Raw genomic sequence first — 72,089 nt, 5'->3', positions numbered from 1 at the left:
GGCGCTGTCCTTCTGTGGCTGTGTCCCCAGAGGTGGCATGGTGCACACCACCCAAGGAATGGCCAGAGGTTATTTGTTCAGTGAATGCATTTGTTCAGGGAATGCAGTGTCTATGACTCCGTCAGCCGCGGCATGAGCTGTGCTTACACTCTGAGGCTTCGGCTCTGCCCCAGGCTCCCCACCACCACCGCCACTGCTGTCCGTGGCCTGATGAGTGTTACTCTGAAGGCCTGGGCCGGGTTCCTCACCTGGGGTCCTGCGTTCTGCTCCGCGGTCTCCAAGCGTGCATCTCAAATACTTTCTGCAAAAAACCCCATTGCTTTGTTGTCAGGTTAGCCTCCTCATGTGGAACCAACGGGTTGACTGGCCTTGTGACTTCACAGGCCACCAGCTCCCAGGTGAGGGTCCCAGCAAGACTCGGTCCGTCAAGCGAAGCCCTGCCAGCCAGCGACCTCAGGGCTGTGAGAGCACATCAGACAGAGGCTTCCCAGGAGCAAGACCAGAAGCCGCTCCGACTGGGAATACCTGTGCAGGAAGCATGCAGGTAGCCCATGCACGCACCTGTGCACAGACCTGGGGAGGGGCGGGCGAGGGAGGGGGACAGGCATGTAGGTGGGCAGGATGCCTCACCGGGGACAGGGAGCAGGCCGTCTCCTCTCACGTGCCATCCTGCAGAGACAAACGTTGCCGATCATGTCTAGGTTCTCGAGACAGGACAGGGTTGTTCTTTAATCTGAATCTCTTTAATGTGACCCCTAGTACAAAGTGTTTGAATTTTTCATGAGGAAAAACATAAAAAATTTAAATTTCAACTATTTGGAGTGACCTTCTGATAAACAAACACCTGGACCTGCTGGCTCCCCTCGGGGGGTGCGCGGGCCTCACCCCAACGTCCTGGGGTCAGCCGGCCAGAAGTAAGCTCTGCTCCAATTAGGGCTGAGAAGGCTTTTGGGGGTGGACTCGGGAAGCAGCGGAGTTTGTTTTGAGAGGCAGGTGTCAGGGCTTGTTGGCGTCCTGAATGCTCACTTTGGGTTGTATTAGCTTGAATTTTTTATGTTTGCCCTCATGAAAAATTAAACCAGAACGTTCTTACCCTTTAGCAATGCTCTTTATCATCAGGATTGATAAAGCAAGTGAGTTCCAAGGAGCCAAGAAGCAGTTATAATGTGCTCACGATGTGTGAGATGCTGAAGGCAAGAGGAAGCTGGCTCCCTTGTGCACCGCTCCCCTGTCCACTCCCGCCAAAGAATGGAGGCCTGATGTCAGGCCAGGACCGGCAGCATGTAGCAGACTGTCCGGGGCTGGACAAGAGCCATGGGAGTGATTCGATCTGTAGCCCTCGGCATTCTTTGAACAACACAGTGAGGAAGGTCAGGGTCCCTTCCCAGCGTGGGGCTTCCTTTGACGCGCCCTCATCATGTCTGCGAGACGGTGCCAAGTCCGCGCCGACCGTCTTCTACTCCAGCAACAATAATGGGGTGGCTCTTCCCCTTCCAAGGGGGCAGAAGGCCCCAGAGCAGCAGACAGAGGGATGGCCCCCTAAAGATGTCCACATCCTAATCCTCACAACTTGGGAGTATGTCACTCCAGGCAGACAAGGGAATTTGCTAGTGTGATTCAGTTAGAAATTTTGAGACGGGGGAGGGGGTCGTCCCGGGTTACCCAGGCGGGTCCTGGAAAGGGAGGTGTGAGCATCAGAGGCAGGGTGATGCGGCGGGAAAGAGACTCGGCGAGCCATGGCTGGGTTCAGAGGCAAGGGGAACATGATCCAAGAATGTGGGCGGCCTGCAGGAGCTGGCAGAGACAGAAGGCCGGATTTTTCCCAGAATCTCCATGTGCTAGTCCGGGGTCCTCTGGGAAACAACCAAAGGGAGACCCGGAGATATCTAGATCTCTGTCTATAGCCATATCATCTATATCTGTATCTCTGTCTACCTCTAAATCCATGTAACTATATGTTACGTATGTAATGCATAGAATAAATAGGGACTACACATATAGGATTTATTATAGGAAGGGCTCATGTGATTATGGAGGCTGAGAAGTGCAGGATGGAGACCCAGCAGAGCCAGTGGTGAACAACCCGAGTGCAGAGGCCCCAAGAATTAAGAGGCTGATGGCCCAAGTCCCCAGGAGAGTCCGAAAGCCTGAGAACCAGCAGCTCTGAAGCCCGAGGGCAGGAGGCTGTCCCAGCTACAGAAGAGCGAGCAGACCCGCCTTCCTCCACCCCTCCCTTCTCTTCAGGCCCTCAGGGGCTTGTTCTGTGGCCTCTGCAGGGGTGCGGGTCTCTTCTCTGCTGATCCACATCCTTGTCTCTTCTGGAGACCCCTTCCCAGACCCAGCTAAAGTCTCGCCAGCTACCCCGGCCTCCCTCGGTCCAAGCAGGTTGACACAAGCTTGAGGACCCCACTCCAGAAGGAAGACCACCCTGCCATCACTTTGGCTTTCAGTATCCTGAGACCCAGTGCAGAATTTGACCTGTTAGATGACGAATTTGTGTGGTTTAAAGCCACCGGGTTTGGGGCATTTTGTTACAGCAGCTGTAAGGCACAGATACTCGGGACGGGGAAGCATTCCTCGTGCGTGTAATTTGCTGCTGCTCAGCATGCAGGGCAGGGCTCAGGCCCGATTCTCCCTGCTGGGGGTGCGTGGTGCTGGGCACATGGGCTCCTTTCACCGAAAATGCAGATGAGCCCAGGCCCTGAAGGTCGACAAAGGGATAGCATGTTGGAGGACATTCATTTGGCAAAATAAGTATGGTTACCACTTTCTCAATAAATATTAGCTGAACGCAGGTATGAATTCCAGGAAACTCTGAGACGTACCGACTCTGCAACACATAACAACCCTGAAGGATGAAAGTCCCCCTACGCGTGTAGGATAACTGAAGCTCAAGGAATCAGTTTATGGAGTTTGCAGAGTTTTCTGCTCGGGTTTATGGAGCAGCTAAGACGGGCGCTGGGCCGTCCACACCAAGGGACGGTCCTTCCACTGTGAAAACAAAGTCCTTCAGATGCTTGCTCACTAACAACCCACAGTGGCTACGTTGTTACTGCATCAGAGTCGTCAGGTGTGTGCAATCGTCTCCCTAATCCGTAAAATGGGCATAAGAGTGGTGCATCCCTCCCAGGATCAGTGAGGCGCTGCTGCTGAGACGGCGTATGGAAGACACTTAGGCTTGTCTCAGGTGCGGAGGCGCCCACTACATCTCGCTGTCCCTCTGCGTCGGTTCCCTGGGCCGGAGATCACGACACATTTGTTTATTTCCCACTGACCCAGACAGGTCCCCAGCAGGATTCCATATGCGATAATAATAATAATAACAATAATAATGATTAAAACCCTACCATTATAATGAATTCCAATGTCTATCATTCCGTTAGAATTAATACAAAAGAGGGACGCCTGGGGGGCTCACCAGTTGAGCAGCTCTGGCTCAGGGTGTGATTGTGAGGTCCTGGGATCGAGTCCCACATCCTGCAGGGAACCTGCTTGTCCTTTTGCCTGTGTCTCTGCCTCTTTCTCTGTGTCTCATGAATAAATAAATAAGATTTTTTTTTAAAAAAAGAATGCTTTAGAATTAATACAAAAAAGACTAGAATGGGGCAGAATGGAGGTAGCAGGGAGAACGAAGGTTGAGGAGGTCTGGAAACCTTCCCTGGGAATGTGAGCTCTTTCCTAGAAAAGCCACCTCCAGAGGGATATCTGGGACCCCAGGGATATGTGGGTTTCTCCCTGAGGCATCCGATGATCCTGTGAAGATGAGTGTTGGATCACGAAGAACAGATGGCATCGTGCGGGATCTGATGGTGTCGATCGCACAATACAGAGGCAGGCTGTTCCTAACACCGCACAGGTGGGCACGAGGTCTGTGCTTCACCCAGAGGGATGGGGTCCCCAGGGCTTTGAGAGGACGTGATGGTTAGACACCTCACCAACACGGTGCTCTTCGTGTTTCATGTGGGGGAAAGAAGAAGCTGAAAAGAAAGGAAAACACAAGTAAAGGAAGGTCGGCAGAAGCTCGTTAATTCCGAGGCTGGCAACCTGAAATTTGGGAGCATTAAGATGTGGGTCAGAAGGAAGCTTCCTTTTCCCTTGTTAAAAATTGATCAGCAGATGAAATGTGAACAGGGATGGCTGTAGAAGGTGCGCGCTGGCATCTGCAGGAGAACAAATTGCTTTCGAGGTTACTGTGGTCACAAACACGCGGATCACAAGAGAACAAATAGGAATCGTATTCTGAGTTCCTCTCCTTAGCTGCTAGTTTCTTGATGTATCTCCACAAAAAGTATAAACTAACATACATGCATGAGCATTTTCGGACCTGCAGCTCCCACTGATTAACACGGATCTTCTAATGGGGTTGGTTTATGTGGCGTATACGCTCTTCTTCAGAGGACTCTGGAGGTTTGTGTAGATGCATGTGGGAGCGGGAGTCTGGGGAGTGTGGGGGCAATGTGAGTGTGGTGGACGCAGAGGTGAGTGTCTGCTTCTCCAGAGGTGCCAGGGCGGGGCACGGGGAGAAGGGGGAAAACACGTGAGGATTGTTGGCGCACCTCGGGGTCTTAGCACACTCCTGAACCTGAGTGTGGCCTGGTCATGTGTCCCAACCCTGGTCATGGATGGAGTCTGGTGTGCAGTGGGATGATTATAGAGGGTGTCCTGAGGATCCATCCTGTGCTGGGGGCGGGGGTGAGGAGGAGGAGGGGGAGGACATAGGGAGGAGGGAGGAGAGTAGGGGGAGGAGGGGAAGGAGAAGGAGGGGGGAGCTGGGACTTGTGCTGTGATGGGGTCATGATCAGCAGCCCCATTACACTGCCCCTTCGTGGGGCTAGATGGCCAGGCCTCTCCACTCTGCCTCTATCCGTCATCAGACGGCACTATGGGGAGGCGTCTGGTCCCAAGCAAGGAAGGCCCCCCACCCCACCTCCAAGGCAGTTCCCAAGGGACTTCCAGCCAAAGATCCCTGTCCAGCAGCCCAACTTCTGTGGTGAGGGTGGTCTGGAGAGCTCAGCCCCTGCCCACCCAGACTGGCTTAGCCCCCACTTCACATTCGATACTGTTTCTGCCTCTCTGGGGTCCCATGGGGTTGAATGGGAGACTAGACAAAGCACTTGGTGCAGCGGCTGCTGTGGACCCAATGTTTGCGTCTCCCCAGAATTCCTATGTCGGAACAGAACCTCCATGTGATGGGATCTGGAGGTGGAGCCTTTGGGAGGTCATGTGGGTGGAGCCCCCACAAATGTCTTGTTTAAAAGCCTCCAAATAGGGACACCTGGGTGGCTAAGCGGTTGAGCGCCTGCCTTCGGCTCAGGGTGTAATCCTGGGGTTCCAGGATCAAGTCCCACATCAGGCTCCCCGCAGGGAGCCTGCTTCTCCCTCTGCCTGTGTCTCTCCCTCTCTCTGTGTGTCTCTCATGAATGAATAAATACAATCTTTAAAAACTAAAATAAAAAAAAATAAAGGCCTCCAAATTTATGTATCTCGAGGTAGCAGCTCGAGCTGAAGAGGATCCTGGCACGTGACGTTAGAGAATGTGAATGCGATGGTTTGTCTTCCGTCCCGTTAACAGTTGCAAGAACTATGCTACCGTTGTTGTCACCGTGATTCAGATCGCTTGACGGTCGCCCAGGGAAAGGCCATCTGAGGAGTCGCCGCAGCTCAGCAGCTCTGCTGCGAGGACCACGTGCCAGGCAGGGGTCAAGGTGCACACGGGCTGAGCACACAGCAATGCTCGGGGTGACCCCCAGACGCCAAGAGTTAGGGTCACAAGTCTGTTTTGAAATTTCCGCAGTGGTTCTGTCTTGCAGGCATGCAGAGCGTTTTGAATCGCCTCCTGATTCGCACCGATTGTTCTGGTCCTGCTGGAATGGTGAGCGCATGTCTGATGCTCAGGCAGATGCCATGACCTTCCCTGACGCTGTCTCTAATAGACTGAAAACCAAGGCCTGTCCTTCCTCCGGCGGTCAACCGAGAGCAACCCCAGCACCGGGGGACCAGCGCCACGCAGCAGCCTGTGATTATCTAGAAATCCGGGTGTTTCCAACTGCAACAGAGGTGGAAAAGCGTTTCGGTGGGTGCTTTTTATCCTCATAGCACCAGCATTAGAAGCACATGCATAATTGAAAAACTATATATTTTCAATTATTGTGAGTTTCCCAAACAAGAGAGGTTTTTGTGTGTGAATGTTAAATGCAACCAGGTGGTCATTAAAATCTTGCCTGTGTTGACATTTCCTTCAGCTCTGAAATGGAGTTAAATTTTCTTAGTAAATGAGACCTCTTGGGGAATAGTTGTTTTTTTTTTTTTAATAGAAAGATTTAAGCAGTTTTCTGGCAAAGAGAAAAGAAAAGAAATAAAGAATAGGGTCGGGGAGGGGGATAGGTTTCAATTTTACTACTTGTTTTGGAATCAAAGTCATAGCCAATATCCCACTGAGATGAAAATTGTTCCAGGCTGGAAGAGCAGGGCTGAGAATGTGTGTTTCTGCGAAATGTATTGACATTATGGTCTTACTAACTCATGCTAACACCCAGCCAACAGCATTGGGCAGCATTATCTAAAATATCAGATATCTATTCTGATATGATCTCATTATTACAAAATTAATTCAGATCCTTGTAGGATGTTTTGAAATGCCTTCCAGAAATAACAAAACTGACAGGCTGATAAATCACATTTCAGTGGTACCTTCGTGAAGAGTCAGAAGAAATCAGTTTGATCTCCTTAGATGCGTAGTTCAAGGCCGAGATTGCTTCCAGCTCTCTGATTCCCCGTCTGGAAAAATATCACATAACAATCAGTAAGGCTGAGGCACGTCAGGCCTCACAGGCCCCTGATTAGAATAATTGATTTCTCATTAAACTCCTATCCATACAGGTCTGACTTCTTTTGAGTCCAATTGAAACCCCTGCACCTGACTTTCCAAACCTCTTCTTAGAATGTCCGAAGAACTGAGGTTTCGTTCGTTTTCCACGTACAAAGCGAAGGACCGCCTTAAACACTACGAAGGATCCGATCCTCAGGGCACCTGCTGACACTCCCGATGATGCTGTCGGGCTGTTCCCGGGGCCAGGTGAGGAGAGGCGCATCAGGAGCCCCTCCTGCCGGGGGCTCTGGGTCCTGGGAACCCGGTGGCCAGGCACACCTGCACGCACGCCGCTGCTGTGACAAACATCCATGCGGTGCCCAGGTGCCAGAGTCCCTGTTCCTCCAGGTGTTTTGGCAATCGAAATAAAAAAGCTACCTGGCTTTCTCCGAGTAATTTTCCTGCTCTCAGAGTGCTCCACGTGTTTCTTCACTCGCTTCTCGGTGTCTCTGGTGCATTTTCCTGCATCACAGCTGAGGGGGCTCTGCAGCCAGGCTGTCGGGGGTGGAATTTCAGGTCCGTGTCGTGGAAGTCTCTTTTCCTTTCATTACCTCCCCTGTAACGCACGGTCACCCACAGAATGGACCCAGTAGGTTTTGATCCGAATTAAATGACCTGGTGGCTACAAATGGCTCAGAACTGCGCCTGGCACAAGGCACGTCCTCGGGGTGTGACTGCTATTTACGATGGTTGTAATCAGTGGAGTGTGCGGCTTTCATTTGTGGTTTTGGTTTATTCCTTTGAAGAGTCTGCAACTCTCTACAGGTTGATGGTCCAGTGAACAAGGGGAAGTGGAAGGGGAGGTGGGTGAGGGGGGGGGATGGGGTGCTGGGTGACAGGCACGGGGGGGCACTTGACGGGATGAGCACTGAGTGTGACACTATAGGCTGGCAAATCAAACTCCAATAAAAAAATATACAAAAAAAAAAGAAACGTTTTCATCTCACCTTTTATAAAAATGATGATACGTGATCACATTTTCAGCTCTTTGTCCCAAGAATCACACCTGAGTATGTTCTAATCCACAGGCCTTGATACAAAGTTCCATATCCGTATGGAAGGAGATCATTTCGACAACAAATGCTCATTTTTTTCCCCACAATTACACAGAGGGCCATCAGATCCCAGTTTAATGGTTAAAGAAAGAGGCGCCACGAGGAATGGGAGCTTTGAAATTAAGATCTGGACTTTAGTTGAGAGTTGGGCTTTTGCATTTGCAGCTGTGTGGGTCTCTAATAACATCCTCTAAAGAAGCTTCTTATTTGTTCTACGTGTTCCTCAAATTTCCCAGCACGATGCTGAGCAGAATCAGCACGTCCGTAAATGTGTCTCCTCTTCTGTCCATTGGTCCCAGCGGGGCTAGAAGACCTCCTGCACGTGCCCCGTGTCCCCGGATGTGGCACAGCCTTGGGTTCCAGCCTGCGGGGAAGCAATAGGACAGAGGGTGGGTATGAGGGGCGGTCCCTACATCGGGCTCCCTGCTCAGCGGGAAGGCTGCTCATCCCTCGGGCTCTCCTCTGCCCCTTTCGTCCTCTGTCTGTCCATCAAATAAAGAAATAAAATCTAAAAAAGAAAAGTAAGGTTGATTTTCTAATGAAGTCAACATATCTCCATTTCTACAATATTTACACATTTGACATGTTTCGTTTTTATGGCATTAAGTAACCTCACCAGGAGACGGTGGCACAGTAATGTGACTCAGAGGCCCTGGCCTTCCTGGCATGAACACCCTGACTCTGTCTAATAGGTGGGGGTCTTTCCAGATGATGTCTGGAGATAGTTGCCGTTGACACATTAGAGAAGCTTACTTTTACTGCTGTTGTCCTAAAACAGCATATTCCTCAGCCATTGGTAATGACAAATACCCACCATTTGCTTCGACGTGGATGGAACTGGAGGGTATGATGCTGAGTGAAGTCAGTCAATCGGAGAAGGACAAACATTATATGGTCTCATTCATTTGGGGAATATAAAAAATAGTGAAAGGGAATAAAGGGGAAAGGAGAAAAAATGAGTGGGAAATATCAGAAAGGGAGACAGAACATGAGAGACTCCTAACTCTGGGAAACGAACTAGGGGAGGAAGGCAGGGGGTGGGGGTGACTGGGTGACGGACACTGAGGGGGGCACTTGATGGGATGAGCACTGGGTGCTATGCTATATGTTGGCAATTTGAACTCCAATAAAATATAATTTAAAAAAAATAAAAGGAAAAAAAAACCAGCATCAGGAATGGGTATCTCCTGCCGTCATGTGTCATCAGGCACGTCTCGGCACCCGTCACAATCACAGCTCTGCTCTGCTCTGGGCTCTTGACACGATTTCCATCGGACGGTTGCTATGACTTCATTTCTGGAATGAAGTCCACAGGTCAGCGTGTATTTTAGATATTTTAACACTTAGTGGAACTAATGGATATCTTGCGAATACATTTTGCATCTCCGCCCGTAAGTGAGACCTAAATTTCCCTTTCCTTGCTCTGCCTTTATCTTGTTTTGGCTTCAGGGTTATTCTAATCTTGTGAAATTAACCGAGGATATTTTCATCTGTTTTATACACAGTCTCAAAGGACAAAGAAATCTGCTTTTCGGTTTGTTGACATTTGCTTGAAATTCTAGCCTGGTTCAGCCAAAGGTTTAGGGATCAGGGATGGTATAATGTTCAGGTTTCGTGGCGCCGAGGGATACCCGTGGATTTGGGAATCTATTTGTTTTCTTTGTGAACAGGGTCTAGTTTTGTCCGTCGCAGGGGACGTGGTTGGTCCTGGATCCTCCACCCAAAGGGGGAGGCTTAGCTCCTGCCTCAGCCCCTGCTGCTCTAACAGGATGCCATAGGAGGAGTGGCTTAAACAACAGACCCTTATTTCGGACACCTGAGATGGGGGTGAAGGGTGGATCTGTTCTGGGACGAGGCCTGCTCCCTACCCAGCAGCCTTCCCATGTGTCCTCATGTGGCCGGGAGAAGATGCTCTGGGGTCTCTAGCTTTTCTTATAAGGACACTAATCCCATCACAGAGGCTCCACCCTCATGACCTCATGTACCCCTAATCTCCTCCCAAGCACCCATCTCCTGATCCCATTCCACTGGCTTAGAGCTTCAACATATGAATTTGGGGGATCCGGACATGCGGCCATGAGAGCACCTGCCATGACGCATTATCCGACGTCATGGTGATCGGTGAGACCCAGGTCAGCCCTGGAGAAGCCAATGGTCTGTTGGGAAATTCACTTCCAAGGGGGAGAAAGCATGAATGTGAGAGCAGGAAATGTGCCATCACCCAGTTTGAGGCCATGGGACCGGTTTCAGCCGCCGCCCTGCGCCCGGAAGAGAGAACCGGGCGGAGGAGGCGGGGGCCCCCTTTGCACTGCTGATTCCTGCTGTTCTGGGGCCCGGCGTGAATGTGCTGATGTGTCTGTTTGCTCCGGGGTCCCTCCTGCGGACCCTGACTGCCCTGCCTGTGTGGCTGCCGGCGCGAGGGCCCCAAGGACGGGAAGAGGCCTTCGCTGAATTACACCGAGACTCAGGGTTCAGCTGGGGGATTGGTTGCTATGGACTCGGATTTACTGAATATCGGGCTGCAGGAGGGTCCCCCGGGGTCTGGACTCACAGCCTCTTCCTCACCTGGCAGCCCGGAGACACCGAGGCCTCGGCGAGGCCGAGCCAGCTGGAGGCAGAGCCGATCTTGCGTCCGGCTCAGGGTCTGAGTCTCCCACCTTTTCTCCTAGGAATTCCCAATGGATGAATTAAAACAATTCTCTTTTCTTTTTTGCTTGTTTTCATTTTGTTGTGTTTTGCATCAAAGGACCTTTTAAGTTGAGAAATTAAGCGGATACATTTGGAAAACAACAGGACATTTTCCCCCAACTATCTTCCCGGTGTCCCCGTCTGCTAACCCGGCTGCTTCCTGACCTTGCGGCTGGCCTTCCTAGGGCGCAGGGAGTCGCGGGGATGCGTCCCCCTCGGCTGGGTGCTGTTCCCTCCTGTGCACCTGGGGGGTCCACACATTCTCCCCCATGCTTCCCGTTCCCACCGCCACCGCTGTAGCAGCTATCTCAACAGGAGGGAGGAATAAATGGCTTAAGAATAGCACATTTAGGGCCCCTGGGTGGCTCAGCGGTTGAGCGCCTGCCTTCGGCCCAGGGCGTGATCCTGGAGTCCCGGGATCAAGTCCCGCATCAGGCTCCCTGCATGGAGCCTGCTTCTCCCTCTCCCTGTCTCTCTCTCTCTCTCTCTCTGTGTCTCAGGAATAAATGAATAAAATCTTTAAAAAAAAGAACACATTTAAATTTCTTTAGCTACACAATTAACACATGGAAGCCTTCTCATCATGAAACGGTGCACACAGCAGGAGCGTGCTGAATGGAGAGTTCAAACCCCTTTGAACGTGACGCTCTCCTCCTCGGTGATCTTTAACCTGGAAGAGCCAGTCCAGTCTGTCTTCAAGGAGTGTGGCCACAGAGGCAGGCACACAGACATATACATTTTTCTTTTTTTGTACGTGTGTTAGGAATTAAGACAATGTCTTCCTTTGGTCCGTGAATAATACTTATGCTGTAAGGATCAGGGATTCTCATCCCAGGAGTATGTTGCTTCCATCCCTCCCCTACCCAATACACACACACATATGCACACACACACACACACACACACACACAACGGGGCACCTTGAGTGATGTCTGGGGACATTTTCAGCTGTCACAATGCTGGGGCAATGCTGCTGGCACACCGTGGAGGTTGGGGATGCTGCTAAACATCCCCCAGGGCCCAGGATGGCCCCACCACAGAGCATCACCCAGGCCCCAGAGTCAGGTGCTGAGCCGAGAAGCTTCTGCTGGTGCCCTGGGGGTGGGTGCTAATCAGCCAGGCTCCGATGGATACCCCGGTGGCTTCTCAATGCTGCTGCAAAGCAATGCCATGGTGAGCGTCCAGGGAGCCGCCTTTCCTGGAGACCGGACGGGCAAAGTGCTGAGGCCAGGTCAGCTCCCTGCAGACCTGCTGACCTGCCCCGCTGTCCCAGGCTCCACATTGTATCGTCTGCTCCTTGGAACTTCTTCCTCCTTCTTGTGCATCTAGAACATTCCTATTCCTCTTCAGGCCTTCCTTCCTTCAAGGTCTTGCTCTCTAGGCATCCTGAGACCCAGACACAGCACGGGTTCTTTCTCTGAGTGCCGTCAGGTGAGCCCGTGGCCCCTGAGAGACCCAGGCCCGCACCAGGCAGCCTGCGGCGCTGTGCCCTGCACACGGCACACCGCTGGGCACGGCGGCAGGCACCCAGACAATGTCTGCCGGATGAGTGGACGTGGGTCCGCATCCATCTCCACGAATGCAGTTGTTTAAATACGCCCCTGTTGTCTTCTTTAGACGGCGCCCACATTAAGAACAGGGGCTGAATGAATGCTCGTACCCTGAGAGGCACAGGGCCTGACCCCCAGAGGCGGCGTGAATAAAGGAATGAGCGCGGCTGGCTAACGATGAACGAGTGGATGAAGTGGGCCACCCCACCTGATCTGTGCTCACCCAAGGTTCCTGTCCTCACGGCCAGCCTTGCTCCTCATTTCACACCCAACCCGTGGACCATTCAGACACCTGGTACTTCTTCCCTCTGAGCTGTAACCGCGGTGCCCCGAGTCCACGCGCCCCGCTCTCACCCCACAGTCTTTGCGTTTGCCTGGCTTGCTCCCTCATCCCTCTGGGTGCTCATCGTTTCAGCCTCAGCCCCCACGCCGTGCTCTGCTGGAGCCCCCTGCCCTGCCTGGGTGACACGCCCTCCGTGCCCCTGACGCCCAGGCCCCCTCTCTGCTAGAAAGCCTAACCAACACCGAGAACGTGCCCCTCAGGCGGCTCCTTGTCGGGTTTACCAAACTCCCAAAAGGTAGAGGTTCCCTGGTCGTGTCTGCTTCCTCCTCATTTTTAGCACATCAACTGCCACCCCGTGCGTGCTCATAAATATTTATGGCGTTAGCACAAGTCTTCCTGCCGTGCAATGAATCATGCTCGTCTGGGACATCTGACTCGTCCTACCTCTGCGCTCCCCTGGGGACCCTTACGTCACAAGGCTCCCGGCAGGTATCTGCCATTTGATTGAATGGCTTTGCTCAGGATGTAGTTGACTCAGAGTAGTTGCTCAATGCAGAAATGATAGGGTCTGGGAAAAACAGTTTGATAATAGACTTCCAGTGTTTCCCGAGACTCAATTATATATTATTCTCCTTCGTGATGTTCCGTATCTGCGTACCGCTAGCGCATCTGTAACATACTGTTTAAAATAACTCAATTTTAAATCTAAATCAATTTATTTAGTAATAAAACTTTTATTATTATGGTAAACGGAAAACCAGTTTTATTTGTTATAAACAGAACACCACCTTTCAAACTAAGTGCAATCAAATAAAATTCCTGTTAAATCTCAGCCACGTAACGAAGGCTCTGAGCTTGCGTCGGGTGCTCTTTGTCTTTGTTGTAGGAGAGCCGGTTGGGAATCTGCACTCCGGGTTTGCACGACGCCTCCGTTGCGGGAGGCCAGGTGAGGAGTGCGTGAGGTCTCTCTGAATCGTCGTTTGTCACACCTGCCCGTGAATCTGGAACTACCGCTATTCAACGTTAAACTTTAAAAGAGAGACTAGAGAGGCTTACGAAGATGTTTTCAAGCAGTCCGTCCTCCTCAAGTTGCGCCGGAGCCTCACAAAGAAGTGAGGGGCACCACTTCCTCACAGCACGACCCCTTGGGGTTCCACGTCCTCCCTGCTCACCCTGCAAGAGCATTTCGGCAAACGGCAGCTGTGCATGGACCACGTCTCGGGAGGTGCTGATGCAGGAGGACTCGCAGGTGCCCACGGAGGCCCGTACGTGTGAAACCCTCTGCAATCCCGCCCGACAGCCCCCCGGGCACGGCCCGCTCACACCCAGACTCTGGCAAGCCCTCAGGTCCCTGAAACCCTCCGTGCTGCCGGCGGGGGTGTGAGGTGTGCAACCACTTGGGAAGCCTGGTTGCCAATCTCTTACACTAAACGCAGCTTATGCTTGGCCTCGGGGCTTCCATTTCTAGATATTCACTCAAGAAACATGAAAACGTACAGCCACATAAAGACCGGTGGGCAAATATTTACAGTTTTATCTATGATAGGCAAAAACTATTTTTTTTAAAGGTGTAAGGGTCGGTGTTAGATGAACAAATAGCAGGGCATTCATCTCCTGGGAGTCTCCTGAGTGGTGAAATAAGGACCCGCTGATCCCTCGAGGACACGGGTGGAGACCAGAGTGGAAGAAGCGGGATGCATGAGAGCACACTCTGTATGGTCCCAGTCCTATAAAGTTCCCAAGCACGGATCACTAATCCAAGTGACAAGAGCGGATCAGTGCTCGCCTCAGTTGTGTAGGGGCAGCTGTCCACTGTGCGGGGGCACGAGGAATCTTCCGGAGGGACCGACCTGTCTTCGTCCTTATCCCAGTGGTGATGTCACTGGTGCATACGCTTAGCAAGCTCATTGAACTGTGCTGTGGAGGTCCATGCATTTTATTTCATGCACAGATATTTCAATAAAGTTGTTTTAAGTAATTCGACCAGGCCGTGCTCCAGCCTCGAGCTCCGTGATGGCTTCTCTTCACACTTCACATGCAACCCCTGCCCCGGCCCCAGGCCCCAGGATCAGCCCCTCGGGGCTCTGGGTCTCCACCTCCTACTCTCCCAAAGCACCCACCCCTCGGGCTCTCTCAGTGTAAGGTCTCTTCAGTGGAAGCTCATTCCCTCGACACCCAGCCTAACACAGACACCCAGACTTTACCATCCCTTTGCCTGTTTCATGTTCTCGCTGGAACCCATAACCGTCAGTTCCCACGTCTTTATAAGCTGTGTCTGTGGCTTCTTGTTTGTCTCCTCCCCATCATCTCCATGTCCCCAACACCTGCCCATCTAGAGTGCCCTCCATGTGAGATCACTGAGATAGCTCAGGCCACATAGGGTATAGTGTTGGCCAGAACCAGACTTTTCTGCCTCCAGATGATGGAGAGGCCCCTTGTAGGATCAGAAGGAGAATGATGGACAGGGAGTCAGAGAGGAGAGACTGGGGTTTCCCAAAGGTGGGAAGCCCCAGGACCTGCCCCTGGGCAGAGGATGAAGAAATCACAGAATATTTTAGGGATAAAATGCAGAGGACACTGTACCAGCTTTAGGTGGGATCCAGAAAAATCGGATGACTCCAGAGGATCCGCCATCTACCTGGGTGGCCCCAACATGGCCGTGGACACCGTCGAATCATGCTCTGAGCAGCCCCCAGCATCCGAGACCATTTTGCTGGGCTTCTGAGGGGATCACAGACCCCAGTGGACTCCACCCTGGGGTCTCAACACCCCACGCCACGGCGGCCCCGAGGGGTAAGGTTGCAGAGCCTTGGAGCTCAGTGGACGGCGCCGTGTGAGATGCAGGCCACACACGGGTGGAGGAGAACGAGGCCCCCGACATTAGTCTCCGCCTCCTGCAAAAACAGGAGACTGACACAGAAACTGAGTTAGTTTAAAGGTAAATCGAGGCCTGTTCATCTGAGTTTTGTGGCCTGGAATTCAACTCGAAGCTTGTGTATTTGGTTAAACCTGATGAGAAGAAGAAAGAGACCAAGAACCCAGCTGGGAAAGTTCTCGAATCATGAAAGTAAGGGCCAGTTCGACTCACACGTTAACTCACGGGGTCATTCTTCATTCATCCATCGGACGTTCACCGCAAGACCCTGGGATCCTCTCTGGGTTACACGGATGAACAAAAACCAGGCCGGGCTGGGGTCACAGGGAAGCCCCGGGCACCAGCCCAGCTCAGTCACCCGGCTCCACCGTGCTGTAAAGTACGTGATTGCCAGAAACCAAGGTCTTTCCAAACAGCTCCTAGCATGGGTCAGCTCAGTTTATAACTTGTTTTCTTGGGATAGAAGATATTTCTGAGGGACACCTGGGGGCCTCAGGGGTTGAGCACCTGCCTTCAGCTCAGGTCATGATCCCGGAGTCCTGGGATCGAGTCCTGCATCGGGCTCCCTGCACGGCGCCTGCTTCTCCCTCTGCCTGTGTCTCGGCCTCTCTATATATAACTCTCATCTGTAAATAAATAAAATGTAAAAAAAAAAAAAAAAAAAAAAAAAAGATGTTTCTGAGAGGGCTGGTACATTTTGGAGGGAAAACTTACCAGGAAGGCTGTGCGTGAGAACAGAGGGCGGCTCAGGCCGTCGGGGTGAAGGGCAGATGCAGCAGCGGCAGGGAGAGCACTCCCACCCCACCCAGGCCACCTCTGCTGCCTCGGAGCCCCTCCCACCTTCCGAGCGCCAAGCTCCAGGTCGATGCCGTGAAGGACACCAGGATGCATGAAATAAGACACTGGTTTGCAAATAATTTCCTGAAGGGGCAGCCCCCTGTGGCCGAGTCGTCCCCGGATGGCGCTGGCCTGGCTGCAGGGCGTCAGGCTGGATCCCTACCCAGGCTCCTACAGTGAGTTCACGTCCACCTAAACCGGCTCCGCCACACTCTGTCTGGTGCAGTTGCCTAAACCAGAGATTCGGCTTCTCTTGAAAACCTTTGGAAATCGCCAAAAGCAGCGACCATCTGAGCCACATGAAGGTGGTCTGAGGAGACCAAGGCCTGGCCCATCGGCTCCCATGCCGCCTGGCCCAGCTTCTTCATCTCCTTACTCTTTGGGCTTCCATCAGCCCTTGGGCTTGCCTCTGGCCTAAAACCACCGGGACACTCGGGATCTTTCGCGCCTGGGTCACCAGAAGCTCTGCACACCTGACCACCTGTCCCTCTGCCTTGCTTGTCTTCCCTTCATAGTCTCAGAATGATATAATCAAGTATTAGAACCAAACATGTAAATTTTCCCTTATGTTGCAAGTCCATAAAAGGAAGCAAGAAAATTAAGTAGGTAAGGCAAAAGGAAAAGCTTGATTAGGAATTTCAAACTAGAGAGAAGAGATCTTTCCTCCTGATGGGATATGCCGTGCTCTGGGTGTGGGCTATTAATATGCCATTCGCGCACCAAAAGAATATCATGTTAGCAGAAATTAATCTATCAGCTTTCTACGTGGTGACCAACACTGTCAACTTCATAGCCGCCAAAAACCTGATGATGTGGAACCGGAGCAAACAGCGGTGTAAATAGCTCCGCCGTGACTCTTCAGATGCCTAAGTAGATTAACCTCAGTATTGATTAGCTGGCTTGTAAATTAATGAGTTATCCCCATTAATTATGTGTGTGTCTTCATAAATGTCCTCGTCGGATTTCCTGGTGCTAGAGCAAGCTGAGTGAGGAAGACACTGAGGAAGGTGCAAGAGGTGCACCCTTGGGACACGGGGCGACGTCTATGGGTGACGCAACCACTCTTCTATCTGTCCCCCCACCACAGGGCAGCGGGGACACCAGGGCTGAGCATCTCCCCTGGATTGTCACTCCCGCCTCCAACCCCACGGCCTCTGACGGATGCCCCTACATCTGGTTGACACCTACCTTGCCCCGTCGTCTTGCCTGCGAGGGTCCCCGAGAGAGCCGCCATCCCCGAGACCCTGGAAATGCAGTGGGGTCCTGAGGGCGCCCACCATCGTGGCGGATTTCGCGGCGTCGAAATTCCTTGTGGTTTTCCCACCTCGCCACCACGCGCTGAGCTTTTCGAGAGCAGAGCCTGCGGCGGATTATTCTCCGCCTCGTTGCTGCCCGGACAGGGCCGGGTGCGTGGCGGGGCCTCCCTGAGGGTGGCGGAGTTGATGAGCCGTGTTTCTACCATCCGGAGTCCCTGGCGGGGCCTTGGGACGGGCCGTGAGCGCCCCGCTCCACCCGGGTGACCCTGGCGGGGGACGCTCACGCTCCTGGGAAGCTGCCTCGGCATCTGTGAGCGGCGTAGAGCAAGGGGGTCCCTGGGGCGGCGCAGGCTAAGGAATCCTTACCGTTTGTTTCTCCCTCACGCCCGGTGCCCAGCGCAGGGCCGCCCGCCGGTGCCGAGGGTCTGGGCCCCCGGCTCCTGCTCGGGTCCCCCCCTTCCTTCCCCGCCAGGCCTTTCCAGACCTTCTCCTGACTCGTCCAGTTGACCCAGTCTCTCTCGCCCCTTGTCCTGCATGAACTCGCTTGACCTTTCAGATGAGTGGACTACACCCTTGTCTGATAGAAATAGTTCCCTACGTGCATGTTTGAATATTGTCAGAAAAATCCGGGAAATGAAGAAAGATGCACAATGGGTGACACGCGCCTCATCGCGCAGCGGGAACCCGGGCCGCCGTTCTGTGAATTCCTCCAGGCTGGGTCGCGCACGGAGAACCACAGAGGCCCACGCGCCCACACTCTCACCGCTGGACACCCCCGCCTTCTTGGCCGGACTCACAACGGCTGTGTTTGCCTTTCGCTGCACCGATCTGGCCCAGAAGGCGTGGAGGGGACCCGCATGCATCGCCTGGAAAATATATTCCAGACACGGTCTCCGGCACCCGTGGAGGTGGAAAGCGGAAAGTGGGAGAGGGGAGAAAAGAGGGCTCCCAGGCTGCAGGCTCAGCCCTGCCTCTGGCCACGTCGCCTCCTTTCTTGGAGTCAGCTGGGTTATTTTCCTCCGGAGTGGGAGGCTGTAGACAACACATTGACGGGGGCCCTGCCAGCTATGAAATTCTATAATTCTACGGGGCTCCAATGAGCGAGCAACGGGTGTGGATTTCTGGACGTTCTCTGGGATATGCGAGGGCAAATGCACGCCCACGTGGGCTCTCCTTTGGAAATGTCAGGCTTCAGCCACGCAATCACTGGGAATCCAGTGCGTATAGGACACAGCGTCCCCCCTGTGCCTGGGGGCTGCTACTCTACTGAGGAGGATCATTTATCTTTTATCTTGCTTCTGCGAGCAGACAGGGAGATCCAGGAATGACAACATGGTTTGTTGCATTAAAGCTGGAAAGGCAGGAAGCCTGGGTGGCTCAGCGGTTGAGCATCTGCCTTCAGCTCAGGGCCTGATCCCAGGATCTGGGATCCAGTCCTGCATCAGACTCCCTGCGAGGAGCCTGCTTCTCGCTCTCCCTGTGTCTCTGCCTCTTTCCTCTGTGTCTCTCATAAATAAATAAATCTTAAAAACAAAAACAAAACAAAACTGGGAAGGCATTGCCAAAGCAGGCAAGCGGGTTCCTGATTTTTTTTTTTACTATATATATATATATTTTTTTTTTTAAATTCCACTTTTGATTTGAAATTGGCCTAGTTTTGTTCTTCTGATCAGATAGGGAGAGTCAAAAATTAATAACGGCCCTCTTAGGGGAGGCAAATTCTCCAAAGACAAAAATAAGGGAGCAGATGATGACCCATAGGAGGAGCTCAGTACAGGTTCACAGAACCCAAGAACGGTCCGAACACAGAAATTACTGGTGGTCCTCCACAAATGTGAATCCCGGATTTACTGATTGTTTCACCAAACAACCAAGGGATGATGTAGCCCATTGGGGCCCTGATGACCATTCGAGCACTGCTGACGCTGGCCCCCAGACGACTTGGCGAGGAGACAGTGGTCCAGAGGGGGCAGATGCCGCCTCAGTTTTGCATGTCGCCGGATGTGCTCACAAAACATAATGATGCCCAGCCCTCCCCTACTGGTTCTGCTTGAGTCGAGGGTGGGACCTAGGATGCCGGGAACTGCTGGTTCTCAGTCTTGGCCACATGTTGGCATCACCTGGCAAGTTTTTAAAACCACCGACCTCCAGCTCCGGATCTACCAAGCTGTAGAACCAGAAACCCCATGGATCGGGTCCCGAACGTCACTTCTGATAAGCCTGCAGGTGGTCAGGAAGCATGCTGGGGTCCCCGCTCTACTAATTCTGCATGGACAGGGACAGCTGTTCTCAGCACTGAGCCCTGAGCCCTCCTGGAGGGCAGGGACATACGAGAGAGCCAGCCAATGACACCGGAGAGGAAAGCAGGTGAAGTAATAGGAGGAAGATGGAAATTCTCCCCAGAGGAATGCACAGATTCAGTGTAATCCCAAAAGAAACCTCACAAGTTGGCAGAGCTTGACTGTTGATTCTCAGAGCCACGTAACAGAGTATAGGGCCACAGACAGGCAATCGTGAGCGAGAGGCCAGCAGGGCCGACCCCATGGAAATCACAGCGGCTGAAGGCCCGTCTGTGTGAGAGGAGCCGCACCTCAAACCGACGGAGAAGAGGGGCCGTGATAACTGGTGTGCAGACAATTGGATCGACATATGGAAAAAGATATATTTAGATCCGTACATAACACCATATACGAAAATATATTCCAGATGGATCAAAGGCCTAAATGTGAAAAAACGAATGTTTCAGAAGGAAATATAGAATAATATCTTTATCTCACTGGGATGGTAAAAAAAAAAAAAAGTCTTAAGAGGAAAGATTGATAAATTTGACTACAACAAAATCGAAAATATTTGAGTGATGAAAGCCAATTTCACAAATCGACAGAAAGCACTTGCAACATGGACCAGAGCAAAGTGTGACACCCAGAATATTCAGAGTAAGAGAATTTTTTTTTTTTTTTTTTTTAATGATCGGCGGGGCAAGAAGGCCTGGCCAAATTTTTTTTTTTTTGTATATTTTTTAATTGGAGTTCGATTTTCCAACATAGAGTATAACACCCAGAATCCTCCTGTCAAGTGCCCCTCTCGGTGATCGTCACCCAGTCACCCCATCCCCTCACCCACCTCCCCTTCCACTACCCCTTCTTTGGTTCCCAGAGTTAGGAGTCTGGCCAAATATTTTAATAAAAAATCCAAAGGAGAGGAAACCTGAATGCCCCATAAACACAACAATGCATGGCCTGGGGAGTAAGGACAGGGATGCAAAAGTAAATGTTAGCGCCCCATTTCACACCAGCCTGGCAGGAAGGAATGAAGCCACCACCACAGGCATCCATTCCCTGCAGCTGTGTAGACGGATTGCCATCCATTCTGGTGCTTAAAGAGCAGGGAGGTGAGATCTCAGGGACCGGGTCAGAGGTCGGGTCAGAGGTCGGGCTGGAGTCCCGGGCTGGCTCTCCTGCTGATGGAGAAGGTGTCAGCAGGGCTGGCTCCTCCCGCGGCTCCAGGGCCCTGCCCTTGCCTCCTCCAGCCCACGGAGCTGCAGCCCCGCCATCCTGGGCTCCCGGTCCTCCCTCCAAGTCCAAGCCAGCAGAGCGGCATCACAGTCTAGCTCTCAGATCACCTGCTTCTGTCTTACAAGGACCGGGATTACATTAGACAAGTCTGGATCATCCCGGATAATCTCCCCATAACCAAGATCCTTCACGTAATCACATCTGCAAAGTTCCTTTTGTCATGTCAGGCGTAGGATTCTGGGGTGTGTGTGTGTGGGGGGGGTCCCTGACCAGCCAGCCTCCCTCTTGCATCCTTCCTGTGTGGGACCCCCCCTTGGCATGTGTGCACACCCCCTCAGAGCCATGGCTCACTGCAGCCCCCATGGCCCCACGCAGGCTTGGGCAGCCCCTTTGCAGGTGTGGCCCGAGCATCCTTGCCTTGTGTCCTGCTCTGGGGCTTCCTAACCGTGCGGGGCGCCTGTGGAGACCTGAGCACTCGTCCACATGTGGTCCAAGTGCCAAGGGGTCTTGGGGCAGGAGATGAACAGCTCCCCATTCTGACCCCTGAGCAAGCACTTGTGAGACGCTTTGAGTTAAGCCCCAAAGATGGTCCTGTGGGAGGGAGCCCCGGTCACAGCAGGGTGGCCAGCTGGGCCCATGTCCCTGCCCCCATCCCAGTCCCTCAGCCCTGCTCTCTGGGGCCACGCTCCTGCGGGGGAGGCCTTTGTCTCAGCCTCTGCTTCTGGGGGACCCGAGTCACACGGCTCACTTTTGTTTTATTTGGTTTTCCTGTGGAAGTTCTTGAGCAGATACAAAGGGAGAGAGAGTCCAAAGACCCCTCCCATCACCACCACCCAGAGGCAACACCGTATGTGCCTCGACCGGTGTCACCTACGGCCTGAGTCCCCCCCACCGCCTCCCTCCACCTCCCCTGGGTTTGTCCCACAGGAACTCTGTGCGTCATGATGCTTCACCCTTAAATCCCCATCCATATCCCCCCGAACTAGACTCTTCTTAAATGTAACCTAATGATGTCATCACAACTGAAACTATGAGTAGCTTCCTGATACCATCAAATAGTGAAGGCACGATCGGTTTTCCTGGACCTCCATTAATATATGTTTATGTTTAATTTGTTCCCACCACGATCGCAAAAATGCCCACTCTGCGTTCTGCTCTATGAAGTCTACTTCCGCCTCTGGTCTCTTGGACTCGCCCCGCCCCACCCACGCCGCAGCTCCTGACATGCATTTATGAAAAAAGCGAGTTTTTCATTCTGCACAATTCCCTGCCTTCTGTGCTTTGTAGATTAAGTCCCCATGCTGTCACTGCACACGGTTTCCCCGTCCCTTGTCTTTCCTGCAAACTGGGTGAGCTGGAAGTCATGTCTGGAAGCTTGAGCGCATCCTGACATTTGTGTGAGAGACGTGTGTACGCGTGTGAGTGCTGTGAGCACATGTGTGTGAGGAACGCTTCCTCCCCACCTGCCGTGCACCCCCGACCTCATGTGGGGAACATCGTCCCCGACCTCGGCCGGCCTCCAGGGAAGGACAGAGCAGGGCCATCCTGAGCCATGTTGGGGCTTCAGGGAATGTTCCAGCTGCGGGGGAAGCGGGTCGGGGCACGGTCGGGAGTCACCACCACCGCCACCGTGTGTCTGCAGGGACCCCAGAAGCCCGGGCTGAGCTCCCAGGGCTGGGGGCTCCCATGGGGGCCCGGGCAGGATGGGGGGCCAGGGCGCCTCCCCACTCTCCGCGCAGGAGGCCCCGGGCAATGCTCCCATCACGGTGGCCCAGCGGCCGCCCTTCAGCCTAACAGCCTCCCTTGTAGCTCTCAGGCGAGGCTGCGTGAAGTCCCCGCGTGTGCGCGCCGGTGCAGGTGTACGGATGTGCGTGCACACGCGCATCCTCACAAACAGACTTTTCATTAATTGCAGTTTGTAGTTTGCTTATTGTGAATAAATTGGCCTCCGGCGTATTGTCACGTTTTGGCAGCAAATTCGAAATAGCGGGGGACAGCTCTGCTACATGGTACGAGCTCATTCATCAGAGCTGGTTTGTAAGGGTTCTCCAGCGGGGTCTGTGTCAGAAATGGGGTGTAAATACCCGGGGTCCCGGGGAGGGGGAGGCCGCCTGTCCGCACCCACGGCTGCCCGGGCTGCAGGAGCCGGGACAGCCCTCCCCGTGGGACCCAGGGACGCCTCCCGCCTCTGAGCTGCAAAGGGCCGCGACTCAGGCAGAGCTGCTAGTGCCAGCGAGCACCCACCCATGGGGACACTGGGGGACCCGCCGGGTGGCCGAGGGGCCGTCCCACTGGAGATGCGGGGCGGAAGCGGGAGCTGGGGTCCCTCACCGTGGCTCCTGGCTGTGCATCCCGGAGCCCGTGGGGACACAGGTGCTCAGGCCTCTCCGTAGGCTCAGGCCCGGCGGGGCTGCAGGCGGAGGCTCGCGTCCCCACGTCCTGCCCCTCGGCCCGCGCAGAGTTCTGTCCCCGGCTCTGGCGGCAGCCCGCCTGCACCTGGCGCCTGGTGTCCCAGCGTGTGGTCCTCGCCAACACCACCCAGGTTGACCCACCGTCTCCCAGGCCTCCGCCGTCACCTGTTTCGAGAGAATCGAAGACGACTCAACAACCTGTCTGCCTCCCGTCCCCCCAGGCGCCCGGGTCCCCCGATGCTCCCCGATGGACCTCCCCACCGCCCGACAGCCGACTCCAGCTCTCCGCACACGGCCAACGCCAGACGGGGGACTCTGCGCCGCGGCTGCCGTGGTGTCCCCGGGGCCCAGCACGGGGCCTGACGTGCAGGAGGCCACCACTAAATATTTGTCATACGAACGAAGGGATGCACGAGCCAGTGAGTGAATGAAGGGTATTACTGTGCCCTCAGGGCCCCAGTGCCGAAAATGCAAAAAATAGCAAGAGACAGAGTAGATTGACTAGTAGGTTGGCTATTATGGTAGAAAATGTTCATCGGCTGCTAAAACAGTCACCTCTACCTCTTTCTCCCTTGACGCCATAAACCCTCGAAAATTAAATATCTATTTTCTCACCCCACCACATCGAGGGCTGGCCGCGAGATAAAGTTCTGGCAAGAAAGAAGTAAGCAGAAGTTAGGTTTCCGGGAGAGTTTTATACTTTTCTTGTACAAGATGCAGGTGCGTAATGGGTGCTGCCCTCTTTGTCACCGAACACGATTTGATGGGTGGAGTGATGGCAGCCACCTTGTGACACTGTGCAACTGTCAGCGTCCATACACATGGGAGGGCGGGGACAGAGCTGTAAAATAGAGCAAGTGTGGGTATTTGATGGCCCTTGTAACTAACAGCAACTACCTCTTGGCAACCTATAATGTGAGAACACAAACTCCTGACGGTTTTAGCCACTTTTCGCTGGGATTTCTGCTAGTCACAGCTCAACATGTTTCCAAAAGATACGATGATTGGATGAGGCCCCCAGCACTCACTTTATGTTTTAGTTGTGGACCGTGTTATGGGTTAAATCTGTGAAGACGCGGGGAAGGACTGGGGCAGGGTGAGCCTTGACGGATGCAGCACAGGCATAGCTGCCTCCACCCGACCACCCAGGAGGGTTAGGGACAGACACCAGGGTAATTGCTGTAATTGATGACTCATCCTCTGGTCCTGCTATTGCTTCCCTTAATGACCCTCCTTGGGAAAGGCTGCAGCTTTTATTAGGCTCCAGCGAACCACGAGGACCTTGAGGATGCTTTCCAGGCTCTGTGCACGTCTGTGCACAGGGGGGCAGCCCCACACCGAGAGGACCAGCTTCCCCTTGCAATTAGAGGAGCTTCCCCATCATAAGAACTCATTCCGTTCCAGGCGCGCCCACATCCGAGGACTCTCCTTGCCTCCCATTCGAGGATCCCTCACCTCATGTCCCATATGACACCTGGTCCTGATGAACCCACAGGTGGAAGGAGCCACACTCACCCTAGAGCTGCACATGCACCGCACACACAGACCCCAGGCCGTGCTCCCCCTCATGCAGCCACTAAGTACATTTTGTTTGAAAATGCATCCTGTAATCCCCAAGTCTGAGTGGGGATTCTGTGTCTCCCACGGAAGTCCCCAGAACCTACAGTTCTGCTTATTTTTTTAAAGATTTTATTTATTTATTCATTAGAGACAGAGATACAGCCAGAGGGAGAAGCAGGCTCCATGCAGGGAGCCCGATGCAGGACTCGATCCGAGCACCCGAAGATCATGCCCTGGGCTGAAGGCAGGTGCTAAACCGTTGAACCACCCAGGGATCCCCCGGTTCTGCTTATTAGCAGGTACCTACTGCACCTGTACGGCAGTGCCAGGGACAATGCACACAGCATGGGGGGGACACCACAGTGCCCGGGCCCATGGACCCAGCTGAGGAGACAGATGCCAATCACGCGTCTTCACACAGGAATGGAGAATTAGAGCCCCCAGGTGTGGGGCAGGAGTGTGATGCATGCATGGGAGGTGGGCAGGATGTCACTGGGATCTAACAAGCGCCATGGCGGGTTTTGGTCTTCATCCTGAAAGCAATGAGGAGATGCTAATGGGTTGTGAGCAGCACCCTACCTGATGTTCCAGAATCACCTCCCTAAACCCTCTGCCAGGTTCTTTGACCAGTCAATAAACACATATCCTCAGGTGCAGTGCATTCCAAGTCACCTCGACTAAGCACCTTCGCCCATTCAAAGCCCTACCAGGCCTAAGAGCTCAAACCTCCAGGGTCACTGTTTCCAAACACATGGTCCATTACATATGCTCTGTCCTCCCCACTCCCTGAGAGACACAACCACAGACTCTAGACGAGGCTGCTCAGGGTCAAAGCTCCACCATAGCTAAAGCCTAAGCCATTACCCACACCCTGGGCCCCTTTGGCCTTCATGGGTTTCCACTCTCAACTGCGGACTCTGGGTCTCTTTCCTCTCCAAACACAGGGATGAAAATTGAAAACCAAGATGGAGGAAACCATGGTTCTTGAAAGGGCACCAGTGGTTACCTCCTGCTCAACGATGGGTAAAATGCTAGATAATTTGTAAGAGGGTCAAGGTCTTCCACAAGGACGTCCTCTGAGTGGTCACGACGCAGACAACATGATGAGGACGGGGCCTGGGTAACTGTGGGGTGGTGATAGGAAGGTCTCCTCCCGTCCTCCGAGGAATCCTAAATCCCAATCCCATCCTAATTTTTGTGTCTCAGAACAGCTGCATACGTTTCCTGTGCTGTGTCCTCTGGCAAACACCAGTGTCTCTCACTTACGCTGAAGGCCGTAGGACAGGCTTGTCCATGCCTGGGTTACGTGACGCGGAATTGAGGCCCTTCCAAGAAGGAAGAGTGGATCAGGAGGCAGATGCTGCTTCCCAGCCCAGAATTATAAACACTCAAGTATACACACACACACACACACACACACACACAGAATTAATATAAAGAATTTCTGTATGGTTAATACATATCATCTATTATATGGATAAATGTATAATTTACATATATTCATCTTGTATTAAGGAAGATTGTAAGTTGTATCATCTTCAGCCTTCAAAATTTGCTTCTTTCACTCATCATGACATTTCGAGATGTTTATCAATTTAGATCAATAACTCTATTCCAGCTGCTGGATATCATTCTATCAACAGTGAAATATAATTCACACACAGGTATTCTTAGTAACGCACACTAACATACTCTAAGTTTCACGTCTTCAGGACGCTGTGCTGACCACCCTAGTGCATGACTCCTCATCCGTGGTCTGGGTTGTCACCAGCGAGCACGCCTGGGTGCTCTTGCTGGCAGCACGTGGACACCTCAGTATACACATCCAACTTCATGCCCATCTTAGCCCATTTGGGCTGCTTGAGCAAAATGCCGCAGGCTGAGTAAATGACAGGAATTTCTTCCCCAACGTTCTGGAGGCTGGAAGTCCATGCCTGGGGCACCTGCACAGGTGGGTGAAGGCCCTTCTCAGAGTCCTCATGGGGTGCAAGGGACACGGAAGCCCTCTGGGGTCTCCTATAAGGGCACTGATCTCATTGTGAGGCTCCACCCCCAGAACCTACTCACCCCCCAGAGGCCCTACTACTCACACCACCACCTGCCCTGGAAAGGACTTCAGCATGACCTTTAGGGGCACACAAACACGCAGACCACAGCGATATCCAAGGGTGGCTTTGGGACCACAGACACATCCTTAGGTCACAGTGCCCAGCAGGCCAAGTGATGAACCGGTCAAACCCAAAAGCTCCTGGGGGCCAGCACTTTGGCTTTCCCATTCTCTAGAAGCTGGTTTGTCCACAACTTGAAGAATTACCAGAAACAAAATAAAACCAAATAAAAACAAATTAATAAAATAGGAGAAGAAATAAAAAACAGTGGGTACTTTTTTCCAGAAGCAGGAAAACTTGACACCCCGCCAGGTAGACTTGAGGTTCATCCACCTCCTCAAGGGCTGAATTCTCTCAGGGTTTCCCCACGCCATCTTCTCCCTCCCTCTACTCTGCCTCCGCCCCCTGAAGACCCTTCCAGGATAAAAACAATAATAAGATAAGAGATGGCTGGGATGGAGTTTGGTGATCAGAGTCCTGCAGTTACACAACACAATTCATTTCCTTAATTACACCGAAAATCGTTTGCTCTGCGTGTTAACACGTTTCTGAATGGTGGGGTGTGCAGAAGGCCTGTGGAGCTTAATGAATTATGCAGCATGCAATTTTTTTTTCACCAGGATTAGTGTTTATTGACTAGTTTCCTAAACAACAAAAAAAATGTTATTTTTAGAATTTAGGGGTGGGGAGGGAAATATCTGGCAAAACTGCCCTTGTCTTTGAGGATGAGTTATTTATTCATTTATCTTTCATCATGACGTTGAAAATTGATTTGGGGATGATGAACTACTTTTAGTAAATGTCTTTTTAGCTTACCCTCTCTGAAATGTGAATGTTCCAGTGTGCTAGCTGCAGAGATTTGATGGCTCTGAAATAAAGCCAAAGAGAGAATGGTGGAAAGCCACAGCCCCTGTGGTCGTTCGGGGAGGAAATGCCAACTCAGGGAAGACTCAGGACAAAGGCCACCTGCGGGCCAAGGCTGGGAGGCTGCCAGACACATGGTCTGGAGGAGAAGACAATCAGTTGGGTATGATGGGGAAAGGTCACACATGAGGTGCAGACTGCCCATCCACTAAGGAATCCATAACGTGCATTTTATGATGTGACAAAAGGATGCAAAACCTTCAAAGTCTTCAAATCCATACACAATTAAAAACTCTCTATTTAGTATTACTCTCTGTGGTCTTTTTAAATACTCTAATTGTTAGGCTCTGGGGCAAACAGCGATTAGGATTGAGACTAAGGTGAGGGATCTCATCCCCACGGTGCCTGCCAGCACGTCACTACGGGGAGATCCCAGAAGAGTCCAAGAGTGCTGGTCCTTTCAGCCCCATAGGAGGGACTTCCATGCAGGACATGTCTCTCTGACCCCAGCCCTCTGGCCACTGGTGGGTTTGGCAGTATTTCTTCTTCTGTGTTACTCAGTCCTAAAATGAGTGGACTGATGGTTAGCCGGTCCAGGTTCCCACAACATCCTCTCTTGCGTCAAGCGTTCATCGATCTGTTCTTCATTCTGTGTGCATCTACTCCATGTATCTACCATAGGTTGCAGGAATCCTTAACACTGTGTTGGCCAGACACTATGTGCTAATAAACAGACTTTTTGAGAAAATCAGAATGTTCTAGAAACAGGGGGGTGGTAGCAGGCCTGAGAGTCCAGGTGGGCAGACAAGAGATACAGGTGCGTCCTGAGGAGAATGGACCCCAGTGAGCCTTAGAGAAACAGGCAGGACATGGGTTGGGGCTTCATGGGTTAGGGCTGCTGGGCCAGGTGGCAGATAGAGGGCAAACAGCAAGAGGAAAGGCTTAGGGTTGGTGTGCACGGGGGTGACAGAGATCCTTGCATCAGTCACGGAGCTTTTGCTCTGAGTCTGGTCATGGGAAGAGTAGGAGCAGAAGGAACCCATTTCATACTCAGGGTGTACTTTCTCTCAAAGCTCTCATTTAAAGAGAAGCAAGAGGAGAGTGGCTTTTGAGACAATGCGGGGGGTGCAGTGGGACATACCAGCCCCTGCTGGGACTGACCAGGCTGGCCACAGCCTCTCCTGAAGGCCACACACCATATGGGAATTTAAAAAGTGGCCGGTCTCTGCTCATGGATTGCCATGTCTGCACCACAAGACAAAACAGACAAGATAGGAGGAGGCACCACAAAATGCCACGTGCCTCTAAGGAGAGAGGTCAGGGGTGATGATAAAGCTCCAGTTCCTGGACGGTCACCCCACGACAGGTACGTGTTCCATGTTCCCCAGTCCAACCTGGTGAGGTCAGTCCTATGATTAACTCTGTTTGACTATGTCACATGGCAACTGTATGTATTTCCTGTGGCTGCTCTAACCGATTACCACAAACAGTGGCTTCAACAGCACAATATTACTATTTCATGGAAGGGAAGTCCTACACGGGCCTCACAGGCCAACATCAAGGTGTCCATGGGATTGGGATCCTCCTGGAGGCTCAAGGGGGAATCTATTTCCTTGCTCCTCCCAGGTGTCGAGACCCACTGCATTCCCCCCTACCCCGCCCCGTCTCTGCGGGTCGGCCCTCCATATGACACTCTGACTGACTCTTCCGTCTATGGCTCTTCCACTTTTCGGGACTTATGATTATATTGGGGGTGCCTGGATAATCCAGGATAACCTCCATATTTTGAGGTCTGCTGATTAGCAACTGTGTTTCCATCTGCTACTGTAATCCCCTCGCGCCAGGAAACCCAACATAGTCATGGTTGCTGGAGGTTCATGGGTATCTTTGGGAAGCCACTGTTCTAGGATCCCAGGAGTCATAGAAGCATCAGGTTAGACCTGGACCCCCTGACTCCCCTGGGCACAAAACCAGGGAGCATAAGAATCATCCACAGAGCATCATAAAACAAGGTTTCCAAAGGGGGACAATGGCTCAGCATAACAATGTGGGGATATCTAGACAAGTTGATGATGCACAACAATCCCAACACAGATAAAACAAAATACCAGGGGCACCAGGGTGGCTCAGTGTCTGCCTTCAGCTCGGGTCATGATCCTGGAGGCCCAGGATTGAGTTCTGTGTTGGGCTCCCTGCTCAGCTGGGAGTCTGTTTCTCCCTCTGACCCTGCTCCATTCATAGCTAGTGAGCATGCTCTCTCACTCTCTCCCTCTGTCTCAAATAAATAAATAAATAAAATATTTTTAAAAATATATTTTTAAAAATCTAATAAAGAATCTTAAAAACCAACCAAACAAACAAGGAAAAAAAACAAAACAAACAAACAAACAAAAACAACCCACACACATAAACCTGAAATACCAGGGCTGTACCCTGGAGAAACGCTCACATGTGTGTCAGGAGGCCTATTCTGGAATGTTCCTGGCAGCACTGTTTATAATAGGAGGGGGGGGAAAGGAAACGACGTAGAACTGGATAAATACCATGATACATGGAGATGGTGACACTCTATACAGCAGAGAAAATAAATAAAATGTGAACTACACACATCAGCAAGGGTGACACTCAGAACGTGGAGCCAACACAAAGCTGTCGCGTTTTGCACAGTGTGAGTTTATATGAGGCACAAAACGTGTGAAATGGTGCCGTGTTTTCCTTGGGAATGCACGCGTGCGTGAGAACAGAGTGCGCGGATCACCAGCATCATCTCTGGGACAACGGGTCAGCGTGGCCGGAGCCACTTTCCCCTACGATGGATATGTCTGTGGGTGTTTGTGAAATTGCTCCTCGTACTTTTTAAATGTCTTTTTAGGGTTTTATAACATTTTCTAATTAAAAATTATAGACTTCTCGGTCTGATATTTCTGGGTTGTTAGTAAGAAGACGATGTTTCTCAGAGAGGAAACCCTTGAGCCGCGTTCCTTGTTCTCATGGACAGAATAAAACCAACTGTAAAAGTGAGTCCACATCTAGCTTTAGGGTCTGTGTCCCATAAGAGAGATGGCTCCATCCATCACCACAAATGCGGCCTCCATCCAGGAGGGCCCTTGTCACAGCAACGGGGCACGTCTGCAGACCCCCACAGCCTGCCTGCCTCACCCCCCAGCCCCCGTAGCCTTCCTACCACTTCACTGGGAGGGCATTGTGCACCTGCCCTCCCCTCACCCCGTAACAGTGAGCAGAGAGGAGCCCGTGCCCGTGGCTACTGGGTCCCACGCGCAGCTGAACGCGACATGCTTGACCTTCTGCATTAGCTCACGCCTGCTGCTGAGGCATCCAGGTGGCTTCCTGCACAGAAATCCTCCTGGGGCCGAAGTCCACCTTGCAGAGACAAGGCTTTCTAGGTCCAAAGCCAAAGCCAAAGGTGTGTGGGCCCTGATATACAGCCGTGTCCCCAGCAAGGGGATGGAGGCGATTCAGGCAGGAATGACCATCTCCTCAACCAGGACCCACTGTCCTAATCACCAGAGTTGCTGGGAGGTGACAACCAAAGACACACAGCCATCACTGCCTTTCAGTTGGAGTCGAACCAAAACACGCGTCACTAACCTAAGGGCTTCGTGTAACTAGGGTCTCCGTGTCTGGGGGTCTGTAGGGAGACAGCTGCTCGAGCTAGTTCTCAACTCAGAAGTGTCCCACGGGAGCCCCAATGGATCCACTGGCCTTTGCATCCGGGTGGGAGCCCAGCCACGGCCAGAGCCCACCCCCTCCGGAGGGAGAGACACAGGACTGCCCTGAGGCCCCGGGTGGACTTCCCCCTGCCCCGGACAGCAGAACCAGCGTGGGCCTTCCTGCGTCGAGCAGAGCCCCACCAGCATGGTTAGGAGCCGTGGAGGGCAGTCAGCCTGTTATGCTGGCCCTGCCCACAGCACCACAGGGCCTCACTGCACCCATTTCTTCCCGTGAAGTGTCCTCCCAGCATTCGGTCTGCACCCACTGCAGAGCATTGCTGGGCAAATGGGAGGAAAGAGAGAGGAGCGGGGCTGGGGGGCGTAGCAGATGTAGAAAGGACAGCGATGGGCCCCTCACCTACCTGAGCTCTGCCTCTGGCACCACCTCCCCTCCCACACCTGCCACTGACAGCCGGGCGTGCGGTGCTGAGCTGCGACCTGGCCGCGGAGCTCCTGTGTTTCTGAGTCAATGACCAAACGTGTCAGCCCCAGAGATGCAACCGGAAAACATGCCGCGTCTTCACTTCCTCCCCGATGCTCCATCGGCCTCTTCTTCTTAGATGCTCGAGTCAATACAATCCTATTAACACAAAGATATTGTATTAAGTTTGACAGTTTACAAAGTACATGGGTTTTTATTCTCAATATCATCGGGTTGCCAGGGTCCAGAGCAAATACCAATTCAGGCGGGAGTGACTTTGAATAATGTCAGTGCAAAGGCTTCGAATTGCTCCTTCTTCCTCATTAAGTGAGGAAATAGGCTGGTGAGACTCGCTCAGGAAACCTCCTAAAGCCTCAGCCCTGGGGGTCCCTGGAGCTCTGGGTGGAGGCACAGCCCTGCCATGTGCATCTAAATCCAGGCTCGGTGACCAGTCTGGATACAGGTGCCGCGCTCACGCCTCCTGAGAGTGGCAGACCTGAGCTCAGACCCTAATACGCTGCTCCAAAGAATCATACACTTTGAAGTGTAAACAGGTTCCATTTGCATGTGGGGATGTCTGAGTAAAGAGATCTGGGCCGCACGGTGGTGGGCGAACTGTGGGACCCCCCACCTCTGCCCCAGAGGGCACATTAGCCATGGCGCTTCAGGCCTGACATGAAGAGGTTGTGGGTGGCTGAAGACCCTTCCAGCAACAAACGCCTCTGATTCAGGTCCATTCCCAACGGTCTTGGAGGCAGAAGGTGCCGCAGAGCAGGTGTTGGAGGGCCACGGACCAGCTCAAAATGTCAGGTGAATGGCCCTGGAGAAATGCCTTCTCATCTCTGGAGAAGAAAGCTCTGGTCTGGGGTCTGTGTGGCTTCAACACCTTTCTCAGATCCGGGACCAGGAGCCTGGAGGCACGAGTCACCCTGCATGGAGCTGCGACCACGTCCTGTAGACAGGAGCTCCATCCACTGCATGGAGTTCACAGCAGAGGTGCTGCTTCCAACCTGTGCTAATGATATTAAGCCCCTTCCTGACACAACGATTTTTAGACAATGGAGGCGATTTGCTGAAAGAAGGTGACATTAGACAGGTGGCAGGATTTGGGGAAAGACTGTGTGGGGGCTGTTTTTACTTTTCCTCCTGTTTTGAAAAATATGAACAGGATGCAAAATGTCAGGGAACATCCTATATTTTTATCATCAAAACAATTCTTTTGAGAATTCGCCCCTTTCTCTTAGCCTGGAGGCTAGAGTGACAAAGAATTCAGGGCACACAGGGAGAGGCTCTGAGCAGGGAAAGGGGGGTACTTGGCCCATCTGCTGAATGTATCTGCAGTTAAGAAATGAATGATACCCGGCGCAAGGAATTTAGTAGCTGCAGAAATAGAATAGAAGCCCAAAGGGGAAAATGCCCCATGAGCAGAATGACAAAACATTTAAAACTAAAAGTAAAAGGTTGGGGAGGGAGGCATGTGTGTGAGGAAGGAGCATCTGAATAAACACTGAAAGCTGAGGGAGCCTCGGCTCGGGGAGCAGGGAGGCAGGAGTGCAGACTCCCAAAGACAGTCTCACGGTTTTCCTCTCTTAGAATTTATTTATTTTTTATTTTTTTAAAAGATTTTATTTATTCATGTGTGAGAGTGAGAGCAAGCACGAGCAGAGGGGAGGGGCAGAGGGAGAAGCAGAAGCAGACTCCCCACCCCGATGTGGGACTCGATCCCAGGACCCTGGGATCATGACCTGAACTGAAGGCAGGTGCTTCACCCGCTGAGCCCCCCAGGTGCCCCATCTCTTAGAATTTAGCACAACACACGAAACCCCACTCTCATTGTGGGACAGTGGGACGGCCTTTAAGCAAAGGGAAGACATGTGACATTCAAAGGATATGACAGGCAGTGTGACATGAGGCCTCCTTCTTCCTTTCTGCTAAATATTATCTTAAAAATATTTTGTCCAGGGGGCACCTGGGTGGCTCAGAGGTTGAGCGTCTGTCTGGCTCAGGTCGTGATCCTGGGGTCTGGGGATCGAGTCCCACATCGGGCTCCCATTCTCCCTCTGCCTGTGTCTCTGCCTCTCTGTCTGTGTCTCTCATGAATAAATAAATAAAATCTTTAAAAAATATATTTTGCCCCACTTACACTAACCAGCCGTCTGCTCGTGCAAACAGCCACTAACCTTGAGAACCGATTAGAAGCCCTGGCCCTGCTGGTGCGGTGGAGCGGGCAGCGAGGGGACACGGCGGGAGCCGTGGGCAGGTGCCAGCGGAGTGTCCCCCAGCGTCTACAGACGCGGCCCTCAGGGCTCTGCAAACTCAGCATGCGGATCTCCTGGCGAGGTTGTCTGTCCTTTATTCTGTTCTTGTCCACTGTAGCCGGGAGCAGGAGAAACTCGGGTCTGAGAGTTTCCAAAGTAAAGCCTTGTGGGGCCTCTGCCACTGTTGTGTCTTTCTCTTTGGGGACACCTCCTCTGGCACAGGTACCGGTGACACGTCCAGACGGAGCAGCCCGGGGAGAACCACACGCCCGAGACCCGAGCGGAGCTTCACGCTTCCCCGCTGCTCACGCTGGAGCCCGGCCGCCCGGGAGGGACCTTGCCCCAGAGCCGGCCTCCCGCCCACGGGCCTCGTGTCCACGAGGAGCCCCTTCCCTCCCATGCGCAGGTGCCCTAGCCATGCCAGGAGGGCACCACGCCCGGGACAGAGGCCAGAGAGTGGGACCCACGTGGACCCCGGGGACATCACAGCCACGGGCTGGCCGTGGGGACAGAGACATCACCAGAGAGAGAAGCAGCCACAGAGCAGGAGGCAGGCAGAGCCGGGAGCGCTTCGGGCCCAGAGGACGTCCCTTTGGGGGCGGGAAGGGTCACGTCTGCCCTCCCTGCAATGAGTCCACCCTCGGGTCCCTGGGCTGCTCGGAGGGGCCTCCTTAGATTTTGTCTGAAATACCTTTGCTTCCGTTGGCACCTGCCGAGGGGGCACACGCGGCCTTGCCTTAGGCCCACAGTCCTGCCCACGGCCTTCCAGAGGGTTCCTCCCTCGCTGGCTCCCCACTTCTGTTCCCAGGGCCAGGCGGATTGCTCGGGCCCAGAACACACCCCACAGCTCCAGACCCGCTCCCTCCCGGAGCTGCGGCCCCCGAGGCGAGCCAGCGCCTTCCTGAGCACCAGCCCCGATCTCATCAGGGGACAGAGCCGACAGCGTCCAGAGGCGACGCCCCGAGAGCTCGGAGCTCCGTCGAGCTGCAGGCCGGTTAAAGAGACCCTTCAACTCGAGGACCGTGACGCCCACGAGGTGGGGTCACATGGGAGCTGCTGACAGGCTGCATTTACCTCTTGCAAGGCCTCAGCCCCCTGCCTCCCTCCGGGCTCCGGGCCTCATGCTCTGGCCCCCGGGACACGCTCTGGCCCGAGAGTTTGCGGGGGCCCGGCGGCGTGTGCTGAGCGCTGCCCGCCGGCCCGAGCCCACGCCCCCCACCGGCGCCTCCGCATCCGCGGATGTCCACATCCCAGCCGCAGCTCAGTCCCCAGTGTCCACCCCCCGGGCTCACCGCCCCGGTCCCCGCGGGCGTCCCCTGCCTCCAGGGCATCTCCGACAGCTTCCCGAGGGTCTCTTTCATCTGCTGCCTCTGCAATCCCGTCCCTACCCTGTTTGCAGACAGATCCTCTATCCCCCCTCCCCCCCCACAGCTCCTCGGGGCTCTGGGAACAAATCCCAACCTCCTCAGCATGGCCTGCCCGCCCACCTGCAGGACCCCGTCCACCCCCCTCTGACCACGACAGTTCTGCCTTCAGACACACGGAACGTGTCCTCGCTCGCCTTCTGGGCGCCCCGGCACCATCACTTCCGACTGCGGGCCCCCCGCGTCTGGCTCAGGTGTCCCCCGCTCCCTCAGGCTCTGTTCCAACATCGTCCCCTCCAAGAACCCCTCCCCACCCACCTCATCACCCTCTCCAACACCCTGACCTACACCCTACCTGTGCCTAAGTGCCCCGAGATGGTCAGACTTAGAGATTTACTCAAATGTATTCAAAACGTGCAGCCCAGCAGAGCAGGGGCAATGCCCACCCTGCTCCCCAGGGATCCCGGCACGGCACCCAGCCCAGGTGATCTGCTCACTGCACCCAGCCGGGTGATCTGCTCACCGCACAGGCATTGAATGAACCATGACTCGCCCGCCTGTCCCTCTTTGTTGCGTGGTTAGCCCAACTAGAGGCATTTCCGTTTTATTGAGCTTTTGGTTTCACGGGTCTTCTCTACTGATTTCTGCACTAGTTCTTGGTGTTCCTTTCTGTCCGTGTCCTCTGAATTTCATTTTGCTCTTTGTTTTCTGGTTTCCTGAGGTGGAAACTTAAGTGATTCATTTTAGGTCTTTCTTCTTTGCCAATCTGCGCCCTCAGTGCTACGCATTTCCCTCAAAGCCCTGCTTTCACTGCATCCTCCCAGCTTTTGAGAACCTGTGTTTCGATTTTCATTCAACCCAACCTATTTCTTTTATATTTCCCTTGAGATTCTTCCTTTGACTTGTGTGGATTTTTTTTGTTTGTTTTTGTTTTTGTTTTTTTAGAAGTCTATTATTTTTTTTCTAAAGTAATTAAGGATTTTAAAATTTTCTCTCTCTTGGGATCCCTGGGTGGCGCAGCGGTTTAGCGCCTGCCTCTGGCCCAGGGCACGATCCTGGAGACCCGGGATCGAATCCCACGTCGGGCTCCCGGTGCATGGAGCCTGCTTCTCCCTCTGCCTGTGTCTCTGCCTCTCTCTCTCTCTGTGTGTGACTATCATAAATAAATAAAAAATTAAAAAAAAAATAAAAAAAAATAAAATTTTCTCTCTCTTACTGATTCCAGTTTTAATTGCTCTATTGCCTGAGGGCAGGTGTTGTTTGATTTCTATTCTTTCAAACGTGTGAGGGTGTGTATTCTGGCCCAGAATGTGCTGTATCTTGGCGAATGTTCCATGTGACCTTGAGAACAATGGGTGCTCTGCTCTTGCTGGGTGAAGCAGTCCGTGGGGGTCAGTCATACCTAGTTGGCTGAAGGGGCTCTGTATTCCACCAAGTGCTTATTGGTTTTCCATTCCTGGATCTGCCCGCATCTGAGAGAGGGGTGTGGAGTCTCAGTGACGATAGTGTGTTTATCTACTCCTCTTTGTATTCCATTTTTGTCAAATAGTGACAGGCTGTTGTTAGGTGCATACTTGTTAAGGACCATTATGCGTCCTTTGAGAAGTGGCCCCTTTGGCATATGGCATGCCATTCCTTATCCCCGATGACCTTCCTTGGTTTGACATCCGCCCTTCTAAAATTAACGTAGTCGCTCCTGCTTTCTTTCGATTAGTGTTAGCATAGTATATTTCTCTCCATCCATTTGCTCTCAATCTCTACATGTCTTTGTAGCTGACATAGTTTCTTTAGACAACACCAAGTTGAGTCTTGTTTTTTGATCCACTCTGACAATCTTTGCGTTTTAATTGGCACATTTAGGTCACTGACTTTCAAAGTGATTTGTGATATTGTAGGATGAATATCTACCATTTTTGTTTACTGTTTTCTATTCGTTGCCCTGGTTGTGTGATTTATTTTTTTGTCTTCTACTTTCTTTTCTGCCTTTTGTCGTTTCAACTGAGTATTAATGTGATTGCACTTGGAAATAACTCAACCACATGTCACAGGTGGCATGAGTACCTCATAATAACAAAATAATCCTGATTCCTTCCCCCTCTACTTGTATCACTGCTGTCACCCATTTCACTGATACATAAGGACATATAAGCACACATGTACACACACACACACACACACACACACATACACCGTCCAGGTGACAATGGACTTGCTATTTACCTCCACACTTGGTCCTGACTGGTACACTATAGAGTTTACTGTTGCTGGTGGGTGCTAGGAAGATGCCTCATCATGAAAATCCTATATGGCTCTGGGGTGTTGACAAACTCTATGGTGACCCTATAGGTTCTCATCCATATTCTGGGGGAAAGTACACAATTCGTGATTATAAAGACACAATGGGGGGAGGGGTTCCTTCTGACAGTTGATATTTCCCCATCCGTCTTATTTTCTCTGTCCTCAGAGGATGTTGCTTATTATTATTTTTATAAATACATTCCCAGTGAAGATAAAATTAAATATGTATGTGTTTTAAAATTAAGAATGCATAACAGAGTTCTAAAAAATGCTTTAATGGAATCAGTCAGCCAAAGTTCATGAATATTGCAATTTTGGGGTGACCCAGTTCAGGTAACTTATGTGATCATACTTGTGTTCTTAATTAAAAAGAAGTTAAAGGCTGGGCTGGAGACTGAGATCATTTTGTATATGTTATACGCACGTTCAGGTGACTTCTAACTGCCATTTGTACTCATCTGTGTCGAAAACCACAGGGTTGTAAATGACCTTGGACCATTTGAGGGTTTTAGAAAAGTTTTAGAGAAGTTTTAACTTCCTCCTGAAACCAAACCTTGGCCAGTGGTTCTCAATTCTGATGTATGTTAAAATCACTTGCAGAAATTGTATTATTATTTTATTTTTTGTTTTTTAAAAGATATTTGAGAGAGAGAGAGAGAGAACAAATGGGGGAGCAGCAGAGGGAGAGAGAGAAGCAGACTGCCTGATGAGCAGGGACCCCAACGTGGGACTTGATCCTTGGACCCCAGGATCATGACGTGAGCCAAAGGCAGATGCTTAACCTACTGAGCCACCCAGGCGCCCCTCAGGGAAATTTTTAAATACCAGTTCCTGGATCTCCCTTCTGGAGATTCTGACTGTGTTGCTCTTGGGGAGAACCTGGACATCGGTGTTTTTCAAAGCACTAGGAAGAGTCATGATTGAGAATGAGCACATGTGCACAGGACCCCGCCACCAGCAGGGGATATTCCAGGGGAGAAGATGTCGGGGTGCCCAAATGCCCTGGCTATGGAAGTCTCTTGATAACAGAGTAGCTTCATTAGCACGTTCTCCCCCTGTAACGTCACCTTAGAAAAAGCAACAATTTTTGCTATCAACAAACACATTCTGTATTACTGTGCAAGAGGCCAACCCTGACCTCCAACATGCGCAAAACGGTCCACCTAGAAGCTGCCGAGCTTTGTTGTCAGGGGTCCTTGCAGCAGTGTGCTCCCCAATCCTTACTGCTCTGTGGAACCACATGGGCATTTCAGTGGGATGTGGCCTCTGAGTCAGCAGCCTAGGACCGCGCACTTCCGACCAGCTAGCAGGTGATGCTGATGCTGTTGGTCCACAGGCCACACTTTGGTCCACAGAGCGCTTCAAGGCAGCAATTTGGGACTCCAGCCAAAACTCCACAGCACTCCGGCGTGATTACTGCCTCCTCCAAACCATCACCTTGCAAGAGCTGCTCCCGGTTGGAGTAGAACTTGGAGGCCAGAAAAAAGTCATCGGAGATGTGTCCAGCTGCCTTAGCCCTTGTCCCTTGCTTTCTTAGGGAAACAGAATCACCTTATTCTTTTGCCTTTTACTCCTGAGACCTCCCTGGGAAATAGCAAGCAGGTGCACCAAGTTATCTGCTTCGGGCAGGTGACACAGGTTGGGAGGGGCCCCAAGGGCTGCAGTGGGCTTGTAGAGTCGAAAGACTTCAATAGTCAATAGTTGGGAAGACCAGGAAGAGAGACGAGGAATCCAGCGATTTTCCCCTGAGGTTTCTGAGTTGCAAAAAAGGTTATTTTCACCGAATACAATAACTATAACTGTACTTAATAAATAGCTGCTCTTATAATAGGATATGCGTGCCAATATTTTCTTTATTCATAAATACGTGCTTCTTTTACATACTTTCTTTCATCTATGTGAAAGATGAGTGCGACTTTTTAAGGTCTTAAAACACATGGAAATGTGTCGCACCAAAATGAATGATACTAGCTTCTTCGTTTGATCCCTTTTCTCTCCTAACTGGAGCAAGTTAAGTGGGCGATGGGAGCGTGCACACGCATAATGTTTTGGCCAATAATGAAGTTGCTTGAAGACAGGGCAGTGAATTACAAGCCATCCTCAATGTCCATGATTCTATATTTGTGAACCTGCCTCCTCACTCAAATTCATTTGTAACCCCCCTAATCGGCACCCACAGCACGTTGGCAGTCCCTGGCAGATGTGTGCAGAGCGGAGAAAACGGGAGCTATCGAGGCTGTGTTCCCAGTGGAGGCAAGACAAGAGAGACCCTCACAGAGGTGGCCAGAGGATGGAGATGGGTGAATGTGACTTATGCCACAAGCTCCAGCTCTGGGCAGGGTGGTCTGGGTTCAAATCCCGACGCTGGCACCTGTTAGTGAGGGGGACTCAGGCCTGTCACTTAATACTTCTGAACTTCATTTTCTCATTTCTAAAACAAAGAAAATAGGATATGTCAGGTGAGTTGTTTTTAAGATGTAAGATGAGGGGATCCCTGGGTGGCTCAGTGGTTTAGTGCCTGCCTTCAGCCCAGGGCATGACCCTGGGGTCCCAGGATGGAGTCCCACGTCGGGCTCCCTGCATGGAGCCTGCTTCTCCCTCTGCCTGTGTCTCTGTCTCTCTCTCTCTCTCTCTGTGTCTCTTGTGAATAAATTAATAAAATCTTAAAAAAAGATGTAAGATGATTATATATGTGTGTTATGTATACAATATGATATATTTTTAATAGATGGACAAAATATCCCAGCTGTACATAAACCCCTATGACAACTGCTCCGTGTTCGCTGGCTCGGTGCTGGGGGGGGTGGATGGTAGAAGTAGCCCCCACGAATAAAGAGCTTTGGCTGTGTGTTCTTCCGCTCTTCTGGCAGCAAGGTCCTCCCAAAGCGTGGTCCCCTCTATCGCCACGAGGTGCTTCACAAACAAGAAACCGTCCAAGTGAAACACGCTCAGCAAACTCTGAATAATACATCTCCTTCTTAAAGATTCACAACCCACGTTAGCGTATGAAAGGCTCCGAGAAGTCTTGCAGGGGCATCCACTTAACTGTGTTTAATTTGGCATTGTTCAAACATATTTGAATCCTTCACAGGTTTTCCCAAAGGAAGCTCTGTGACTATCCCGAGGAAACCGCCCTTGCGTGAGGTCCAAGGAACACTGGGGGAGCGGTGACGACTTCACCCGAGAAACAGCAGAAGTAATGCATTTCCTAGGATGACTCGGTGCTGGGGTATCTTAGAGCATATTCATGCATCAGGCCTGAGGTGGTCCCAGAGAAACTACGGGATGCTATTTTATGCAGTGCTGAAGAGGACGCGCTCATGTCAGGTAGTCCCGGGCTTGGATCCCAGCTCTGTCGTTTTCTCACCGAGAGGGCCGAGGTGAATTATTTAACCTGGCAGCTCAATTCACTCATCTTCAGCCTGAGTGCAGTAATGAAACCCACCTTGTCAGGCTACAAGGAGAACTGTCAGAGGCAAAGAGCCTGCCGCGGGTGCCTGCGCCTCACCGTAGGTGGAGGCCACGGCTGTTTTTATTTGGCTGCGGCTCTGTGCTCCCGAGCCTGTGATTCTGGTAGCGCTCTGTACAGTCACGGAGGCTCGGGGTTGTCATCGGGGAGGATTTCTTCACCCAGGGTGAAGAAAATCACTCTGAAATTATAGAAGAAGTTGTGGTCTTTGGGTCTTGGGAAATGCAAGCCATTCCGGGCGGCTCTCCGTACTTCCCGGGTGGGGGGCGGACGCCTGTGCAGCGGGACTTTCAAGGCCAATTTGTGTGTCCGGTGATTCAGGTCAAGGTGCAAAATGGTAAACACTGGAAGCTGAAGTGGTGACCCGAAGCGAGCTGAACTGCAGGGCACCTGGGAGCCACAGGAGCCGCGCAGCGCAAGTGGCCTTAGAGCACCTCCTGGGCGGCGGGACAGAGGCGCGTGGGCCTCGCTACCCGATGTGTGGGCACCGGTAATAGGAGCACAGAGCTGTCAGTGAAGACGGATAGAGGGATTAACAGATTTATCGACCTCCAGCTCAGGCGCCTGCTATGCTCCCAAAGTTAGATCGGGTGGGGACAGTAGTTAAGGATTTATTTTACTGTTGTCCTCCGGGAAGCACAGGAGTCTTCCAGCCACAGTGTCTAGAACAAACACCTGCATTGCTTGGTCACCGAGTGTCAAGTAAGGGAATCGTATGCCATTATGGCACCAGTACAGCACGAGGATACAGGTTGAGTTGCATGGATGGTGTTCTGCGGGGAGACAAAGCCCGCATTACCCTGCAACAAGCGGCCACAGTGAGCTGTGTGTCTTCTGTCTCTGAGCTGAGATGCACAGCCGGACACAGGCCACACGTCCGCTGAGGACTCTGCTCCAACTCTCTCCGTTCCACTCCTGTGGCCCTGAGTCCTGTCTAGCAGATAAATGTCTCCCATCTTGCTTGACACATTCTTCTCCAACCAGACGAGAAGCTTTTGAGGACCAAACCTGGATTTAAGTCTCCACATCCCTTAAAGTAGCAGGGATCGTAGTCTAGAAATCAGCATTAGAAAACCAGCTCCTGGATGTAGGAAGTTACTGAAATGGGCAGTGAGAGAGAAGGTTGGAAATGAGAACTGTTTCAGAAAATCCCAAGAGCAGCAGAGGTCCATATGTAATAAATATTTATTCAATGGCCTTAAAAATTGTATGAATTCATCCCTCAAATCACATCTGTTTGGGCATGTTTTTACTCTTCTGGTTAATATGCCTTTTCAAATCCTGCTTCCAATTTAGGACAGGAAGAGAAAGAGGCATGTTTTCAGTTCTGTTTAGGGACCAATTCCAACCCAGCAGAAAGCTCATAATCCCACGGATCTAATTTAGAAGAGGTAAGAGCAGCTTCTAGGGCTTCCCAGATATACACCCTAATTCTTTCAAGCACTTTAGTATTCAACATGGCCATTTGTCAGCCTGCCTTCCAAGGAGGGCCCAAAAGCCTGCTAAGGCTTTGCCATTCTTCCAGGAAGGGAGGAGGCATTTCTGAAGCCTGACCAGTCTGCAGGAGTGGAATAAAACCCCCAGGGGCCTACGGACAGCGCAGCAATAGACTTCTCACGAATGCCAGTCAGAGGAAACCATTCTCCACCCGACATCCAATCTTTTGTGAGGCACAAATAGGCTGATACTGGTCCTGGGGGTGGGAGGGAAGTCCTGGGTCCTTATCCTGCGCCCACACTGAGCCAGCCTCTATTTCCCCACCTGCAAGGTGAGAGAGTCAAACCAAGGATCCTTACCCATTCTGCATTTTGATCAGCAAACCTGGCCTTTAGGGAATGAGAGGTTCTCCTCCCACTCTGCTTCCAATCTCTAAACAAAGCAAATTTGATTTCTGTTTGTGACTCAAATACCTGCCAAGAAGAAGTATGGGCAGCTCTGTGCTTATAAATCCAGCATCTTCTGACCAAACGCACTCAACCAGGAACAGAACGGTGCCTGGTGGCCTGGCAGAGGAAACATCCTGTCTGCACAGGTAGACGTCTTGTCCTAGCCATCTTGCAGGATGCTCCTCGCTCGGCAGAAAGCTAGGAGGAATACTGCTCTAGACCCCAAGGTTATTGTAGGGAGCCAAAGTCCCAAGGAGAGGTACAGTCAGGCTGCTGCTAATTGGGCCAGAAACTTTTCCACCAGCCATCCTCCTCAACAGGCTTTCTTCTCTGGGGAATATCTGTCTGCATGAAAGCCACAGTTCTAACAGAATACCAGGGACTTACTGGGATCCTGTCTCTATGCATCTTTTAGAATCTCTAGAATATCCTGGATGGCTGGGGTGATGGTTAATTTTTGAGTCCTCTTGACTGGGCTAAGGGATGCCCACACGGTTGGTAAAACATTATTTCAGGGTGTATGTGTGTGAGGATGTTTCTGGAAGAGCTTAGCATGTGAATCAGTAGACTGAGTGAAGGAGATGCCCTCACCAGTGCAGGTGGACATCCTTCCTGATAGCCTGAGTAGAACAAGAAGTCAGAGGAAGGATGACTCTGCTCTCTCTACTTGAGCTAGAGTGTCCATCTTCTCTTATCCTTGAACACCGGAACTCCTGGTTTCCAGGCATTCAGACCTGGACAAAGATTTTGGTTAGTATGTGCCCCACCCCAATTCCTGAGCCTTTGGATTTGGACTGAATTACACTGTTGTCTTTCCTGGGTCTCTAGCTTGCAGATGGCAAATTGTGAGATAACTCAACCACCATAATTATATAAACTAATTCCAATAATAAATCTTCTCATTATCTATCTATCTATCTATCTATCTATCTATCTATCTATCTATCATCTCTCCATCTATCTCCTATTGGTTCTCTAGTGAACCTGACTAATACAGGTGGTCAACTGAAATTTCTCAGAATATTGGCCATAACTTCATCATGCAACCCTCTAATGCTCAGATAGCTCTATTGTAAACCTAAAATACATAATGATGAATGAACAGGTGTCTTAGGATCAGCTACACATTTGTACACTTCTTTACTCTGGCACTTACAAGGAACAAGTGCACTCGTTTCCAAATGGCATCATTCAGATATTTGATGGCAGTTTTTGAATTAGTCTGTGCATCTCCTTTAAGAGAAAAATAATCTATTTTTTCTAATTTCTTGTCTACATGGACTGATCAGGTCTACTGTTGTAATTGGAGCAACAGGGGATTCAGTAGCTATTGGCTTAATCCCAAAGTTGGTTGGGCTGATATGTTCCACTCAACTATGTTTTGAATAAAAATAAGAGCTTCTATTTGGATAGATATTCCTCAGGGCAGAGTCCTCACAGAGTGCTTTCCTCTCTAGGAGTGGACTCTCCCCAGGTGATCACTGGTCCAATAAAATGGGGGGGGTTAGAAAAGCACTGGCTTCTGGGGTTGGCAGGGGTTGGCAGATCCAGAGAAGGGTCAGTTTTGAATGACAGAGCACATTTAACACATGGATGTCCACCTCAGTTAGATTCAGGAGGGAATCTTTAGGACATGCTGGGGAACATGCATGATAGGATGGACAGAAATGTAGGAAACCAACTGACACGTTATGGTCCAGTCACTCAAGGCATCACGACTAACCACAATAAACACCTAGCTCCTTCACTGACAAATGGCATTAGTGATGCACACATGCAATGCAATTGAAAGACCAAGTGAGATAATGTATACAAACTGCATCACACAGAGCCTGGCACATAGTAAGAACCCAATAAACTGTGTTTAAATAGTGATCTGAAATTTCAATCCATCTGAAAAAATGCCATGCAACTATGGCTAAACTCATTTACACAAAATTTCAGATGTATATTTGGAAGAGTGTGGGTCAAAATACATGCCACGTGATAGGTAAAGGCCAATACGGACGCCTCTCAGCACCTATAGGAGGTAAAACAGAGATCTGAAAGCTGCAGCCTGTGGGCCAAATCTGGTCTAGTGACTATTTTTAAAATAAAGTTTTATTGGAACAGAGGCACATTCATTTGTTGGCACATTGTGGTTCCTTTTGAGCTACACTGCAGAATTGAGTACTTATGGCAATATGGCCATATGGTGCTCATGGCCACTTATAGACAGCTTTCTGGCCTGCGCTATGGTATAACTGGGACTGGCAGGGTCACTGCTAACTGGGGAAATTCTCCACAGTCTAAACTGCTATGGACAGAAATGTAAATGTGAGTTATAGTAGTAGAATCCCAAGACCTTCCTGTTTGTAGGTGGTGACCTGTGTGTGAGCGCCTCCTCAGTTGGTTGACTATAGCTAGTGTGTTTTACAAAGGGTGAAAAGCAGAAAGGATTGATTAATTTAACAATAATTAATGCATGCTTTCAGTGATGCTGTTGTCCTTGACATATGGAGCATCTGGGAAGTGCCAGTTTCTGGGAACATCGCAGGGAGCAAAACCAAGTTTATCTTCCTATGGAACGCACATTTCACAAGGGTGGAAGTTACAAATATACACCTTAAGTGCTGGAAGCATATATGAGCATATAGTAGGGTGAGGGCGAATTCACCAAAGATAGTGTGTGAAGACATGAAGGTTCTATTTAAGAAAGAGCTCTCTGCAGAGGGGACATGTGAGGGAAGAAGAAATGAGCTTTGCAAATGGGTTGGGAAGTTGTTCCAGACAGAAGGAGAAACAGGCTCAAAAGCATGAATTGGGAAACTATTTGTTATATTTGAGAAATAAGATCAGTGCCATTACAGTGCATTGAGCAAGAGAGAAAATAGAAAATGGAGCTTATGCTTTGTTTTAAGAGCAATGGAAGCCTTGGGAGTATTTGTGTTTTAAAAAGATCACCTTGGCTGAATTTGAAGACCAGACCACACGATTCAATACAACCCCCCCTTCAGGAATAATGGAAGATTCTTGAATCATGAGTTGAATTCATAGGTTTCTCTTGAGCATTGTATATGTGCAAAGCGCACTTCTCACCATTGCTTAATAGACCATATGGCTGTTCCAGCTTTCACCTATGATGGAGAAAGCTGGAAAAAACATTGCTTCCACTCACAAGAAAAAAGAACCATCTACAAAGTCATAACTCAACTTGAATCCATCACAGAACTGAGATTGCAGATGAAAATCCAAGGGATGAAAAGGAATATCCAAGGAAGATGGCACATGAGCACCGATTTACATGGGGCAGACCAGTGGAGTATGATGGGCAGGCAAGAAGAATTGAGTGAAAAATATTTAGTGACTTGCTAAAGACCAAGTGTGGAATAGTCTAAGAGTACAGACCCCCTAGGAGTTGTAGACATAAGGAGAGGGCACCCACTTGCACACCCTTTTTCATTGACCTCCACCTGGAACTCAGGGAAAAGACTGAGAGCGAAAGGTGGGAGAGAGACTCCGTCAGTGCTGTGGTCTACAGAAGTGCAGTGGACACTACAGGTAAGTGGCAGCACGTAGTCCTGTCTGAACTCCCCTGCCCCAAAGCATAAAAGTCTTAAAATGCTGGGGGAGGGGAAGCAAACCCTGGTGATGCTTGGGTACAGAGACTCACTGTGGTTGGGAGGAAGGAAAAGAAGTCTTTGCACCAGGGGAAGCGGTAGGAATCACAGGCACAGATCATAATGGGTTTCCTGGGGCTAGGAGAGAGGTGGGATTTGTGAGGAAATCCCATTCCCCAAACCCAGGGACACAATGCCTTGTAAGACTATTGCTGGACCAGAATGGCAGAGAGCTGCCTCTCATCCCCAGGCTAGCAAGCACAGAAGAATAAGCAATAGCAGTTCTCAGTGTGTGTGTGGGATGGGGGGGGGGTAGGGAGGAAGGGATGGAGACTCTTTCTGAGGCACAGGCATCCAGGGACATTCTAAAGCTGAAGGTGGAGCAGTAGGTATCATTAAGAAAAGCTCTCTGGAAAACCAGCCCTCACCTGAGACATAAGATAATACCAAAGAATTTAAGCCAGTAACCATAGTAATAACAAAACCCAAACCATCCACAATTCCCCCACACTAACAACTCAGCAGAGGAAGGAGCATGCCACATGCAAACATCAATTCTATTTACCTTAATCTCTATCATCTTACACATGACATTCAGGGGTAACTGTCATGCAGGTTTAAACCAGAAGAATTGAGACAAACAAAAACTCTGCCAAGAGACAAAACAATTAATGTAAATAGGCTCAGGAGTGGCTCAGATGTTGGAAATGGAAATGATTTAAAATTACATGATGGAGGCCTTGCAGACACCACCGCCCAGGAGCCTCCCATGCCAACCAGCCATGGTCAGCCCTACTGTATTCTTTGGCATCACCAAGGAGGGCAAGCCTTTGGGCTGTGTCTCCTCCTAGCTGTTTGCAAAGTCCCAAAGACAGCAGAAAACTTTCATGCTCTGAGCACTGGGGAAAAAGGATTTGGTTATAGAGGTTCCTACTTTCATATGATTATTCCGGGATTTATGTGTCAGGGTGGTGGTCTCACAGACAATAATGCCACTGGTGGCAACTCCATCTATGAGGAGAAATTTGACTATAAGCATTTCATCTGAAGCACATATCCTGGCATCTTGTCCATGGCAAATGTTGAATCTAACACAAACAGTTCCCAGTTTTTCATCTGCCCTTCCAACACTGAGTGGTCAGATGGCAAGCAGGTGGTCTTTGGCAAAGTGAAAGAGGAGCTGAATATTGGGGAAGCCATGGAACACTGGTCCAGAAACGGAAGGATCAGCAAGAAGGTAACCATCACTGACTGTGGACAAGTCTAATAAATCTGGCTTGTGTTTTATCTGAACTACGAGACCATTCCTTCTGTAGCTCAGGAGAGCATCCCTTCCCCCCAGTCCAATCTGTTCAAAATATCCTATAATCTCTGCACTCTCACTGAAGTTCTATGGGCTCCATGTTTTCCTTACTACTCTCCAAGTCTAGCTGGATTGCAGAGTTAAGTGTATGATTATGAAACAAAAGCTAAACAACAAAAATCATGATGGATATGTCAAAAGCTTTAGAAGAAAACTAAGACAGAATGCAAGGACAGTTGGGGAGTTTCAGTAGGGAGTTTCAGTTTTTTATTTATAATAAAAATCATGGCAACAGAGATGAAGAATTCCTTGTATGAGCTTATCAGTTGACTCAAAACACATCAGGGGGGAAAGAAGTCAGTATATTTGAGGATAGGTCAATAGAAACCATCTAAACTGAAGCACAAAGAGAAAAAAAGAGTAGGGAGAAAAGGTCCAGAACACCTCAGAACTATGGAACAAGATCAAGAGGTCTAAAATAAATGTACACTGAATTCCAGAAAGAAGAGAGTGAGAATGTAGCACAGGAAGTACTTGAAGAGATAAGACCTGATAACTTTCCAAATATCATTAAATGTGTATATAAAATGACAGATTCAAGCTCAGAGGTCCTCAAACATGACAAATTGCAAAAAAAAAAAAATCACGAAAAAGGAAATGCCTAGATATGTCATATTTAAGCTGCTGAAAACTAAAGATAAATAGAAAATCCTGAAGGGATCCAAAGAAAAATCACATTATATAAGGAAGGAAAAAGATAAGAATACAGAGGACTTCTTATGAGAATACAGAAGACTTCTTATGAGAAACTATGCAAGTCAGAAAATAACAGAATGAAATCATTAAAGAGCTGAAAAAACTGTCAACCCAGAATCCTATATCTAGTATAGGTATCTTTCAATAATAACAGAGAAACACTTTTGTTCCCCCCAAACAAAAAACTTATGGACTTTATTACCAGCTGTCTCAAAGTAAAATAAATGGTACAGGAGGATTTTTAGAAGAAAGGAATATGATACAGAAACCTGGGTCTACAGAAAGAAATGAAGGCTTCCAGAAATAGTTAAAATGAAGGTAAATTATAGGAGACTAGTTTTAAGCACTCTAAAGAATAAATGACTGCCAAAACTAAAGTCAATGTCACACACACATAAAGTAAAAAAGTATGATGACAGCCCAAAAGATAAAAGCCAGAATTTGGACTTACAGAGTTGTAAGATTCTTGCAAGACATGTGGAAGAGTTTCGTGTTACTACAAGGTAGACTGTGATTGATTAAAAGTGTATATTGCAACCCTCGGGGCAACCACTAAAATCTCTTAATGAGAGGTATAAAAGGAAAACTGTGATGTGGCCCTGGACTCCCGTCACTGTTCATGCTGCAGTTGCACCAATCTTTGTCTTTCCTACCAACACCGCCCTTATGCTCCTAATTCAGGTATTTGTAAATGCTATTTCCTTTGTCTGGAGCAAACGTTATTGCCTCATCATATGCGGATTCCTCCTCATAGTTCAGATATGATATTGAATTCTCAGTAGAGAGGACTTCCCACCCTACACCACTGAATAGACCTGCCAGTCATCTTCTGCCCCATTGCTCAATTTCCTTGTCTTCCTAACCACTCTCTGAAATGGCCTTGTTGGGCACCCCAGTGGCTCAGTGGTTTAGCGCCACCTTCAGCCCAGGGCCTGATCCTGGAGGCGGGGGATTGAGTCCCGCATTGGGCTCCCTGCATGGAGCCTGCTTCTCCCTCTGCCTGTGTCTCTGCCTCTCTCTCTCTCTCTCTCTCTCTGTGTCTCTCATGAATAAATAAATAAAATCTTAAAAAAATGAAATGACCTTGTTCCTGTTCTGCTTCCCACCTCAAGAATGTAAGATCCAAAGGGATTGGACTCAAACCCATCTTTTTGCTGGTGTCCCTGGTGCCCGGGACAGTGCATGATGCAGTAATCCCGATCAATAAACACGGGCTGATTGAAGCATTGAGTGCTATGCAGGGTGATATGCAGGTGACTAAGTCCAGGAGAACTCATTCAGGACTGTAACACAGCCATATATTCTGCAGGAGGAGAGGGAAAACAAGGGTCAATTTTATGTTAGAGCTGAGAGGATAAAGAGAAGTTTGCTATAACTGCAATGAAAAGGGGGTAGTTTTCAGGCAAATGGGAACACAGTAAATAAAGACATGGAGACATGGAATTGCATGGTATGCAAGGGGATTATAATCCCTGATTGCTGAAATTTGCAACCAATAGGGAACTGTTGGGGTTATTCCAGATTAGGACAGGTAAGAGGAGGGATTGGCTATCTCATTTAAGAATTTTGACATCATCCTGGAGGCACTAGGGAATCATAAAGGTCTTTGATCTTAGATGTGAAATGATGTGATCAGTGTTTTTGGAAAGCAACCCCATGACTACTGGCAACAAGATGAAATGAGCTTGAAACCTTTGAAGAGGCTCTGGCGGAAGACAGTGTGGAAGAGGCTGAGTCAGTGGGCCAGGGAGGGGCAGGTGAACGGAAGCTGACATATTGTGGAGGCACAATCATCAAGGCTGTGACTCCTGAGATGTGGGTGATGGCAAGGGGAACATCAACCTTCTCTGAGGGTTCCAGCTAAAGAGCCTGCAGGTGCTGCAGCCCCAGTTGGGAAATCAGAGCCTTTGTGGAGGAGGAGGGATGTGGAGAGACTTCCCACAGACGCTCTTGATGTTCCTGCAGGAGACATGGATACGTGTGGTCAGTTAGAAAAAAACATTATAGTCACGGGGAAACACCAATATCTAAAGACATGAAGGTGACCTCAGCAATAAGGAGGCATCTGTCCCGGTTATAAGATCAGAGGAGATGCCCAGGGAGAGATGGGTAAATGAAGAGCGAAGATGGGATCCCTGGGTGGCGCAGCGGTTTGGCGCCTGCCTTTGGCCCAGGGCGCGATCCTGGAGACCCGGGATCAAATCCCACATCGGGCTCCCGGTGCATGGAGCCTGCTTCTCCCTCCGCCTATGTCTCTGCCTCTCTTTCTCTCTCTCTTTGTGTGACTATCATAAATAAATAAAAAAAAAGAAAAGAAAAAAAAATGAAGAGCGAAGAATAGTGCTTCCTTTTCTGTATTTTTCCTTAAATTGGAAATAACTTGATTTCTGGCTTTCCCTCTAACCTGTAACATTTTATCTTTTCTCACTTCTTAAAATAAGGATGGCACAGGGAAGACACACGAATATGTCCACATGTAATTAAATATTTCCCAAGGAAACGTGAGTTGCTCCTTTGTATCAACAATTCCCTTTCTGCAGGTTGCTGTGGTTGCCTCTTTCTCTTAAATATTGTTCATACTGTATCTGGTGCAATGTCTGCTCCTCGGTGGGTGCTCAATAATGTTGGATGATGCTAATTATATGCATCACTGGAACAGCACTGCTGTAAAATCAGCAGCAATTCAATTCTTAATGTCAAAGTTTTAGAATAAAAAAAGAACTTGTTCTTCCTTTATATTATAGCATTGGGTCAGAATCACAGGTTTCAAATTGAATAATAAAAGTAATTTCCTATGATGAAGATAAGGAGGAAAATAGCATTTATTAAACAATTTCTATGCCTTGGATTGTGTTTATACAGATATATAAATACCCCAACATAATATAGAGATATAACATATATACCACAGTATCAGGTAACTAAATGGTGAGATGACAAATATTTAACCCTTTCATTTGATAAACTGAAAATTAAAGAAAAATTTAATGAACATGCATGGCTTTTAAAGTCTTTCTTTCTCTCTCTTATTACAAGAGGGTCTACTCAAATTCCACATCAGCTTACTCCAGAACATTCCACATCCAAATTTGTTCTGGAAACATCCTGGGAACTGAAGTACTTATCCTTTTCTTGCCATCTTGTGATGCACAGGTATGACCTGCTTGGTCTTCTCTATGACTTTCTCTTCATGGAGCTATTTGTCTGAAAAGATATTTAACCCAAATCCTAGGTTGCTTTCCATTTCTTTCATTTTTAAAACATTTTGATACTATGACTATAACACTCACAAAAAAAAAAAACAGTAAAAATTTTAAAGGGGCATGTTAATGATTTGTCACAAAATGCACACACCTAGGACACCAACTTCCAGACCAAAAGAGAGAATAGTTCTGCACTCCAGCAGCCTACCTCTCATGCCACCAAACACCTTTTCCCCACTCCAAGGGGGATTCACTCCCCCATCTTTATGATATCCCCTTTCTTCCTTTTCCTAATGGTTTAAGCATAGAAATATACAACTGTATATATTGCAGTTTAATTTTAAAAATATTAGATAAAAGGAATGACAGATTATATTTATTTAGTTTTTAAAATATTAGACAAAAGGAATAATAGATTATATTTATTGCAGTCTGAGTTCTCTTGCTTGATGAACAATTGCAGCATCTCCTTCAATGCTAGGGTGGTAATGAAAGAAATGTTCAGTTTATATCTGAAAATGCAGTTACTGTCTCCATATTACCACAGGTTCTTGTTTTGCTGGGTATAGAATTCCAGCTTGGCACTTACTGTCTTTTAGTCCTCCAACCTCGCTGTCTTCTGGCTTGTATTTCTATTGTTGAGAAGAGAGTTCTCAGCTTCAGTTAATATTGTGGTTTTGGAGAAAACTTGCCTCTTTCCGCTATTTTTAAGAGTTTTAAAAATTCCTTCTGCTTCTGGTTTTCAGAAGTTTTACTATAATGTACCATAGTGTGTCATTTTTAAAATTTACTATGTTTGGGTTTGTAAAGCTTCTTGGATCTGTGATTTTTGTCTTTAATTAGCTTTGTAAGGTTCTCAGCCAATATAACATGGCTTCTGCCCAGTTTTTCTCGCCTCACTCCCTGGGATTCCAATTACATGCATGCTGGCCCTTCCCTCAATACCCTCAGTGTGTCTCATACCTTATTCACACTATCCATAATCTTTCAATCTGATTTCCTTCTGACATTGACATTTGGCCTATCTCCTATTTTGCTAATTATTTCTGCATCTGATTTATATTAAATCCTCCAACTTAATTCTACAGGTTTGTTTATGTATTTTTCTGCTCTACAATTTTCAATTAATTCTTTTAAAAAGTATTTTGTGGTATTTATTTTGTGAGAATTCTCGAAGGCTCTGCGTTCTTGAAATACGATCATCAGTTTCTTTAAAGTTGAATAAATCCAGTCTCTGGATCCCCTGTGAGTCTGTTTCTATCGCCTGTATTTTCTGCTGATTTCTATACATGTTGTCTTGCCATGCCAAGGTGCCTGGTTATTTCATGCAGCGTGCCAGAGGCTGTACTTTTATAATGGTTTGTAGAAATGATTCGGGTCCTAGTTGATGGGATTTGTTCTTGCTATAGTCATCCCTGGAGTGCCTCAATCCAATTTCAGAGATTGAGACCACTAGAAGCCAAGATGCAGAGGCTGTAGTGGCTTGTTGACTTCTAGTTTGCCCCAGTGACCCAATGGGGAGAAGCATCTCCTAAGGTCAGCCCACATTCCCACATCCTAACCCTATTATCTTTCATGGTCTTGTTAGCTTTCTGTTGAACTGTTACAGAGTTTTTAATGTATTTCTATAATTGATCTCATCTACTTAGTCTATCACATTGAAAAAGTTCTTTTTGCATTTGTTAAATAAATATCTGTCGAGTCCTAGTCTGGGTCTGGCACTATGTTACATACTGAATATTCACTGGCAAGCTACAGGCAGAAAGAGAAGCACTGCCCATGTGGTGTTAATAATCTAGTGTTCTGAGTTTTAATTACTTGACCTCTGGCCCTACAGCACCTTATAAAGGCAGATTTGAAATGAATCCAGAAAATACCATCATAGTCCATGGACAGGATTGATCTAACAGAGTGAGCAGAGTCTTGGAAGGATGTTGAGGGATCCTGTAGAAGTACATAGAGGAGGGTCCTGTTCATGTGACTGGAAGCGTTTGTGATGGAAAATCAGATGTGTCTTCTTGCCCTTCTGCTGGCAACGCTGCATGCAGACCATGATGACAATGCTTTGTGCGATCCAGTCCAGCCCTGCTGATGGTCTAGTTGGGGTAAGTGGAAAGAAAGGAAGAAGTTGAAAGAACTTATTTAAAAGCCGTTTAAAATTTAAACAGTGTTCATAGCCATAAAAGCCTCATGGTGTTCTAAAGCAACACTACTCCCTTAGAATACTATTCCCCCATGTTTACATGATCTCTTCAAAGGCCCATTAGATCTAAACTCTTTGATGTGCGACCAACTACTTCAGTGGTGACTTTTTGTCAGCTCAAATTTAAATCCAGTGGGGAAAAGGACAAATTGGCTCTTTTATCAAACACTTTCAGTATCCACTCACAATGAACCAGGATATTTTCCCCACTTAAAAGCTACATGATGAGTTTATGAGCAGGACAAAGTGAATAAATATTCCGCCCAGGAGCTAGATTAGAAAACAAAATCAGACATTCAGGAGCCAGAGCTGCACACACAATTCTCTTCCAACTGAGCTTGTGTAACTTCGTCTCTCCCTGGGGACCACAAGCACAGTGGGGAAGAGAAAGCCTCTCGCTGGTGTTGAGGAAGGCCCTGCGGGTGCTGTGGCTCCAGGCTACTGAAGCATGCAGCTGAACAGAGGAACAAGGGCTCTTCTGTAAAGTTAGGGGATGATCGTTACTAGGTGTGTTTTTATGATGTGGAACCAAATGGATCCTTCACTAGACCCCTTTATTCTCTTGGCCAAAGTACATGCTCACTGTAGGTGCTGCACATGCCTTCTGCTAGGAGACAGTGCTCTCCATGGAGAGGGTGATGCAGATGGATAAGAAGTTTGCACTGGGGACATTCAGCCACCCATCCCAGCACTGGAGTCTCCTCTCCTGGTGCATCCTCAAGAAGAGGTAGCATCCCTCTGAAAGCTGGTACTCACTGAAGAAGGCATGGAGGGAAGAAATACATAGAAAAATTTAACTATAAAGTAATCTACATGTCTCGGGGATACATAGAATGCTTTGCTTTTCAAAAAAAAAAAAAAATCCTATTGCGAGAAATCCTTTTGTGTTGGTCAGCTCAAGCTCCATAACAAGAGACCCCAGACCGGGGGATTCTAGAAGCTGGTAGTCCAAGATCAAGGTGTTAGCAGAGTTGGTTTCTTCTGAGGGCCAGGAGCCTCTGACCTTGGCTTGAAGGTGGTCACCTTGCTCTGTCCTCACACAGTCTTCCCACTGTGCGTGTCTTTGTCTTCATCCCCTCTGCTCACAAGGACGTGAGACACACTCCATAAGGACCCATAGAATGATTTTATTTTACCTTCCTCTCCTCTGGAAAGGCTCTATCTCCAAATATAGTCACAATCTGAGGTATTGGGGGTTAGGATTTCAACATATGAATTTGAAAAGAATACAGTTCAGCTCATAACACTTCTAAAGATGATGCAAAACCCTAAAATAGAGTGACAAATTCAACTAAATGAAAATAAATTTTTAAAGATTCTACAGAATAAAAATCACTATAGCAAGTAAAAAGGCAAATGAGAAGCTGTGAAATGCATTTGCTATTTATGTCACAAAGGTCTAGTTGTTTGAAAGATAGATAAGACCATTTGAAAAAAAAAAGACAACAAAAGTCTGTTAGAAATATGGGCACAAAATAAAGAGAACTCACAGAAAATGAAATAGAAGTAGTTCTTAAATACATAAAATGATGCTCAATGGGAAATGCAACTTTAAACGACCTTGAAATAACATTGCTTCCCACTGCTCACATTGACAAAGATTTCATAGCCCACACTTGACCAGAATTTGAGGAATAGATTATTTCATATATATTGATATGACCTTCATGCCAGACATTCGGCAAAATCAATCACAACTGCAATTATACAAAAGTCGTTTGACTGGGACTTCTGAGTCCTAAAACCATATGCTAAGATAGGCCCACATATGTGTGCAATGGCCTACATACGAGGATATTCACTGCAGCGTCATGCATGATAGCAAAAGATTGAACACATCTGGGGAGCAGTCAGTAGGTCTGTTTCCTTGGAATACTTTACAGCTGTCAGGGGAAGTGGGGCCACCCTGGATGTACTGATATGGGACAGTCTGTATTACAGGAGTAGTCAATGCTTGTGAACACCATCATCTGGGAAAAAATGCATACCCCAGGTAGGTATTTGAATGTTTCTGAGAGCATGCATTGCAAACTGGCAATCCTGGAAGCCTCTAGGGGAAGGATCAGCGCCTGGGAGGCAAAACAGGCAGGACACCACACACCGGTCCCTTCTTGCCCTATACACCATGCAAATGCTTCAATGAAGAGCCCCAACACAAATATGACAAAATGTAAATATCTGTTCCAAGGTGGGTGGGTGGATGATCTGTTCTATTATCTACTGTACTTTCATGCTCGTTTGAAATGTTTCATAATTAAAATTCAAAAATAAAAAATCACATCTTTTTGCCTCTTACATTAAAAAAAATGATTCCCACACACATGCACCTAAATTTGTCCATATTTTTCAGTTACATCTATTTTATTCAGCGCTTTCACAGTTGCAAGGGAAAGAAACACAATCCAACTGGCTTTAGCCAAACAGGGAATTTACTGGCTCCTGTTTCTGGAATGTTCTGAGTGTTGCCTTCAGGTATGATTGGATCTAGGATCTGCCATGATGCCATCCCAGCATCATGTCTTTCTCCATCCCAGCCGGGTCCCCTCCTTGGCAGTGACCGGCGCAGAAGCTCCAGGAGGATGGCTTCCTAATTTGCTAACCTTTCTGTAGAAAAAGTATTTGTCCTCCTTCAGTCATGCGGTCATCCCTGTCCAGTCACTGTGAGTCTAAACAATAAGGTGGGAACGATCAACATTTCCGGGGTTGGGCTTGGACCACCCTCCTAACAGTCCCAGGGAGGGTGCATGTGAGATGAGTGGTTTGGCAAAGGAAGTCACATCCCATTACCCCAGAAGGGAACATGGATGCAGTGGGCCGATTAAGAAATCCCTACCCACAGCCACCTCCCTGGGTGAAGGGTGTGAGGATTGGTGGGCACCCGTGTGCTCCCTGCAGTTAGTGGGAAAGCTAGGGATCCTGCTTTCTGCTCTCTGGGAACGAGTCCACATTTCCACATTGATCCACCAGCGGTTGTGTTTCATTTGTCTCCTTTCCTGCCATCCCCACCTCACCGTGCTCACTGCCTTTTTTTAATGATAATGATTTTTCTGATACTGTGCCAGACCTTTTATAGAATGTTCCACTTTCTGGAATGTTCTATTATATTCTTGTTGGGACATTTAATCCCGTATCCCCGGATTCTCCTCAATCCAACAGTTAGGTGTGAAGTATTGATTAACTTTAGATTAAATGCTTTTCGGCAGCAAGACTTCATGGGTGGTGCTGTTTCCCTCTTGCTGACTTTCTTCAGGAAGCATAGACTAGACGGTTGTCCCACAAATTGTCATGAAAGCTCTCACCACTTGCTTAAGCCTGTGACCTTGGGACCTCTAGCCATGCAAACACGTATTTCTCTTTTGCAAAGAGCAAGCAAAGTGGTGGCTTGTGCTTTGAAATTGAACAAAATCCTTTCCCCAGTAAGCTCAGTAATGATTGTCACCATCCTGAGGATCCTGGCCCAGATCCGTTATTTCACCGGGGATTGCCAAGGGGTGATTTCCTAATTCTATCATTCCTTCCTCATTTATCACCTGCTACTCTTCTGCAAAGAGTTTTTCTTATTAACAGAGGATACACTGGTTCTGAGCAAATGCTTAATTCTTCCCCATTAGTGACCAGTTTCCAGGGTAACAAGGTGGTTACAGTTGTCACTTGCAATGGTGGCAATCTTATATTTTTCCTTTTTCCATGTCACAATTAGGGTTCTTCCACAATCTAATGCTGAGATGGAGTTTGGGGTGCAGAGAATCTGTGAAGAGGAGGGGCAGAGAGAGATCCCGAAGCACTTGACGGGCCCATGAAGCCCCACCAGCCCGAGGGGAGCTCCGCACCAAAAACTGCCTTCAGGACCAGGCAACTGCCTGTGCATCCAAAGCTGGGATGAAATGTTGGACCTAACCGGATGCCCTGCGCTGACGTCACCCACCGCAGCAAGTGCTGCTCCAGGTCCTCCTCTGAGGGCGCATCTGGGCAGCACCTCCTCATCCGCCTCTCTCTCTCTCTCTCTCTCTCTGTGCATTTTTAAAATTTTGTATTGGTTCAGCTTTGTTTTATATTTTAATGACATTATGAGCTCATCTGTTTTATATTCTGTATTTTACAATAAAAAATGTTTGTTTGATTTTGATGTTCAAAGAATCCCACATTCAAACAGTGGGATTTCCTATGACACACCATTATGTCTTTGAGGTCTGCTTCCTTCTGATAGGAAACAATATGTATAAATCCAGATTTGAGCTTCTGTGCTATTGCCCTGAGGTGCTGTTGCTTCTAAGCTCTCAACGGAGAGAGCAAGATGTGTGTTTGTGCATTAAGTCATGAGTTTTTATTACTATTTCCTCTTCAGATTTAGCATGACAAAGTTTATTTCTTTGCCTGTTTTGACTGTCTCTCTATTCAAATAATATTAATACTGTTATTTATTCTAAAAGATATGTAAAATGGCATCGAAATTAGGATTCCAAAATAACCACTAACAATAAAGCCAGTTAGAGAAATTGAAGACTCATCTGTAGTCTTTTTTATCCTTAGAATATAATCATCAAGGATGTGGAACCAGGGTGTTTTTTCAGAGATTACTTGGAGTAGTTTCTCTGTGTTACTATGTCACCACTTTGATACAAAATTAGGCCTGTTTGTTTCTACTCTTTTCCAGCTTGGGGGTTTGTTCTTTTTCCCCCTTATTTTTTTATTTGCTTTTTGAATGTGTAAAGCAACCATAAGCTTCAGATCACTCGGAATACTTTGCCATTTTTTTCCCACTGAGATTCATTTTTTCTTCCTTAGTTTTGGTTCTTTTAAAATTGGCATATTTTCAAATTTCTTATCTGGGAATGTTGGCATTTCTTATGTACACGGGGAATAAGAAAACATTTCCCCAAATGTGAATTATGAAACGTCATGCTTGTGAGACGGTTTCTGAAAACCAAGTTTGAGAAACTCTGTGGACCACCCCCGCCCCTGCCCACGCACACACAGATTCACCTAAGACAGTAACGTAGGATAGGCACCCCGGATGCTCGGTCCTGGGATGCAGGTTGTACTGCTCATATCAACAGTCTGTGGGATTAGTGCTTCGTGGTGGATACCTCGTTTTTTTCTAACTTCAATGCAACTTGTTCTAAGTGAAGATTAGAATCGTCAAGCCTTCTTACGACATCTTTATTGTGACGCACAGGCCATAAAATACCGGCACAGAAAAACTCATTGTCTGTGTGTCTCTCAGGAAAGAGCCAATGCCTCATAAGCATACACGTGGAATATAAGCTCCGTCAGAAGAAGGTCTTCATTTGGCCTCTGCTGAAATAGAGCACTCAGGACTACACTTGGTTGGCGCAACTTAAGTACTTGAGGATACTTGGTACCTGAATGAAATGGTGAACTTTTGCTTCCGTAAGGGACCAGAGCCTTCTAATATATGCCAACGAGGTAAAGATCCGCTATACATCCATTGCTACCTAAGTTTTGAAAAACACATAACTAAAAACATACAAATAAGAGGTTTAGCAAACATCTAAGACCCCCTGGACAATTATATAATGAATACCAAAACAAATATGTTTAACCTATGACATGCAAAAAAAGTGAATGTGTATGTGTATAGAATACATAGCTATACACACTCTAACAAAATATAGAAAACAACCGTGTAAATAGGTGGAGAAACACATTGCACATTACAGTATTGTTTACCAAAGAATATTCCAGAAAAAAGAAGACTCGGGTAATGTTAACAAGTGTCCACAAATGGCTTTCAAATTCAAATAAGTTCAGAAATCTTTTTGTTGGACACATTGGAAGTAGTTTCTTTACTGTGAAACTCTAAAATTAATGCAATGTTCAATAAGTCCTCAACATACTAATATTTATTGTGGATCTTTAAAAGGAAATTGGTATTTTATGTCATTTCCAAATGCTCTATTTTTCCAGATGAAGCATGTTTGTAGAACTGATGCTTCCTTTGTCTTTTTAGGAAATGTTGTTCAAGCTAGAGCAAGAACCCGAGACTGCTGATGAAGCTTCAGTCAACTAACGTGGCTCAGACATGACACCGGGATCAGAATGATTGCACGGGGAATGTCAAACTGCTGTGGTTAGCACGTGGTGGGCTCTAATGGAAACAGTAGACAACTTGCAAGAATAGACAGGGGATGTGAACAGAGAGATGGAGACTCTGAGACACACTTAGAAGGAAATGATAGAACATGAGAACCCCAAACCCGAAATGGAGAACATCTCTGATGGGCTACAGGGAGACAGGAGACCAGAGGTCAGAGCCCATGAGCTTGGAGAGAGGTCAACAGAAACTCGAATAGAATGATTGGGGGAACAGAAAGCCAACGGGAACAGCAAGAAGAATGGAACTCTAAGACCTCTGAGATAATTTCAAAAGGTATAAAATGCAGACATTTAGAATACCGGAAGGAGAAGAAAGAAAGGACTGATTAGAAGAAATTCTGAAGTAATAATACTTGAGAAATTTCCAAAATCAATTGGACCAAAACACAGATCCAGAGAGCTCAGACCACACCAAGCATGATAATTATCAATAAATCTACACTTGTGCCTAACATATTCAAAATGCAGAAAGGCAAAGAGAAAATCAGGAGATACTAGGGGAAAGGTTTTACTGCCTAGAGAAATGAGGATACAATTTACAGTGGGCTTCTGGGCAGAAACTGCGGGAAGTAAGGGTAGAGCAAAACTCCGTGGAACAAAATACCTGCCCACCTGGAATTCCAGTGAAATTAGCCTTCAAAAGGGAAGCAGAGCTCTTTTCTCAGAGAAGCAAAAACTATGGGACTTCATGCCTGCAGACCATCCCTATGGGACTCGGTAAAAGAAGTCCTTCAAGAAAAAGAAAGTGCTGTAGGTCCAAAAGTCAGGTCTACATACAGAAAAGATGAGCCCCAGAGAAAAATATTAATGAAAATAAAACAAAATAGTTTATATTTCTTATTCTCAATTGATCTTAAAAGACAACCATGTTTCAATCAAATGTCCAATTCATCCTAGTCACAAAAATATTGGAAAAGTGAAGTATGTGGAGAAGTGAAAGAAACAGGGGTGCCTGGGTTGCTCAGTGGTGAAGCATCCAACTCTTGATTTTGGCTCAGTCATGATCTGCAGGTCGCGAGATCGAGTCCTGCCTCAGGCTCCCTACCCAGGGGCGAGTCTGCTAGTCCTTTTCTCCCTGCACTCTCCCCCACTCATTCATTCTCTCTCTCTCTCTCTCAAATACATAAATAAATCTACAAAAAGAAACAGACACACCCAACTAGAGATTGTCAGTAAGAAGCCCACTCTAAACATAAACACAGACCCTCAGGTGGGTTCAGAGTAGAGAGATGGAGAAACATACCCCTCGCTGAGACTAATGAAAGACATCTGGATGAGCTGTATTAATAATTACCGACAAAGCAGAGTTTAGAGCCAAGAAGAGGTTGTAAGGGATGAAGGTGAGCATTACATAATGATAAAGCGATTGATTCTCTAAGAAGGGACGTAGCTGAGTCTTGAAAACATTATGCTACGCGAAAGAAGATGGTGACAAAACCATCTATTGTGTGGTCCTATTTACATGAAATGCCCCAAATCGGCGAATTGATAATGACAGAAAATTGATTAGTGGTTGCCCAGGGCTGAGAGATCGGGGGCATAAGTGAGGGGCTGATACGAGGCACAGGGTTTCTTTCTGGAGTAATGAAAACATCTAGTATTGATTGTGGTGTTGGCTGCACAAATCTGAATACACTAAAAAGCATTGAATTGTGTGTTTTATATGGAGGAACTTTACGGTATGTAAATTACATCTCAGCAGAGTTGTTAAAAATAACAGAGGAAATTGGGTGTGGGGTTTATGGGAATTATGTGTACCCTCTTCACATTTTCTTTGTGATTCCAGAATAAAATAAAATAAAACATTTACTTAAAGACACAAGCCACGCCAGCTCTGATCCCCTGCCCTGTGGTTCTCTACCGCCCTGCAACGGTGTGGCAGTGATGGGAAGGAGGTTCCAGATTCCTCACGGAAGGAGGCCTTCAGCCTCCTCCAACATTTCTTTCCCTGAACAGAAGCTTCTTCCTCGGCATTCACTACTCTGCACTCAGACGGCAGAAATGTCACTGGATGTCACACTGGGTCTCTGAGATGTAGAAGACACCCGCGGGCAGTCTCCAAAAGTTGGCGGTTAAGTGAATACGTCTCTCTATTAATTATGCATCTGCATCTGCATGAGGTTAAAGTAGAGCAAACTGTGCAAAAGTACATCATTTGGAAAAAAAATACTTTATTTGCACCTAATTTTCCAATTATACATGTGCATGCAATCATATACTGTTTGCTAGTTGCAAATTGTTCCTCTGGTTAATAGCCCCGCACTACATCAATGGAACTGTACCAAAACATAATTTCGTTGTACTTAAGCTACAAAATCAAAAGTAAGTGTTAATGTGTATTTTTTCCAGCCTGAAGTTTTAATTTAATTGACTTCTCCAAACCAAGCAAATGATGCATGAATAGGTGTCTAGATTCAATGTTCAAATGCTTCAATAAAAAAGGGAGAGTAGGTGGAGAGGCGGTCCCAGATGAATCCTACCGAGATCGAAGAATTACAGATTCTAATATTACCGTGGATTTTTCTCCCACTTTCTACCAAATTGCTAAGCCTTATCAAATGGCAGGATAATTAAGCCAGCCTAAGGAAATCATAAACACATTGTCGGGGACGCCTCGCCTCAAGTCCAGATACAGCTGTCAGCAATTTCGGACCTCAGACTGCTACACTTGCTTTCTCTGCCAAACTCTGATCAATGAGCCGGCCACAGTGGATCGAAGGCAGCTGTGATGAAATGCCACCTCATGAAGTAATTGGCTTCATGGATCTGCCCAAATGAGTCATAAAACTATTCATCAATAGCCTCGGTTGTGCGGTCCTGAGCCGTTCCGTGGTAGCTCTGGGGATACTCTGATCAGAAAAGCTTACTGTACGATTCCTTTGCCAAGCCATTCATCTTCCGCACCGTAGACCAGAAGGGGGGAAGGAACAAACAGCAGGGTTGTTGCCCTTGTACCAGGGCTCCAACACTACTGTCCCTGCCGATGTGGGTGTAAAATCTAAATACGCCGGGACACCTGGGTGGCTCAGTGGTTGAGCGCCAGCCTTCAGCCCAGGGTGTGATCCTGGAGTCCCAGGATCAAGTCCTACATCGGGTTCCCTGCATGGAGTCTGCTTCCCTCTCTGCCTGTGTCTCTGCCTCTGTCTCTCATGAATAAATAAAAAAATCTTTTAATAAATAAATAAATACGCCTACGGTGCCATCCTATCAAGACTTTCTGTTTTGAAGTTTGTATTTCTCCCAATCGATTGATTGTTGGCCGTAAAAAGCCACACGCACATTCAGAAAAGTGGCCGTATGTGCTCCAGTGTTCCGCGATGCTATTTTCTGCAAGGTAACGTGGCCTGTGAAAGAAATTTCACTTGCACAAATTCCCAGGCTATAAAATAGTGCTGAAGCATATTCTAAAAGAAGGAGGGGAGATGCAAGGACAAACATGGAGGTGTCACCGAAAATTCTGCTTTTTGATGGTGAGCCCTCCGATAGACAAAAAGCACCTGCCCAACTGCACGGAGTACTTCTTTCCACTTGTTACTAGAGACTCTGAAGTAGGAGACAAGTGAACACGATTTCTGAGGATTTTACAGTGAGAGCTAGTTGTCAATATATTTTGCTTCGGAGGAAGATTATTTGAATTGGCACAACATCTTCAATATTTTAAAACACGTGTAGATTCCACGGTCTGCAACATGTATTGACAACTTAAATTTAACTTTGGAGTTGAAACATGGTAAACAGGATTCTCCGTATTGCATACGTAGCTCCCTCCACTCATTTATTCTTCACGAATTCCTTCATTTAGTCACACCACGAGGCCAGAGCGGATGGAAAGCCAGCGGTGCTCAGTGGGGACAGAGGCTGACAGCTTCTCTTCAAGCTGCCTGCTGCTCCGGTAGTTGAAGTGTATGCCTGAGGTTGGGTTTCTGAAAACAGAGCATGAGATGGGGATTCTTGCTCATGTGGTTTGTTGGAAAGTGTTCTTAGGAGGAGGAGAGAGCAGGGAACGAACTCGGTTCAAATGCAGGAGGCAGGATCCCTGGGCAGCTCTGGAGTATCACCGAAACTGAGCTCTTGCCTTGAGGGAAGGAGTGTCAGGCCACATTATCAGAGAACTGGAGAATCTCCTGTCCCATGGGGTGGTTCTGGCAATGGGTCGGGGGGTGGGCTGCAGGCAGCTCAGCATCCCAGAGCGAAGGGCTCCCACTGGGCTAAGGGAACTTCTCCTGCCATGAGCTATGCCCTCTGGAGCCTGCATCTGTGGGGAGGGTGCACCTGCTGGGAACAGGATCTGGGGGCCAAGGGGACACCTACTGTAACTGTAGCCGCTGTTCCCAAGCCTGAATCAGCCCCAGAACCACCTTCAGGACTTCTTAAAACAGAGAGCTGGGCCCCACCTCCAGGATTTCCCACTCAGTAGCTACAGGGTCAAGCCCAAGAACCTGCATCTCCAGCAAGTTTCTAGGTGACACTAATATGCTGATTTTAAGACCATGTTTTAAGACCATTAATCTGCAAAAGGGATCCATTCAGTAACTACCTGGATCTTGTGCAAGGCCTAGATTTTCTGTTTGTGTAAGTGACTCTCTTCAGTCTGAAATGCCCCTCAACCCTCCTAGCCACGTTAGCCATTATCTTTTAGGTGTCAACTTTCAGAGCCACTCTCTGAGGAGAGCCTTCCTAGACTTCCAACTAGACTTCCAACGACAGCAAATCCCTCTATTACACACCTCATAGCACCATGAAGCTCACTCTCTAAGGTCAACTGCGACTAAAATTGCACATTTGCTTGTGCATAGTTTGGTTAAAGACCCTCTCGCCGGGCTGTAAGTGACATGAGGAGAGGTTTGGTGGCGCCCTGCTTGGCATCACACCTCCAGGAGTGTGCACTCAGGGTGGGGAGCCCAGAATCGGTATAGGTTGGTTCTACAAATGCCCCCTCCACATACTTAGAACAAAGTACTTCGGTGTTCATTATTTCCTATTATTCCCAGTACATGCTAATTATGTCAAATTATTTCATTATTTCAAGGGTTCAGTGTTTTTTTCCTACAAAAGCGAAACGAGAGCCTACTGCACAGGGTTGTTGTGGGTGTTCAGTGGGTGAGCAGATGGCACAAGAGGTGCAGGCAGCGGGCTGTAAGCGTTCATCACTGCTGTTACCTAGCGCTGCGCCCGGGACACGGTGAGCACGCATTAAATATGTGTTGACAATGGGTGAATAACATCAGTACAAAAGTTGTGCCCCAAGTGAAATAACTATCAAACGATTTAAAAAATCCTTCCCCAACTCATGCAATCTCCCAATTGAAGCTCTGAGTCCAGTCCCTGGGATGTTTCTACTCCTTAGGGCTAAAAACATCAGTTATTTAGTGGCAGCCCTAAAAACTAACATGGATAGAACGCTACCATTAGGCCACAGAAAAGATTCAATTTCCCAAACAGAAGTGAGCATCCAAGCATTTCGTTGCCAGTGAAAGTGAGGAGATGGGGTTCCTGCCCTCGAGACCCCAACGAGTCTGACCCTGACGCTGCTTCTCGCTCGGCCCGCTGGGCCACACTAAGATTTGTGCAGAGCCCTCTCAGCCTCCCCACGAAGGGTCTTCCAACCCCTTCCCCTAGGCCAGCAGCAGGAAGTGTCATCTGGCTGCACCGGGTTCCCCGCGTCTGGACTCACCCTGACCCGAACCCCCGTGGCCGCCCGCTGGTTTCAGAACCTCCCTCTGGCCCTTACAGACGAGGCGGGTGCATCCATCCCATGGCTTCCGGATCCCAGTGGGGGTGTCTCGCTCTTTGCTAACACCTCCTTTCAGCAGAATGTGAGCTATTTTTCCATCCGGGTGGACTTTTCTGCCCCCCTCCACCTGCCCCCACCATGTCCATCTGAAGCGTGTCCATGAGGACCGAGCAGAGAACTCCATGTGGGGTCAGAGCACGTCCCACTGCAATTATAGAGAAGTCATACTAATATTCAAGTCCCTCGGGGTTGCTTGAGCCCTTTCACAAGATTGCATTACCTTTGCTTCAAAGTAAGCCAAGTTACTTGTTAAAAGCCATCCCAGCAATTTAGATTTTTGTAGTTGTTTGCTATTTTGCTATTGTTATTGCTCATACTCTATCAACGAAAATTGTCACTGCTCTTCCAGGCTTGGCACCACCCAAGATGGCAGGATAGAGTGGAGTGTCCCGTGGCCACCGTAACATGCTACTACAACCTGGAGGGCTTCAAATGACAAAACCCCGCCTCTCACTGCTCTGGATGGTGGAAGTTCCTAAACCAAGGTCTCCACAGGGCTGTGCTCCTCCTGGAGGCTCTACGGGGGGGGACCCATCATTGCCTCTTCCAGCTGCTTGGCTCAGCCTCTGCCTTCATCTTCACATGGCTTTGCCTCCTCACTCTGTGCCCACGACTCCGTCTCTTTCATCTTCTTTAAATCACCTGTCCTAGGATTTCAGGCCCACCTGGGTAATCCAGGACCATCTGATCCTGAGATCCTTAACTATTATGCTTGCAAAGACTGTTTTTCCAAGTAAGACGACATTCACAGGTACCAGGGACCATGAGGTGGATCTGCTACCACCTAGAGTGGTACAGCCTTGGTCCTTAGTCTTCTCACAGGACACAACCCAAGCAAGGGACCAGAAGGCTTGAGCAAGCAGAGTTTATTGGGTACATTTGCAAGAGGGGTGAGCAGGCAGCTGGAGGGAGGCTCAGAATTAGCCCCCTGGCTTTTAGTTGTCAACTAGGGCTGGAATATTCATTACTTGGGGCAGGAAGCAGGGTGTCCCACCTTTTCTTCCAATTCGGCCAAGGATTTCCTGCCATGGCATCCGCCATTTTGGTTCTGTCTGGTTTGATCTGGCTTCTGGTGGAGCGCTGCCAGGACAGGCCCCTGACCTCCCCATGGCCGGCCATTGAAGGGAAGCTTCTCCCTTATCATGGTGTGCCTGCATGAGTGACTTTTGTCTTATCTCTTACCTTCCATCCCCTAAGACAGCCCAGGGCGGGGAAGGGAGGACACTGTCCCCATGTTGCTAATTGCAGTCTTGTTCTTTTTGTGCTTGTGTATGCTTTGGCTTCTGTGTTGGAATCCCCCTTGGCTGTCTGGGCAGGATATGCCTAATTGCAGGTCTGGGATGTCTCCCACCCAACAACCACCCCCAGCCCCACTTTCCTGGGACCCAGGCCTCACACAACTAACTGCCTATGGCTGGTTTTGGGGGCCATCATCCAACCAACCACGAGGCCCAAGACAAGATTGGCATCCTTACCACACAGAAGTAGAGGCTGACACAGATAAGTGCTATACCTAAGATTTCAACAGGATTTAATTTTTCCTGGAAATTGTTTTAATTCCCCTTTGGTCACTTTCCTAGTTGGCTGCCAGTCACAGGATGTAATTATAAAGAAACAGAATGAATGTTTTCTTTTTTAAAAAGTTCCTGCCAAAAATGCACACATGAATGAATAATAGTGGCCTAAGAGATGTTAGCTTGGAATGTTTTCCAACTTTTCCAAATCACGTTTATCCTTAGAACCACTCTATAAATGACATTAGACAAATCAGAGTTATTACTTCAGAGCCATGCTTTTTATTCAAATTCAGACGCTGAGCTTCTTTCAGCTTCTTCACTGTGTCTTTTACTGCATCCTAGAATTGGAGCTTAAATAAAGTTAATGCACCGTTTGCAAAGTGTTGCCATGATAAGTCGCATTCTCCCAATGATCAAGGCTAAGAAATCGCTAAGAATGTTTACGATCTCTGCAAGGCTATCCAGTCTTGAGACAAGAGTTGCTGAGACCACCTTTTTCTTTTAGATCTTTTGACTTGATTTTAGTTGTGTTTTCTAATGATACCTTAACAGGTTTCACCAGGGATTTATTTTTTCCCCTTTGTACAGTGTTTGAAAACTCTGCCTGAAGGTCTGAGTCTGCAACATATTTAGTGCCTGCTTGGTGTGGATTGTGCACATTTAATCTTGAGCTCCCAGAAGGACATTGGCCTCATCCTGGGCTGCCGTTCAGTTGTGGTGGTTGAAGAACATTTGCTGGAATGCACAAGAACATTCTTCGCAGAAGTGGCTCTGGGCACAGATTGGTGCCTGCACAAAGGCTAGCCGGCCCACTGAGCCTGCTGTGGGCATTCCCCCAAATGACACACCTTGGCTCAACAGCACACTGAGCCATCAGAAGAGACAAATACCCACCATTTGCTTTGATGTGGCTGGAACTGGAGGGTATTATGCTGAGTGAAGTAAGTCAGTTGGAGAAGGACAATCATCATATGGTTTCACTCATAAGTGGAATATGAGAAATAGTGAAAGGCGGGATGCCTGGGTAGCTCAGCAGTTGAGCACCTGCTTTTGGCTCAGGGCATGATCCTGGAGTCCCAGGATCGAGTCCCATATCGGGGTCCCTGCATGGAGCCTCCTTCTCCCTCTGCCTGTGTCTCTGCCTCTCTCACTGTGTCTCTCATGAATAAATAAATAAAATCTTAAAAAAAAAAGAAATAGTGAAAGGGATTATAAGAGAAAGGAGGAAAACTGAGTGGGAAAAATTAGAGAGGGAGACAAACCATGAGAGACTCCTAATTCTGGGAAACAGAAGGTTGTGGAAGGGGTGGTGGGCAGGAGGGTGGGGTGACTAGGTGACGGGCACTAAGCGGGGGCACTTGATGGGATGAGCATTGAATGTTATACTATATATTGGCAAATTGAATTTATTTATTTTTTAAAATATTTTATTTATTTATTTATTCATGAGAGACACAGAAAGAGAGAGACAGAGACACGCACAAATTGAATTTAAATAAAAAAAGTAAAATAAATAAATAAATAAAAACTACATTAAAAAAAAATACCAGCACACTGAGTGCTTGTCCTACCTGCTGAAGTAAAACTAATGACAAAAACGAGGGCAGTAATAAGTCCCAGGAAAACCTCACTCTGTTTCTACTTAAATACCACAACCCTTTTCAAAGGTAATTTTCTGATTGGATGCGTTAGTTATCCCCCCATCAACTTCATAACACAAAAGCATTGGAAGTAAAAGATAGGATTATTTATAGCATTGGCCAGAGGTGCATTGTCTCACTTTTGAGCATAGAGCTAGAATCCTAATTAGATACCAGCAAGCCGAACGCCCATATGTGTGTGCGCATACACACATGCACACCCACGCACACACAATTAAATCATACAGACGTTCACTTACCACTTATTAATTTATCATCAAGAAATCTATGAATGTAAACTACTAACTACTACTTTGTTAAACTACTAACAAATTAAAGAACAGTCAAATTAATAGACGCACAAAATTATGTAATAAAACTCTACATTCAGTTATGATTAAAAAAAAAAACTTCTGCCAAATTAAGAATAAAAGGGAACACTTTTAATATAATAAGAATCCAAGCAAGTATCAGACTTAGTTTTAAAATAGTTATAATTAACATCAAGACAAAATGCTCTGCTTATTATTTATTATGCACAAGTACAAACCCATGGAGAATTAGCTTAGGCATAAACACACCAGCCACTGGAGCAAAGTAGGGGGCCAGGAAAAACCCAGGAATGTACGGCCCTGGAGGGAGTCAGGGGTACCCTACAAGGAAGGTGGGACCTTATGGGCATTCTACGAACAGCACCAGAATATCCGTGCACCTTGCTGAAACGTGCATCATTATACTCTTACTTTTCATCACACCCCAGAGTAAATCCAGGGCTGGCTACGAACTGAAATATGAAAAACGTGAAATGACTTCCAACAGAACAAAACAATCGTCTTAAACTATATTATGACAGACTTCTCTGACTTTGAATGGAGACAAGTTTCTTGAATGCGACCAAAAAGGTACAAAAACCACAAAGGGAATGACTGATACCACGGTTAATCACAACGACCTTTAAAACATATTACAAAACACAAGGCCCTTGAACAAAGCCGGCGACAGGTACAGTCTGACATTGCGTACTGACTGCACACCTGATGGGGCAAGGAGGTGGTCCAGGGCACAGAGAGCAAGTCCTACTGAGTAAATCAAAGCACAAAACCAACAGCAGATAGAAGACGAACGTGAGGCACGAACAGACGAAGAAGGCCGCTGAGCACCAGACAGTCCACGAGATGCTCAAACTCACTGGTAACTAAGGAAGCGCCAGCCAAGATCATAAAGGGACGGGCTTTCTCACTCGTCCATGAGACGATCAAGCATTTCGTTGCTGTGAGCTGAGCAGGCCGAGCACCACAAGGGTAGCCTCCCCCTCTGCTGGCGGCGCTGCGATGGAGGTGGAGACTTGGCGACGTCCGGTAAAGGAGGCCAGCACACCGGCGTATTTCATCTCATTAATCCAAGCCCCGGGGCACGTATCTGGAAGAAGAATGTCTGTTCCTAAAGTTGAGAAGACATATGTACCTTCTGGCATTACTCATAATGACAATAAAGCGAAAACAACGTAATAGTCCTTGGGCAGAGAGATAAATAAATGATGATTTATTCACACAACAGAGGAGAGCATAGCGGTTAATATGACCTGGAGTCACACATGCCAACATGAGTCAATATCACAAAAAACACTGAGTGGGGAAAAAAAAAGAGAGTAAGTTCCTGGACCATATAAGCAATAGGATGATAACATTTGTGTAGTATTTTAGAGATGAATAAAATGTGATGCTATGTGTTGCTGCGAACACGTACACTGATGGGAAATATAAACCCTGAATGGATGCGACAGTCCAACTCATGGTAGCCATGGCCTCTGGAGACAGGGAGGGGCGGAGGGACGGCAAGGCAGAGGGAGGATGGAATAGTGGCTCCAAACAGGGAAGAAATTAAGTAAAATCTGGGGGTACTGGGCAGACGAGCATGGTTATGGGCATTCTTGCTCAGTGCTTGGGGCTGCCTGTGTAGCCTGATAGAGAAGGTAGACTTGGGGTGAATCCCAAATTCTTCCCTCTGTAGAGGGACGTAGAGGGAATATTGGACGCAGATCTAGAATCTTGAAGGACTCCATCCTTCAGCTTGGGGTGTCATGGTGGGACTCGGGTCGCTAACATAAAGCCACAAGGTAGAAGGGCTAAGCCAACAACCATTCCCAACCCTCTCTCCTTGGACACCTTCCATTATGGAGACTGAAAAGGCTTCCTCAGCCTTCTTTGCAGCTGGAGGTGGCTGGAGGATTCCAAACTGGCCAAGGAAGAACATGGCCGGGCACCCCTAGGAAACACAGAAGAAAGAAACATTTTCTCCCTGGCTCGTCAGCTAAACTCTGGATGCGATTTTGGAGCGTCAGCAGCCCTCTTGGGGCATTGAAGGGAAGACTACAGGAATTGGCCACTGTACGGAGCTCCCGACCAACCCTGGACCCTCCTTCCATCCAGCTTAAGTAGGAGAATCGAACCTCACTATGGATTGTCTCTCTAATGACAAAGCATCTTAAGCAACGCGCTCACTTTAGGTAAGAGGTAATTTGGTCAAAAATGACCGAGGTACCCACAGAATCCAAGTGACGCTGAGCCGCTGGGGACCTGTGCTCGGAAGTAAATGGGCACCGCCCCCAATTGCAAGCCCAGGCCCCTCTCCGGCTGTCATCCTCAGCAAAAGTTCTAGGG

Source organism: Canis lupus, chromosome 24, assembly GCF_003254725.2.
Source record: "Canis lupus dingo isolate Sandy chromosome 24, ASM325472v2, whole genome shotgun sequence".
Classification (NCBI taxonomy): Eukaryota; Metazoa; Chordata; class Mammalia; order Carnivora; family Canidae; genus Canis; species Canis lupus.
The sequence above is the reverse complement of the archived record's forward strand: the minus strand, read 5'-3'. Positions refer to the sequence as shown.